Here is a 53017-nt window from a genome sequence, read left to right as displayed (position 1 = left end):
AAAGAAAGAAAGAAAAGAAAAGAAAAGAAAAGAAAAGAAAGAAAGAAAAGAAAGAAAGAAAGAAAAGAAAGAAAAGAAGAAAAGAAAGAAAGAAAGAAAGAAAGAAAGAAAGAAAGAAAGAAAGAAAGAAAGAAAAGAAAGGAAAGAAAGAAAAAGAGAAGAGTAGTGGTGAGTCAAAGGGTCAGTGCCCTGTGAAGCTGTGTTGCCTCTGTATGGGCAGAGGTGTAGTGGTCACTGAAGGAGTGTTTGCCTCTGCAGTCCACCATAAGGGACTGGTGGCCAACAGAGAGAGATTAAGAGGGGAAGCTTTGTCTTTCAAGGAGATGCTTAAGTACATCAATCTATTTAGCTTAACAGAGACAAGGTTAAGGAGAGGGTTGGATATAATTTGTAAATTTCCTGTCTTCCTGTAGAAATAGAATAGAAGAGTAGAAATTTGATAATATTTTGGTCAAGTGGAAAAACGTCTGACAGGAACCAGTGAAATTTGAAACTAGACACATTTTAGCATGGAAGGAAATTAATTATTAGAACAATTTACCAAGGATTGTAATGGATTCTCCATCACTAGGCATTTTGAAGTTGGAAATGATTGATTTTCTCAGAGAAATTTTTTGTCTTGTTCCTATTGGAGTTAACTCAAAGAAAACCTGTACCCTGTATAATACAGGGGAACATATGATCCCAAATAATCTTTTAAGCTTTGGGTTCTATAAGCTTGCACCGAACAGCTAATGCACAGCTGCCTATGCCCTGTGTTCTCCTACCGTAACTTGTAAGTATGATTCAAACATTTTACCCTTTCTTTGCATTTGCTTGGGAAATTGTGAAGGATTATAACATAAACTTTTGCTCTTTAGGGGGGACATTTTGTCTGGCATAGGGATTCAAAGTTCTAAGGCTGGGGAACCACTAATCATTTGGCTTGAGTACCTCCAGCACAGTGCATCATATTTCACCCCAGCATTCCTCCAGTTCTTGGGGAGCTGATGTCTAATTGATGACACGGAACTGGGGTGAGTGGCTGATACACCTGAAGGCTGTGCTGCCATTCAGCAGGACCTTGATTGGCTGGAATTTTTGGCAGAGAGAAACCTTATGAAGTTCAACAAGGGCAAGTGCAGGGTCCTGCCCATGGAGAGGAATATCCCCAGGTACCAGCATAGGCTGGGAGCCAACCTCCTACAGAGCAGCTCTGTGGAGAAGGACCTGGGAGTCTTGGGGTTGACCATGAGTCAGCAGTGCCTTGCAGCCAGAAGGGCCAATGGAATCCTAGGGTGCACCAGGAAGAGTGTGGCCAGCAGGTTGAGGGAGATGATCCTCCCCCTCTAGTCAGCCCGACTGAGGCCACATCTGGAGTGTTGTGCTCAGTTCTGAGCTCCTCAGTACAAGAGAGACAAGGAGCTACTGGACAGGGTCCAGTGAGGGTCACAAAGATGATTTGTGGTCTGGAGCATCTGTCTTACAAGGAGAGCTGTGGGAGCTGGACCTGTTCAGTCTAGAGAAGACTGAGAGGGGATCTCATTAATATACATGAATATCTCAAAAGTGGCTGTCAAGAAGATGGTGCCAGATTCTTTTCAGTGTTGCCCAGTGACAGGATGAGGAGCAATGGCCATAAACAAAAACACAAGAAGTTTCACCTCAATATGAGGAGGAACTTCTTTACTCTGAGGGTGGCAGAACACTGGAACAGGCTGCCCAGGGAGGACATGGAGTTTCCTTCTCTGGAGACATTCACCCACCTGGACATGTTGCAGTGTTACCTGCCCTAGGTGACCCTGCCTTGGCAGGGTGCTTGGACCAGGTCATCTCCAAAGGCCCCTTCCAACCCTAACTATCCTGTGATTCTGAGGTTCTGCAATTGACAGCAGATATTTCCAAAAGGCATGTGGGTTATAGTTCACAGTACAGGATGAAGTGGAATGTCCCACTCTTTGCCTATCTCAGAGGAATATGAGCTCCTGATTTTTCCAGGCTCTTTTGTAAATTAACCCCGGATCAAATGTAAAGAATGAGATTCTGATGCTGCTGAAGCTAGAAGAAACCTTGTCTTGGATTTAAGTGGATTCCACTGGACAAGCCAAAATGATGCTGCATTTGCCACACTCACAAGGCCCAAAACTATCAATCAACAGTTCTTTGTGGCTTTTTTTTAATGCAGAACTAAATATAAAGCAAGACAACGTTGGACCTCTATGAACAGGACCTCTCCATTCCCAATCACCTTTCACTGACGGGTATGAAATCAAAAGGAAAAAATCTACTTTAAAACAAGCAGGGAATTTTTTATTTCAATACATGTCCAAGATCTTTCTAGCCACTGCATCAAACCATACTGTCTAAATACAGCTGAGTGTCTGTCTCTGAGCAGTGCTCAATGCAAATGTTACTTGACCTAGAAAATTACTGCTCATGAGGAAAGGAGAACCCTTTCAACATTTTGATGGTAAGTCATGGAGACCAACTGTACAGAGAACTGTAAACAAACATTCCTTCAAAGTGTAGCTCTGGGCAGTTCTGTACAGTTCATCTGAAGCCATTACAGCATTTGTAGCTATAGAAAAGAGCTAAGATAGACGAGGGAGTGTCATTTATTACAGCTGGAAAAAATGAATATAGCAGTTTTTCTAATCAAAGAGATTAATTACTTTTTCCTCCAAACTTTGTGTCTTTGAACTGCTACAGATACAATGCTGCCACTCTTTCTCCACAGACAGTATTTTTAGTAGAACTGATTTTACATACAGCACTAACTACTTGAGAAATAAAACAAAAGAAATGATATACACATGTGCAACTTAAGGCGTAGGTGAAAAAACAATTATTTTATATTCTCACTATTATGGTTTTTAACAAAATTTGGTGACAAATTTGTTTATAAAAATAAAGCTCTTTCCCTCTGTAGCAGGTCTAGGTAGAAAGAGCAGTTAAAGGATCTACAGGTTGAACTATTCATGTCAGTTACTTTCTTCACAGAATAAAGTCACTTACCTTGCAGAATATATCTTTCTATTAATTTATCCATGATCAGGTTGAATCTATTCGCTATAATCATGCAACATCTCCTTGTGAAGAAAGATCAACTCATAACCATTCTTTTTGACTTCATATGAAGTTACAATGAAGATAATTTAAAAAAAAATCTTTCATTTTAATCAAAAAAAGTAAGGGAAGAAAAGCTGAACAATGTGTATCACATTAGTTTTCTGCAAAAGTTAGGTGGCATCAACACCAAAAGGAAAAGCAAAACTATTCCCCTCTCCCTCTTTCCTTCTGAAGCCCAAAACAATCACTCATTTAAAAAATGACTGTAATGTAGAGCTACACTTGGACTAGCATGTTAAACACCTGAATGAGGCTCAGCTTGCACAGGGTAGGAGTGATTCAGATACGAGTGATCTGACTACTGCTGATGTGCATTAACAGCAGGGATTAGTCAGTCAGCTCCCTGCGAGTGTTCAGGTGGCAAAATGAGCAATAAGTGGCGATGCATCGTAAGGCATTAGAGATTTTTGGAGGATGAGGGAGAAGGAGGGAAAATTGCTGCTATCTGCAGTGCAATTTAACAGGTAATAGCAACTTGGAAGAATTAAAAAAAACACTCAGAACCTCACCTATTTGCAATATTGTGTACATCACATGATTAGAAAGTGAGCCCAGATCAGGGTAGTAACAGAGCAATTCTTCGTTTGACCTGACACCCTGCTTAATTTTGGTCAAGACATCCACAATGACCTGACTTTCTTTTTAATTTCTCTTGCTGGTTTTTTTTTTTTTTTTTTTAATAGTAGTCACTAAACATTGAGTCAGAAGTTTTGCTTATAGCAAAGAATAGCCATCCCTTTGAGAAGGGTGTTTAATGCAATAAGCATGGTCTGGACATTCAAGATAAACTCACTCAGAACCCTGCAGTTAGTGGAAAAAAAACATCATTGCAGGCCAATATTGACAGATCTGTGCTAGGCTGGTCTCTGGCAACATTTAAATATTTCACACTTAACTTTTTAAAACAGCTCTTCATATGGGAATTTTGCAATCTTTAAGTGACCTTAAAACACTCATTTATGACAAGTTTCTAATGTGTAGTTTCACCGTTGCTAGATAAACCTACACTTCAGGTTTATTATATTTCAGGTCTGTGTGACAAGTGTACTGGTCATAAGGGATTTGCCTATTCTGAGACCTTTGCCCCCACTATCATACCTGTTTTGGGAACTGGATTGCTGCTAGCAAATATGGGTAAAAAAATTTATTGTACAGTGAGATTCCTCAGGGGAATGATATGCCTGGCTGCCTTACACAGGTTCTGAAAAAGCATTTTGAAATTACACAGCAATAAGATATTAAAGTCACCACATTTAGCTTGCACCCTGAGTCTTCACACAGGGCCAGAGCTAAGGGCATGTCTCCCAGGAGGTCCCAGAGGCATTGGGATGGCTGAAGATACCTGCCTTTAACAGTAGCTTCTAAGAGGCCTCAGTGGGATAATTGACTCCGTCTCCGACATCTTGCCTAAAATATCAGCATGCACTCTTCAGAGGTCTTCTTGTGAAGGAGGGAGATTTTAATGAGCAGGCAGCATCAAGTCAGGCCACTTTCTCCTGGGGTTTTGTGTAACTGTTGCCAGCTTCAGCCAGAGAAGTGTGTAATGAACCTGGAGGTGAAGAGCTGCATGACCTGGTCCTCTCCTGCAGCTTCCCCTCTGAGCAGGGCAGAGAGGCACACATGCACCTCCTTGGAGGGGACAGGGAGAAAGGTCCCACTCTGCCATCCACTGCAAAGTGCCCAAGCTGCAGCCACTCCTCCTCCCAAGCCCAGTGATGCTGTCATTCCCCATTCCAAGGCCAGTGGACTTTTATCACATCATTTTCCAATCTGGAAATCAGGCTCTTGGGAGATCAGGCAAATGTGCAAAGATACTGGATACTGGACAACAGCACAGAAGATGCAGGGGGCAAAGCAGTGGGTGGGAAGTGCTTGGCCATTGTGTGTTTTGCCCTTCTTGTCCCCTTGTCTGATGCTGCTGTTTTTTTTCTACTTTTCAGTACGCTTCCAAATATTTGTTTTGTGAATAACAGCAGATGCACAGTTATACTTATTTTCAGAGGTGATTACTTTAAAAACCCAAACTGAGCATTGAAAACTTAAAAAGCTTTAATTTAGCCATTTATATAGATAATGTTTTTCAAAGAAATTATCTCCTTGAAAGAAATGCTTTCTTTGTGACAATAATGCTGTCATATAGGAGGGCACATTTACAACTCAGGCACGAGTAGAAAGAAGCATTTCTTGTACTGCTCAAACCAAAACACAATCATAGTTTTTAAAAAGGAATAAGCCACTTTCTCCTCTAATCCATTAATCTGTGTAACACTAGTCCTGTAATTTCATCTGGTTTCTTACTATCCCAAAACACTCAAAGTGTCAGCTTAGGAAGACACATTTTAAAAAAACCAAGTCATCAGGTCACATGGGAGGTGGGCCTTTCAGATGACAGGTTTAGCCTCTACCTGTAACTAATCAGCTGTCCCCCAGCTGATGAGATAAGGCTAACAAGCGGCTTACTTAATGGAGGGAGCCTGCTCTGGCTGAAGAGACTGGGTCATGTTGAGGATAAGGGTCTGTTATGCAAAACTGGGTGATTTGCTTGTTATCTAGGTGATGGTAGAGAGCTGGGAGGAGTCAGGTGGTAAGATCTGGCTTACCTATTTTACCTGGATTTACGTTATTCTTGTGATTGATTTAGTCCCTTTGGGAAGAGTCTCGGAAATCATTGCCTGTACTCAGTTCAGCTAGCTGGTCTGCCAGCCTGCCCAAGGGAAACAGGGGGCTGAGGAGATACTTGCTAAGTGGAAAATATTCAGCCGATACAAAGATTATTACAGTAATCTTTGTTGACCTGTGTGAAGATTTGATTGTTGTATGTGCCCATTGCCTTTTAACAGCAATTATGTGATTTCATAGGGTGTTTTATCTATATTTCTGCCCTTGAACTATGTTGCTACGTAAATGCTAATGGGGAATGTAGAGAGTTTACCATCATGCAGTGCAGAGCTCTGTATAGGATAGGCAATGCCTAAAACTAGGCAGTGTGTTAACCTCTTCTGTGGGAGTTCTAATTCACTAGTGAAAGCATCTGCACCATCAGGGACTTCAAATCTTGCTAGAGCTTCCCTTAAAGCCTTGCAGTACCAGGTGCTGCACACAAATTGGTTTGGTAGCTCCCTCCAACCAAGTTCTTGCCATCTGTCATTGCACTGCTCAAATGGATCTCTTAATCTGGCACTGTGAATGCTCAAATCTATAGAGAGGCTTATGCAGACACACTCCCCTCTTTGTAGTCCAGGCAAAGATCCAAAAAAATAGAGATCTGGGTTCCAGGGTGTAAATCAGGCGGAACTTCAATGGCACAAAACTGCTTTGGCATCTTTTACTTTTATTTGCCATCAAAACTCTTCTGCAGCGTGTAAGGGTTCAGTACTGTGTTTCTCTTTCAGTTAAAAGCTAAAAAATGCCTGGAGGCCAGCTCTGTTCCCTGTCAATGAATGCCTGCACTACACTAGATGGCACTGCTTAATACTCACGTTTTTCTCTTGTCTCTGCTATGCTGGTTCCCTGGTTCTGGAGCATCCTGTAGCTGCAACTTCATCAGTGCTCTGTGGTTGCTGGCAACGGGCTCAGTTGCACAGAGGCATTAGGAGCAGACACATAACAAGGCAGTAGTAATAGTCATCAGAAACACATTCAAAGTTTGTCTCTTTAGCCTAATAAATGGGTAAAGCAGAGTTTTTTAGAGATTACACACAAATTAAGACTAAGTTCTGATGTTACCTTTGACTCTTGCTAACATGTTTCATCTCCTTTTCTCTTGTGACTGGAATAAAAAGCAGTGGTAGAATTGCTGCAGACATCAGGCATCTTACAAAGCCAGAAATCTGAGTGATAATGCAGCTGTTATATGCTGATCACTAAACATGGGAAGAGGACAAGCTATAGAGAAACAAATCTCTGCTCTCATCAATAGTCCATCGATTTAGAAATAAACAGCTTTGTTTCTGCTTTCAGAATAGTGTTCAGCTCATTCAGAAGCTTGGTTCTCGCAAGGAGAGGTTGATCACAATTTAGAAGTGCTGTTGAATAGCCCAATGTTGTGCCCTTTGCTCACTAATAGATTGCTGAATACATCTAAAATGTGAAAGCATAAAGTCCCACCAGTGTTTCATGTACTTTTTGAAAAAGTCAAACAAGCATTTGCTTACAAAAGTCAAACATCAAATGTCATGTATAGTGTATGGCTTTTGCATAATTTCAAAATGTGTTGTAACAGCAATGACTAGTTGAAGGACTGATCTCCTCCAACAGTAAGCAGAAAGCTAAGTGCCTTAAACCTTTGTTAGATACTTTGAAATCATCTGGGCCTAGAATATTAAAAATTGACTAAAGTTGTGTAGAATACAAGTAACTTTTGAAGTTGGGTAAAGTTTTATAAAAGGGCAAATGGGATAGGATAGGATAGGAAAAGCAGAGGATTGTAGTCACTGTAGATTGGCCACTCTGATGCTAGTTCCTAGAAAGAACACACATAAAAGGGCTGGCTAAGCAGTGGTGGGAATTGCAAAGAAACAAATAACAGCCTGTGGATGTGCCAGGCCACTTTCCTTTCTCTGACACTGAAATGGGCCTTTTAGCTGGGGTGAAACATTAGAAACATCCTGCTGTTTTAATGATGTTTCATTTAGTTTTTGACTTAGACAGTAGAAGTGGAAATTAAACTTGAAGGTGACTCCAGGTGGGAGAGCTTGCAAGTGCTCAGGAGGGTTATTTAGAATTTAAATATCTGGGAAAATGATTAAAAATACTGGGTGAGATTCAATAAAGATAAATAAGATGCAATGCATTTGTTAGTTGATTGTTCCTCCCCAGTAGAGAAAGAAAAATAATTGGTTAGGTAGCATTTTCTCAGTAAAGGGTCTTGGGAGTAAACTAGTCATAAATCATAGCTGTGCTGTTTCCCGCAGTCTCCCTGAATCTCATGAGAGTGGGAGATACAGGCAGAAATTTAGATTGCAAAACACATGGAAAGATCCTTTTTTCACCCATCATTGATCAAGCCTCAGCTGTAGCACTGTGACTGATTTTGGATATTATACTTTAAGAGCAATGTGGCACACTTGGAGAACGTCCAGAGGAGAATAACATGTTCTCCTTAGTAAAGAACATAACCTACAAATAAAAGATTTCTAAAAAACTTGCTCAGATGAGGGATGAAAATTCCTTTTCTCCCTTTCCCAGATTTATCAGAGTTTTCAAGAATATAGAGACTGTTTCAGAGAGGAAGAGGCTCTCTCCAAATATGATGCAAGATGCAAGAAATTTTGATGCAAGAAATTTTGGGGTTATACATGAGAAAAATCTCACAGGTATACTTATTCCTGCCTTGAAACAGTGAGAGTCAACAAGTCTCTACTAAAGTAGTCCCTTTCTGCCCTGCTTTTCTGTTACAATAATTCATAGTAATTAATACTAACCATTTTGTTTAAAGGATACAGCTGTGCCACTCCAGATCCTGGATTTGGCAAGCTGACAAGGCTGATGCTGTATTTTTGGACTCTAACCTTGAATTTTATTGGTGTCCAAAGAGTGTTATCTTTTATTTTCCTCTCTAAAGCCATGCTGAATTGCTCATTTGAAATAAAAAAACATGGATGTGACTGTGCTTTCAAGGCTTCTTCAGTGAAATGTTATACATACTTCTTTTTTTGCAGTCATAACCCAGATTACAAAATAAAATGAAAGTAAGAAAACAATACTTCAAATAAGGTCATTTACATGTTGGATTTTTTCCCAGTGATTCATTAAGTAGTAGGTGTAGACTAAGCCTTTTAGCATGGCTACAAACTGAGCCCTACACCAGGTTTATGATCAAAACCTAAGTTAAGCTTTCTGGAATTCTCCATCCAGGCTTAAAAATTGGAGTCCCCTCTTGGGCAATCACCTTAGGTGCAGGAGAAATTGCTGAGGAGGGAAAGGGAGGTTGGAAGGCATGTGGCTTAGCTCAAGAAGAATGAAAAGCAGACAAAAAATGTCATGTTTCTTAATCATAACATGGCAAAGGAGATAAAACAAGAAGATATCTTGGGTTAAGTCAGGAAACGTTTTCATCCTTTTAATTTCAGCAAACAAAAGACTTTCTTGTAATATAGTCTCTGATTAAGGTGTTGATATTTTTGAAACATTAGTTTTCAGTGATACAATTAAACTAAAGAAAAATTGGGCATTAATATGTCCATATGTCTGAGGGGTTTGCAAACTAGAGCTTTAGTAAGAGGTATGAGTGAATACATTAGAAGTCTTGTGTTAGGAAATTGACTCATTCTGTTTGCAAATGTTACTTCAGTCACAGATTACGGGATATGGAATTTATGCACAGTGTCAAATACAGCAATGGAAAGAATGTTTTTCTGTAGGGCACAGGACAGAAGCCTGATAAACGTTAACTTGAAGCTCAGGTACAAATAAATTTTAACTCCACATAAGAGAAGTTTTACAGGTAGAGTTAAAAATGTATGCTTCAACTAGAATTAAGTACCACTTTACACAATAAATTGAGACTTATAGCTGAGTTCTATTTGAAGATGGTAGGAATATACACATGAAATGAAAACTCTCAATGGAAACCGCAATTCCCCAAAAAGGTAATGATAATAAGGAAATATTTTCCCTTCTTGTCACTGTCCTTCATTTCTGTACAAATAGATGATTGCAGCATGGGTAGCAAGGAGGATGGAGCGGGTACCTCTTGGGTGGTTTAGATGGGTCCTTTCTTTCCTCTGCTTACCTTGTCCCTTGCTCTTTGGTCTCTTGGTCGCCTTTACATGAGTGCCCCATCTTGGTGTTTGTCACGTCAGGGAAGGGTTGGGATGGAAAACAGGGCAGCTGATGCTGGCCACAGCAACTGCCAAAGAGCCCTTCAGCCTATAACCTCCCTGTTATTCTCAATCCTGTTAGATGTTTACCTACTTAAATACATCTTCAAAATCTCTCTCTAAATGACTTACAGGTGTAAATCCCATTGGAAATCAATCGCAATTTTTTTTTCACTCTGTGATCATTATACTTTTCAAATCCCACTCATAGCTTTAGCATATGTACCGAAAGATAATGCTCACCTGAGTTTCTTATGGCCTGTATTTTCTGTTACAAGACATCTATTTTTGGAGTTACTTCCATCTCAACTCACCAAGGTAACTGTGATGAAGAATGAGTGCTGTTTTGATTGAAACTCTGTGAAACAAACTTTGAGAGATTTTGCATTTTTTTTCTTGATATTAATATGCTTCTAAGAAGGACTCACCTCCTGTTATCCAGCAAATGCTCGTTCCTGATTGCATGGAAGCTGTTATGCCTCAAAAAAGCACGGTCAGAGTTAAAGCCCTAAATGCTGAGGTGCTACAATTAGGCAATGCTTATTCTTCCTTGCACCTCAAATTGGTTTTGTTACAGAATCATAAAATTATGCAGGTTGGAAAATATCTTTAAGGTCATCGAGTCCAACTGTTGCAGACATGCACAACAATCATACACATGTATGCATGTAACTCAAAATGGATGTTGAAAATTTGTGATTGAAAAATCTAGGCTCTCCTCTGAATTGACATAAATTATGTGAAACACTTTTCCTGAAACCAGCTTTAATGATGAAAATATTGCTTGTTTTTTGTGCAAAGGTATATGTGTTTTACTTAGAACAATGCCCAAAGTTAACTAATTATTTCACTTTGCAGCTAGTAAATGATCTTGTCTCAGTAATGAGGTCTTCTTAATCCTGCATGTTTCACATAGGCAGCAAGGACAACAAGGTCGTACAGAAGAAGCATGCTTTAAAGGTTTTCTATTTCCTAAAAAGGATGATTTTGAAAAAGCTGCTTGTACCAGGTAAAATTTTGTGGACTATTTCCTACTATTTCCTTCCTTTAATGCTTTTACCGTTCTGTCTGTGGGTTCTATGATTTGCTTGGATTTTTTTTTCATACTGAAAAGTAGTGTTTTCTGACTTTTTTAGTCACAGGACTATCAGTAAACAACTATGTGAAATCAGTAGGGTTTTGATTTTATCCCCAAGGTCAGTGAACAAAACAGGTTTGCTTTAAATGATAAAGCCATAAGGTACAAAGCTAGCTACCTTTATAGATGAGGATGCAGGAAGACAACACTGGCCTTGTCCTGCAGACTCTACTTACATATTTTCTGAAAATTAAAAAGGAAAGAAAAGTTAAAGCAGGATCTCACAGCCAAATGAGATCACTTTCAATGTGCAAAGGGATTTGTATCTTATTTTTTTAAAAAGTGATACCTCATTCACCATCTGAATCTGTTTCAGTGTTGGCTGTTAAGAGAGTGTGGTAAGAGGGTAGTGGTTTTGGCTAGGTACATTCACAAACCCAAAGGCATGCACAAAATGAAAACTAGGTATCACAAATCCTTCTCAGGCCCTCACTGCCCACAGCTGCACATTCCCCAAATCCTTCCTCCAAATGTATATACAAAAAGTTGGCATGCACATGCATAACATGTCTGAGTGCAGATGGTTCTTGTGGTCTAAATGGTGCTTCCCCCCCCAGTTTTCTTCCTTTGTTTCTACATGCATGTGGATGTGGAGTAGAGAGGGAGGCAGAACACGTAATGAGCATCTCATGTTTGTTAACTGTGGAAATAGAATTCTCCTTAATATTTTATTCCATTCAGAACCTCTCATTTGGTATTTTAAGTGTCCCAGCAGCTTGCACAGGATAGAAAAAATGCCATACAGACGAGCCAGGCTAGGCCACACTAGATCAGCTTGAGAAGTACATGCTGCCATGTGGGAGCCACCACCAAGCCCAGCAGTGAGGTGGCCTGAGGGACTGCTCATCCCCAAGCCCTCTCTGCACGGCTGGTAATGCATTCCAAGATGGCTCCTGTGCTAGGTATTTTCTTCATAAAGTAAAGAACAGCCTCTGTTTGAAAGAGAAAGCTTCAAACCTCAGTAACATCCCTGTCAGTGCTGATTGTGCAGCAAAACCTACATAATTCCAGTGAACAAGTGAGAAATCAATTCATTGTTCTGCAAATCACTGAGACCATGTCCCAGCGAGTTTGTGACTGCTCTTTGGTGGGTGGTGGCCTGGTTTTTGTTGCAATGTCTCTGGCTGCACACACTGCAAGCAGTCTCCTCTGAAGTGAGGAAAGTATGTATTTGTCATGGGCAAACCACAAATTAATTTAATAAAAAACCTAATAATATGGTTTCAACTACTAAAACACTCGCATGTTGCATATACCTACAGTATCTCCAGGAAACCAGTGCAAGAGGGCAATTTGCTGCAAACTGTATTGGTGAGCAGAAGCTAATAAGTACCACTGGCCACAAAGGTTCACCTCATGCTGCCTGGCTGCTTTCACTCTCATCATGAAATGCAGCAAGTTTATCCAAATGTGGGAATTTTGTAAGGGGAAGAGGAGGAACAGTCAAGGCTGCTTATGGATCAGACCTTCCACAGTCACAGTCTGTGTTCACATAGCAAATGGCACTGAATTATTCAAACCTTTCTGGAGCTGAACTCACTGGGATCCTGCTGGATATTAGCAGTACTGAAGTGGTTCCTGTTTTGTGAAATGGAAGGGAAAAGGGGAGGGGAAGGATGCTGCCTGTAAACTATAACACATTTTGCAAACATTCCTGTTAGCTTCCAAAATTCTGGACCTTGATTTGAATAGCAGCCTGAGAGGTCATTTTACAGGCACAGAAATGAGTGTTATTGAAGTACTGAAGCATTAATACAAGTAACCTCTCCAGTCCTTCTACTAATCCATCATAGCTAGAACAAGCATCCAGAGTATTCCTATTCTCACCTTGCCTTTCAGCTTTCAGCAATATTCATATCTGTTTTGAAAATTTCTACATGTCTAGGGTCCTCTTGGGAACCTTGGACCAAGAATTCCCTATGGCTAGAAAAATAAAGATGGAGCAAAACACTGCAAATATGAGTCTTGGAGATTTAAAATGTGATTAATTTAGATTTTTATGGATGTCATTAATTAGGTCAGAAAATTCATAACAACCTTTTAGTCTTTCCTAATGCAATAAAACAAAATTAGGGACCTGACCATAAAATCCAACTTCCATACCGAATGGCCAATGAGTATTTAAGGCCTTACTAGAAACCTCTTGCCTGTTGAACTGCCCTCAGCCACGTTTCTCAGCAACTGTCCTTTGTCTCATGCTCAGTACAAGACTGTACTGCACAGAAGCCTCATGAACACACAAAACATGAGCACTTCGCTCAGCAAGTTGCAAACACATCCTGCTCTCTGCTGAGATAAATCTGGGCCATTGAGAAACATTTCCCCAAGGCACATAAATGGATGCAATAGTTATCTGCACCAAAATTATAAGGAGTACATTTTATGAAGCAAATTAAATTTAACTAATTGAAAAACAAGGAGGGCTCAACCTGAGATTTGCCTCTGCACCAGGTTTTCAAACAACTGTTAACTACCATGCAATGCCTATCTGCTCATCCTAGCTTTTTCTGGTGTCCACAGGTAAAGGTGTCAGAAGAAACTCCTCCTGACAAAGCTACTAACAGCCCAATTCAACACTGATATCCAGAGGCTCAAGCTTCGAGGTGGTGATTAAATAAACTTTTAAACACACATGATTATTAACACGTCCACAATTTTAAACCACACATATAAAGTCAATGAGAAATTTTATGCACCTTTTCCACTTCGTAAGTTCGTTTAAAAACAATATGCACAGGAAGAAGCAAGGGGAAAAAAAGGAAAAAAAATGTTCTACAGGGTGTCTGATTACCTTGTACATATGAAACCCAAGAAAATCACCTGGCTCACAAGCAAAGTCACTGACTGCATGCACATAATTCTGGCTAAAAAAATAATATAGACAATATCACAATCTGCAGCCTGTTCAAGGATTGAACAGAACAAGCTTATTTTCATACAATAGACCAGTAACATCCTCTCTTATCATAGAAGCCTTTTTACAAGAACTCAAAAGCAACAGTATTTTCTGCAAGAATATCCTACTCTGCCATAATTTCTGCGTGCTTGATTGGAGCATGGACGGGAACTCCTACCTGCAATAAACCAAAAGCAATAAATGTCCACCCATGAACTGTAGTCATGATTCCACCTCTCCCTGAGGAATATTCCCTCTCAATACCACGTCATCAGAGTGAAGAGGAAAGTACCTTCTTAGCTCTTAGCTCTTGAGTTAGCTAGGACTCAAATGAGACCAGCACTCAAGACCAGAGTAAGCAGCCAAGAATACTTCAGTGGCAAGTCTGGCACATCACGTCTCTCCTGTGGCAATTCCCTGATGATGGATCTCATAGTCACTGTTCTCTGAGAAACAGTGGTCTCAGACAGCAGTTGTAATGGGTAACTAATGCTACATAAAATTTTTTTAGAAGGACTTTGTAAAACAACTGTGTTCCCTAGGAATAGAGTGGTGAAAGGATAAGTTTCAGTACCAGTTTTACCCCATTCCTGTGATTATTCTTATGGATGAAAATCATTGCCTGACATACAGAAAGACTGGGGTACCTTTTCTCTCCACTCTTCTACCAGGAGTGGTAGCCTCCTGATATTCAGCTTAAGACTTCAGGCAGCAAATATTTCAGTCTTTTAGAAATGGAAAAGCTGAAAAAGCATAGAAGAAGAAAAAAAATTCCCTGTCATTGCTGCTCGAGGCAGTAGGATATTACAAAAGAGACCTCAAACTATGAGACTCAATTCCAATTTAAGCAGCACTTCATTTGTACCATAAAGTTTAGCACTAGAAACCTGGTTTGCATAGGCTGACCCCCCGTAGGACGGAGGACTCTTGTCCATGAGGCTGTACTATACAAAATTACTTATGCTTAACTGAACCTTATCTTCTAGACAAGACTGAAGATTCACAGAGATGAATCAGCTCTTTCTTCCAACAATTTTCTGCAACATTAAAAGCATGCCCAATTTTAGCTTTAACTGTCTTTGGCTTCCCATGTTCTGCCAGCCTCATGCCTTCTCTTGCCTTCTCAGCTAGGTTAAACCATTTCAGATTTGTGTTCCTTCTCTGTGAAGGTACTTTTCAGTGATAACATATTACTTCTCAGTCTTCTCTTTGCTAAGCTAAGTAGATGGAGTTCTCAAAATCTGTCACTGCCAGGCATTTCCTCCAGCTTTCAAAGCATTTCTCCAGGTTCCATCTTTGTCCTTTTCACTTCTGAACTTCTGTTTGTTTCCTTCATTTTCATTTTTAAAGTACCAGCAGGAGAATGACCTGTACTATTTCAGTAATAGTGGTCCCAATGCCCTATTTAATGGTAAAATCCATTTTCCTTATAATCTGGCAGTTCATACACAGTGTCCACAACCAAGGCAGGGCACTGGGAGCTCCTGTTACCTTGTCTGTTTCTTAGAACCCTCACATCTTCTTGCATGCTGCTGTTTCATAAGATGTGACTGTCCATCCTGTAAGTATGAACCCTATTCCTTTGCTCTGGGTATGAAACTTATATTTTAATGTGCATTTTAATGCACATGGTGTTCATTGCAATCATGCATCAAAAATCAAGGAAATTTCTGTAATACTTCAAACTCAATGAAGAAAACGTAAAGCTTAATTTTAAGAGCTATAATTATTCTCCAATCTGTTGACTTTATTAGCTCTAAATATCAAATAAACTTAAAAATCTCTCATTTTTTTTTACTTTCAGGACATTGGATTTCTATTTTTCAACTCGAATATTAAAACTGTAGTTTGGTAACTTTGCAAGCAAATTACAGAATGAAGTGTTCAGGCAGCAAACAAAAAGAGAAAAATATATTTGAAGATAATTAACAACATTAATAAGTGAATAACAGATGATAGAATAATTTATGGTTTCAGTACAAAAGGGCCTCTATTAGAACTAAATCCCTTTGAGGAGGGAAGAGAAAAAAGGCTACATGCTGTAATCAAGAAAGTAACCACCAGTAGCATAATCATTGCAAGAATCTGATCTTAATAACCTACACTTACTTGGAAATTTTGTCCATGTACAGAAAAGACGTGACTGCAAACTAATAAAACAACTATAGTCAAAGGCTGTTTATACTTTGTGATAAAGCTCAGTGAAAATCTTTGCCTTCAGAGACCGTATGTATATTGAATTCCAGGTAAAATTCCCAATGCAATTGATCAAAAGATCCTTGTCTTCAGTGAATGTGATTCTGATTAGTATCTGTAAAATCTGAGCTTCTAGTTAGATCAACGATTTCCCTGGTAAAAACCAGGAATTAAAGGAGAGCACTGCTTCCTAAGAAGGTGAACAACAATGCTGGGGAAGAGCACAAGAGATCCCAGTACTTCCTGGAAAGCTAAACTCTCCCTGTGTTTCCTCAGAGGCGACTTCAAGTCACTGCACGCCCATACTCAGGCATATCTCAGGGATCTCATCTAAACAGGGTAAGGAAAAGCAGCCTGCCACACAAAGACCTCCAGTGAAACAGCAAGTGGGAAGAAAGAGGGGAAAAAAGAAGAGCCAGATCCTGCCAACCTGTGCAGGCATCCATAGTTGTGATTACATAAGCTGGCCCATTGACTTCATAAAGGTGGCAGTCCATCGTGTTTACTGGCAAGACTGGAGCCTTGGGGTAAACACCCTGGGGGTGAAGGGATCCATTTGGGTTCTGCCCACAAAATGTCTCAGCACCTGGCTGGAGAGACTTGTAGGACACTAAAAGAAATCAATTAATAATCATTCTGTTCTGTACAATAAACCTACAAGTTAAATACTGTGCCTGAAACAAGCTGCACTGTATTGTCCCTGGTCTACGTTCAGTGCAGAGGAGAGGAAATGCCACCCCATACAGGCTTCTTGGACAAGGACTTGGCACTCACTTGATCAGTCATTTGTGTCCCAGGTTAGAAAGGAACTCCTGACTGACTTCTTCCTGTGTGAGGAGAAGGGATAGAGCAGGACACAGGGCAGCCTTTGGTGTGTCCCTGCCATCCTGTACAGCCCCAGCCTGCTATATTGGATGTCAAGATTGAAGTAGCTGCACTAACCTTGGGCCATCTAAATGCAAATTTCTCATTCCAAAAAAAAACATCCTCCAAGCCAATTGATAAAACAGAAGCACCAAAAGCAGCTTTAACCTATAGGGAATCCAATCCCAGTTAAAAACAGGCTCAAGTAAAGTGGCTGCTGAGTCCATCAGAATGCATATTGGTAAAACTTGAGTTTTTTATCCTAGCAAAGTCTTCATTTTATGTCTCTGCTAATTCTGTAGCCTGCAAATTCCTAGAACCAGAAATGTCCTAACAAGCGTTTCTGCCCATCATGAAATGCACTTATTACCTCTACATGGAAAAGTAATTTGGTCTTCTGATTTTCAGCAATGATTTCTGTGTGAAGTATGGTGACCCTTATCAGAAACTGGCAGGGGTTTATATATGCTAAAATTAATCAGTGATTCCTTTCTTCAAGGCAGGACATATCATTCTTCTAGCTGGATTAATTTTTTTTTTTCTAAACTAATGCAAAAAAAATAGTTTAGTATCCTTTGAAGCATAGTTGTACTAACCAGAAATATTGTCAGCCTGATTTTATGTTTCAGACATAGTCCTACATAGTGGACTGTGAATAGAAATATTGTGGGTCGGGGCTCTGTACAGTGTAAGAAGCAGATCCTCCAGTCAGGTCATGGTGCTCTGTGTTACAATAATGCAGAGGAACAGTGAAGTGTGTGCAGCTTATCCTATGAGGAGTTTTCAGTCCTGGAGAATCTCCAGGAGACATGAGGCCATTGTTGGATTCATGCTAATCTGCACCCACTCCCCGAGGTGAGGCACTGCTGTGGAAACACAAGTATTTCCAGTCTGAACCGTGGTTGGTATGACTGGAGTCATTTTTGTGTCATGGGCAGGTGGCAGCAGCTGGACAAGGGTCTACTAAAAGGCAGAAGGTGAAGAATTGAGGAAGGCTCTGAGGGTTCAGAAAGCCCTGGCTACTGCCCCACACACGGCTTTTTCTTGACCATCCCAGAGTATCTGTGCAGGAAGTTAAACCATTTCAGCTAATTTTGATATTTGAAGCTGAGATTTATTTTCAGGTTAAGTTCACCTTTCACAGATGACATTCCATTGGAACCTTCCTTGGGTTGCCACTGGTGAACTATGGCTCCAGAGATGAGTAACATGTCCGTGAAATCAGTTGCCCAAAGGCTCTGATCTAAAGTCTATTTTTCAGGTGGAACCAGGAGGAACCAGTGGAAGCATTTCAACTGGAGCAGAGAGCAGAAGTCTCTTCCGCTAGAAGATGTTGAAAAGAAGCAGAATTGCTGGCATCCTTGCAATTCCCACATCACATAGACAGGAAAAGCGCCATCAATGCAGGCCTTCTCCTGGATCAGCTTCAGGCTCTTTCCCACCCTTCCACCTGCACCGCTAACAGCAGCAGTGATTGATCCAGCCAAGCCAGCGCCGAGGCTCCAGAACCGCGCAGCTTTAAAGCCGAGCAGTGTTACACACCGTCAGGAAAAGCCACATCAGTGGCGCTCATTTAATGAGGTGCTCCTAACAGCCTGCGAGCGAGCGGGATGTGCTGTAATTACAGGAGGGCAGCGGAGTGCTGCGGCTGCCCCCGACAGCTCTGCTCCCCTGGAAGAGCAGAGCTGGCAGCTCAGGAATGAGAGCAGCAGAGCTGGAGACAGCTTTCCTGGCAGCTGGCCCGCCTTCACAATGCTCTCACCCAGACCCTGCTGGTGCACAGGAGCTTTCTGAACAATATGAGAAAGCCCAAGGCAAGAGGCAAACAAATTTTTCTTCTCTTTGGGAGAAAACAGGACACTCTGGTAATTTAATTTGCCAGGCTCTGCTGTAGTATGATGGTGCAGATGAGAGGATGCAGTCACATATTCTAGGGCAGCCTACTTTCATATTGAAGCACTGGGAGGTTTCTTACACAAACAATGGCTTTAACAAATGTATCTTAGTCCTGCCTAATCAAAAGGTAGTAATTATTAAATATAGCTTACAAGGTTTGGGGTTTTTTATTCTTAATACTAGAAAAACAGATTCAGTTTTTGAAACGAATAGAAAGATCACTTCTCTCCAGACCTGAGATAACAGAGATCTTGTTTTATTAACTCAGAAATAATGGGGAGCAAAGCATTGCTGAAGCAAACAGAAGGACTGAGAACTCTTGCTTGTTTTAAAGGTTTTCAATTCAGACCACTTATGAGTGGGTCCTACTGATCTCAGTGGAAGTTATTTGTCCATAAAAAGGAGAGCACTATTTTCAGAAGATTGTACTCTTTAAATGCATTCCCTCAGCTTCCCAAGGAACAGAGGCAGACAAGGGTCCAGGATATGCCTTTGAACTCCTGGGTATTTTATTTGGTATACACAGCCACAGAGCTGCAGGTAGTTCATTTTGGATCAGGCCTACAATCAACTGGGAAATCTCCTTTTATTGTTGTATGCTCAGATATCACCATGATCCAAGTCCCTGGGCTGATCAGTGTGAATAGCTAGGGAATACATGTATAACCTCTCCTGATTATCATGCAGCTGTACTGTGCAGTAGCTTTCCTCCATTTACTTTCTCATTACCTGTTTAATGTTCCTCTGTCTCTCTCCTTTTGAAAGGAAAATCTTCTTGACCTCAATCAGTGTTTCTTCAAACTCCTTCCTCCCCCTCCTCTACCAAGTCCATGCTTCTTCGTCAGCCTTTAATGCTCATTCAGTAGGGTGGACTGTCCTTGATCACCTGCTGTCACTCTCCCACCCTGTCTTCCCATGTCAGAACATTTCCTATGCCAACATACCAAGCTAATCTTCAATACTGACATCTTACATTCAGGTTAGCAGTGTTCAGCAAGGGCAAGTATTTGCTTTCAGAAGGCAGCCAGAGATGCCAGGATGGTTACTGCCTTCCCTGATTTAATGCCATGAAGTTTTACACTCAGTCTTGCTCTTTGACTTTTGATTTTCTGTTGTAAAAATGAATGTGTGACAAGGAGCATTGGGGGTCATTACCAGGATTTGTCTGATTTGTTTTTTTTTTCCCCTGAGGTAGCTTTTTCTACCTGGGATCTCTGCTTCCCACACAGAGTCATATGAACCATAATGCAGTTGTAGCAGGCAACAGCAGATCCTGTCAGTGGACCTGCACTTTCACAGACAATCAAAGGCAAAAAGAACCTCTCCATTAACACAGAGAAAAGATGTCTGTGTGTGTCTTGCACCACCTCCACAGCAGCAAACACCAAACTTTTGAAAACCAGCTCTGCACTGCAACATGGAGGCTGTGCTGTTGGTAGAGAGAACAGCTTTCCCACTGCCACAGAGGTTTTTGGCAGCTCAAGGGAGTTTTGTAGGTTTTGGATAAGCAATCTTTATAATCCTGAAGAGTATTTTGTGTGTAATGGTGGAGAGCTTGAAAAAAACCAATATATTTGATGCTTGTTCTGTGGCATATGCCTGGAGGGCACTTCCACAAGTCCAGGTGTTGCCTTGGACACCTCCAAAAGCAGCTAAGAAGACATTAAAAAGGTATTAGAATATCAATCAAAAAGAGCATAGGAACACCTGGGCTCACCTTTAAACAATTTCACAGTTTCAGATCCCCACAGCTTGGAGAGGTACAAAACTCCCCACCATAAACACACTTCAACTTTGGTGCTAATAATGAGGACTGTGCCAGCATAAGAGGGGAAAGGAATGGCTTTTCTGGAGGCTGGAAGTGTACATATCTGTAGAGAGCACACAGATGTGCAAAGTGTTTCTCGTCCTCTGTGCTACTCTACAACAGATCCTTTCCTCTTCCAGTAAAGAATCTGTCCAGGTAGTTTCTGACAAGGAAGATGAAAGAATTTAAGCCTCTATATGCCTGAGACTACCAATAGCTAAAGTGCACTTTGGCCACAGTAATTTTGAACTTAAAAATGTGAATGAAGAACTTTTCCTCCTTGATCTCAACATATATGCTCATTTTGCAGTTTGCATTTCCCCCACATTTTGAAAATTCATTCACTAGGCACAGGGGCAGAAGACCCAGATTCAAACAAGAAGACTCTGTGCTTACTGGCAGGTCTTGCTTCAGATTTATAACCTCATTTTTCAGTACAGACCAAACTGAGTTTCACCCTTTGCAATACCCCAGACTTCTCAGCATTTCACAATAGCCACATGTTATTAGAAAAACAAACATCGGCTTGTGTTACTCACTAATTACCCCAGCCCAAAGTTCCTAGCTACCCAGAGCTTCCAATGAACTTGTCATTAACCTCTGAAGTCCCTTTTAAAGCCCACCAGGTCCCCAGCTGCTGGGCTGATTTACTCAGCCCACAGCCAAGGACAGCCAGGAAGGTTAATGGTATTTCTCACTTCCTTCAGCTCTCTTGCTGGCACAGTGGGATCCCCACAGCCTCTCACACCACTTGTTCTTGTGCCAAAACTGCTCTTTAGCTTAACATAAATGGCCCATTTCCCTTCCTGCTACTAACTCTTCTGAATTACTTATGAAGAGCAATAATATAAGCTCTACAGTCTTCTGCTGAGCTAATTACTCTTGAGCGTATTCCCTCACAGGAGAGTGACTGCCCCCAGCCATCACCTTTGACTCTGTTCCAGGCTGGCCATGTCTCTCCTGGCTGAGAGGGACTGGTATAAGCAGCAGGGATGAGATCTCTCCAGAGATTTCTGCAATAGCATTAATAACCCTTGCTCTCTGTAGGAAGTACCCTGCTTAATAGATTTTGTGGTCACCCTTTTTATCTTCACAGCCAACACATCTCCGTGGCTCATTGTCACATTGTGACTAATAAAACCAAGACTTACTCCACCTCTGTCATTCACAGCTGATGAACTCAAAGACATTTCCATGATTAATCCCGAAACACAGACTGTCCCTTTGCTGTTAGATGAATTTCCATTTCTGGTCCTCGTGCTCATGCATTATGCCTAAACACAATATCCCAGCCCTCACCCTGCTGGCAGGCCCCCCAGTCTGATGTCAACGCTGGGCCGCACCAGCTCCTGCCTCGCACTTCTACCAGGGCACAGCAGCGTTAAATCTGATCCCAGAACAACTCCATCATTAATTTCCTTCCTTGCTGATAGCTTTTCCTCCCAGAGCACACAGAGCCACTCCCTCTCTGGAGCCAGGAGAACAACTGGCCCAACAGCTGTGAACCCCAGCATCATACACAACAGCATGAACACAGCATCTCCTGTAGGGGAAAGAATTTGTCAAAGGCCAGACCAGGTGCCCAGATCTCCCCAGCTGGACTCCAAGCCAGACTCTCCACTTGCCCTGTCTGGTGCTGTCAAATGGATCTGGCTCTGCCCACCATGGCCAGACCCTGTGGGCCTGCACCCCACTGCTGGGGCACAGCTCATGCTGTGGTTGTTCCCATCCTCCAGCTTGTCCACCCCTCTGATGGAACCACCAGCCCTTGTTGTGCCCTGGCTGCTCTGTCATGAGCTGGGTGTGTCTCTCCTCAGCTTTGGAATACACATGGCACCAGGAGAGCCTGAGACCAGCTCCGTGCCAACTTCTGCCTCACCTGCCTTCCTTCTTATTGACAGAAGAGAAAGGTATCTCAGCCCCAGTAAATGATTCCCTTGGTTTAAAAGAGTGATTTTCAGTGATACGAGGAATATTTTTTAACCAGCCAAGTGAGACATCTGTAGGGACATCTACCTTTCTAAAGTATCAATTAAATTTTGGGAGAGAGGATAGGTTACTTGTCAGGTAGGCTTTACACTAACTATACAACTTAAAAATTTTGGGTGTAGAGCATTGCCCCTAATTTTTCTGCAGCTTTCTTGCTTTGGTCCATGCTTAGTGGAAGCACAATGCACTGTTAAGTATCACAGTAATTTGTGATAACTGAGTGCAAGTCTTACTCCCTCACTGTTCACAAAGCTGAAAAAAATATTTCTATGCATTTTTGCATTTTGCTTTTTCTAAGCACTGGTGTCTTTCCTTGCTGCATTTAAACTGTCTGGAAGTTCATCTGGCCACTGGGGGTGTGTGTGGGTGGGTGTGTGTGTGTGTCCCTGCACAGTGTGTGTTATTTCAAAGTTGACATGATGACAAAAGCCACTTAAGGATGGCAGCTAATAAGACATCTGCTTTCCCCTTGCTTGCAAGGCAGCAGTCAGATGTGGGCTGGTAACAGGGTGCATTACCTTTAGACTCCAGGTCACTGCTTCGCCTCTGATCCTTGTCAAAAGTGACCACAACTTGTTATCTGTCTGTACATCACTAACCTAAGAAAATGCATTGATGATCTTTCTTTAAGTCCTGTTGACAAATATCTCCACCACAATTAACCAAAGCAGCAAAGACAGACTGGAGTGAGTGGCTTTCTCAGCCTGTGGTGGGAGTCCAGCAGGTCAGTGCCAAGGGAGCTCCAGGCAGGCTCTCTTGCTGCAGACCTCCAGCACCATATTTTGGTGCTCAGGCATGAACCATATTTTGATATAGATAAAAAAAGCAGTAAAACAAAGCAAATTTTCACAGGGTGCAGCTTTTCTGTTGTTTTCTGGAGCACTGCTCATAGAAATCAGTGCCCATTTAATAGAGGATATATTAAGAAAGGGTGGGCTAAAGAAAGGAAACTGTAGGATAAAACACAGTAATTTTCAGGGGCCTTGGAGTCACAGAGTAAAGTGATGGTTCATTGTTTGTCTGCAATGTATGCAGCCCTGGGCTTTGTGCTGATTTTGGCTGGTTTGTGCTGCATCCACACATGTATCATGCCAAAAATGCCAGCCAGCTGTGCTGCATTTGCAATGTAAAACACTATACATTTCATTTTTACTTTTTCTGTGTATTTTAAGATAAGACATAGGTAAGATTTAAGCCAGGAGGAATTTTGTTATTAGCATTGCACAATATCACTGATTAACAGCAATAAAACTAATAAAACAACTATTAATAAATATCAGGTCATCAGCATTAGCCATTTTCACCACATATAATTATCAGTATCTTTTTCAATTTCAGTTTATCACAATTACCATATTATGCATATAGATCACTGGATTTGTTTGAAGTCTGTATGGATGTCAAAATGTAACCAGAATTTAATCCCAGTAAAAGGGCATATTGAAGACCTCCGTTTGTGCTGATTGAATCATATATTAACCCAAGAGAACAGAAGGTCTGACATCACTAGCAGGTAGTTAATGATTATGCTTTCTATTGTCTCCTAATATTATCTTGAAAATGGCCATGTCAGAAGGCCTAGAAATCCCTCAGAACACCTTATGCTTTTTTATTTTCAAGTGTTCTATGGTAGTATATGATCAGAGACAGAGAAATATGAATTAATTAAATTATCTATTAGATATAAAAAACATTAAGGCCAAAATCTGCATTTTTAAAGTCAGTTCTCAGTCAGGCAAATCTCCAAATGCTTTCAGGCTGAGCTGTTGCTGGAGAAATTATTTCAGAGCAAAGCAGGAGCGAGCAGACTGAAATATCCCACCAGTAGCAGACAGATATTTATTTCAAGAAGGTATCCCATGGACTTTGATGAGAAGAGCACAGGAAGAGCCACTAAGGCTTCCCTCTGGACCCCTGCCCTGGCAGGGTCACAGCAGATGATTGGGCAGAGCTTCTAGCAAAGGGCAAGCAGGAGTCTTTCTGCTCTTTCAGTGGTGGGCAAACAGAAGCCTCAAGAAAAAAGGTATCTGAACTCCACCAACCTACATGTGAATGGTATTCAGTCTTACTGGTGCAGAAAGGTTTTATGGCCTTGAAATTCAAAGCTTCAGAATCAATCCATCTTCTTAAAGCAGGGTAGATTTTTAGCTGATAGCACCAGTATGTATGTTTGGGTTTGCAAGACTCTTTAGAAGGTTCAGATGCTGGGTGCCCTTGCTGCAGCAAGTCTCTGCTGGGATGTGGCAGCATGGCAGAAGGATACCCAGGGTGTGGAATAAAGACAGTAGAGAGGCTGGAGGGGCACAGGGCCTGGAGCAGCATGGGCAAGGGAGAGCAAGAAGGCAGGGCCTTTCAGGGAAGAGAAGATGCCAGCACATCCCAATGGCACATCTTTGGCTCAGCCATTTCTACAGAACCTAGGCTGTTATTTAATTGAGGTTCTTTAAAAAATGCACGTCGTTTGATAAAGTAATGACTAATCTTCATTATACTGTGAACATACATCTCTGTGATCATCACAGCAAAAAGCTGCACTTGTATGTCTGCTTATCATTTCTTCTGAAAATCTTAATGGTAAAGAAAGACTTGATTGATGATTAGATTTTTATCATCACATCCCATTTTTGTTTGCACGCAGAAAAAGGGAAAGCCTCACTTTTGAGGGAAAAGGGAAATAAAAGGAAGCACAATAGCTGGGCCATATCTCTGACATTCATGTAATGCAGTATATGTCCTTATGTGACATTTATGTGAGAGAAAAAGAAAAGCATCGATTGAAAAAGGTTACAAGAGTTCTTCAGGCATGAAGTCATCTCCAGGCAGCACAGTCACTGCAGTTTATAAACAGGTTCTGCTCTCACCCACTGCATTCACAGACTTAGGGCACCATTTAACACATTTGCTTGCTGACACTTCTTTAATACCCAGCTTTGATTTTCCTTTCCAACAGTAGCATTAAAGCAGGAAATTAAGTCAGTTGTTGGTTTTAGGAAAGATGTTTCCATCCTCTGCCCTTGCCATCCTGTCTTCCACAGAGGAAAATGGCACTGCCCTGAGGAGCTGAGCATTGGCATGGGGAACTTTGTCTCCAGTTTGCAGGGGAAGTGCATCTGGCACTCAGGTGGGGTCTTCTTCTCATCCCCAGGCATGGCTTTCTATGAAACTGGGAAGTCAGACAGATGGACACAGGATGCAGATGCAGGAAGAAATGGCAAGGTGAGGGTCACCCCTTAAACTCTGTGCCAGTTTTAAGTTTGTAAAGAAGAAAATCCAAAGCCTTCCCTAAAACAATCATTACATGAACATCTATTTCAGTAGCAGTCATTTTGCTTATTGTTTACCTCCGGTTTCTAAGCACTGGGATTGATTCATGGCATTTCTTGAGGTTCCTTTTATTTCCACAGGCGTGGCACCTACAATATTATCTTCATTCAGCTCAGACCTTGTCACCTTGCAAAAAGGTGTGCAGACATCCTCATAGTCACTAGGTTTGGCAGATCTTGCACAGACAAGGTTTCTGAAGATGCAAGTCCATGTACAGTGGCATAACCAAAGAGCTGTGAAAAAAACTGGCAATATATTGATAGAAAATCACAGCAGAGAGGTGGAGGCCTCTCCATTTGCATACCCTTGCTGTGCTGTCTAACTTGTCTGAGGTGGCCTGGGACATCAGGTGGTCCCACTTCATGGCTTGCTGTGGAAAACAGCTGATTTTTAGAGAACACAACACTCCTGAGTGAGGGTGGCCATGTAACAGTGCTGGAGCTGCTCCTGCAGTTTCTTGGTGTTGGCATGAGTTTCCCAAGAGCACAAAAGGTAGGAGTGCAGCTGCCTCCTCTTGACTCCTAGGCATAGTCTGTGCTTGCAGATGAAATGGTCTCTGTCACAAGATATAAAAGATGCATGATAACACTAGCATCTTCCAGCTTATTTAACTGATTATGAGTCTAAAAGAAAGGGTAACCATGTAAACACAGGCTTTTACACGGCACATAGGCAACACAGAGACAACTTACTCCCCCAGGCAGGTAACAATGAATGCATGAAACATTGTGTCATGAAGTTGTCTAAGGTCAATTGGTCCTTAGTGTCTCCCCCAATATTATTTTGCAGAGTGTGATGAAGCATTACTTGACCATAGTGACCACAGGCCTGCCTGCACATGTGGAAGCACTGCCAGCCATAACAGCTTCCACTTCGGACATGTCTTCTGTGCAATTTTATTTGCATGAGAATCTGGAAAAGAAAACTTTTTAACCCTCACATCCAACAGGAAAATAATATACTCTGCAATGTGTAAAGCTGTGTTCAGTCAGTGTCGTACAACATAGCATTTGCTACTGCAGAAAGCAACCCAGGTATTTATTGATGTATTATTTGAACCTAGATGTATTTATAATTTTATTATAAATCTTATTTATTTCCTCTTACAGGGTGCTGGTTTTTCCACAGTCTTGCAAATGCATTCCCATTTCTCTTTTTTTTTTCTTTCATTCCTGAATTGAGCATATCATCTTCCACTTGCTGAAACTAAAGATGTGTAACACTTCTCCTTCGCATGCCCTGGACAGCCTACTCCTGTCTTCTTTAATTCCAAGAATTCTCCTTAAGGAAACACCCAGGTTCCAGGGAAATTCTTTGTGAAACTCGTGATTATGAGTGAGGGTGGCAGGACTGTGTCTAATGACTCACAGGTGCAAAGCTGTACAGCCATGGAAAACTGCTTAAAAGCTGCTTGTGTGCGTGTGTGAGAAAGTCTGAAGCGAAACACTCCTCCGAGCCCGCAATTGAGAAGCTCACGGTGGAACAAAAGCCCGGGGGGATATGCAGGGACCTGCTCCCTCTCCTGGTAACAAGGGCACAGCTTCAGCTCGGTGAACCCTTCCCTTCCCTTCCCTTCCCTTCCCTTCCCTTCCCTTCCCTTCCCTTCCCTTCCCTTCCCTTCCCTTCCCTTCCCTTCCCTTCCCTTCCCTTCCCTTCCCTTCCCTTCCCTTCCCTTCCCTTCCCTTCCCTTCCCTTCCCTTCCCTTCCCTTCCCTTCCCTTCCCTTCCCTTCCCTTCCCTTCCCTTCCCTTCCCTTCCCTTCCCTTCCCTTCCCTTCCCTTCCCCTCTCCCCGGGACCCTCCTAGGGGCTGCCTGGGGAGAGGTGGAGGTAACAAAAGCAGAGATAGAAGAACTGAGGTGCTGAAGAGGCTCCAGGGAAGGGCAATGAAGCTGGTGAAGGTCTGAAGCTCAAGTCCTGTGCCGAGGAGCTGAAGGAACTGGGACTGTTTAGCCTGGAGACCTTATGACTGTCCACAACCACCTGAAAGGAGGCTGTAGCCAAGTGGGAGTTGGTCTCATCTGCCAAATAACAAGCAGCAGGACAAGTAGGAATAGGACAAGGGGAAATGGCTTCAAACTGACAGAGGTTAGGTTTAGATTGGATATTAGGAAGAAATTCTTTACTGTGGGGGCAGTGAGACACTGAACAGGTTTCCCAGAGAAGTTGTGGATGCCCCATCCCTGGAAGTATTCAAGGCCAGGTTGGATGGAGCTTTAAGCAACCTGGTCTAGTGGAAGGTGTCCCTGCCCATGGCAGAGGAGCTGGAACTAGATGATCTTTAAGGCTCTTTCCAACACAAACCATTCTGTGGTTCTATGAATTCTACAAATATGTGACAATCACAACACTACATTCAGAGATTTCTAGAACAACTGCTGCTTTATTATCTCAATTTGAGGGGAGTAACTATCAACTAGACAAAGATTTATTACCACAAACACTCTAAGGATCAATTCAGATAAATTCCAAAATTTGGAAAGACAAAAGTAACTGCAGGAACAGCAAGGAAATGTTCAGTCCTATAGCTATAACAATGCAATGCACAACTAGATCCAAGTTATGTAAAAGTGAAACCATATACTAAAAATAGTAAAAAGCAAACACCAAAAGGATCTGTCTGGGGGGAAGATAGATGTGGCTTTACAAACCTTCTGGACAAAGCCACAGCGGTCTGCAGGAGATCCTGTGGTGCTGCAGTGAGCTCCTCTACTCCTCAGGCATGCTCACACGCCAGGGCACCTAATGGGCCTCTCACATGTAATTCTGCCTGCTCCACACATGGGCAAAACATCTGTCTGAAGTGTGCGCACCTGGCCTCTTCACTGGCTGCCTAACTCCTGGCCTGAGCTTCCTTGGAGACATACAAGTTAAAGACTTCCTGGGACATAGAGGCATTGTACTTTTCATCTAAAAATGGGTGCCACTGATTTTCAGAAATACCACTCAAAGATGATCCTTATTCCTGAATTTTAGGGCAGCAGGCTGACTTCTCTCTTGGCTGTAATGTGTTAAAGATGATATGGCTGACTTGGTACCATAACAGTGTGTCAAAATATGTTATCACAGTAAGAAATAGAAAACAGTCTCTTGTTGAGACCAATGTTCAGCATTCTAACTGCATTTGGCAAAGCACTCAAATGTTTGTTTTAAATTCTATTTATTTCCCACTGATTTCAGTGGGACTGAAATAAATCCCAAATGCTTCACTTAGCTGAGAATTCAGACTTAGTTTCATGAGCACCCCCCATAACTACTGAGTTCAGTGGAAGCTCAGGGTACTTGTTGTCCAGTAGGAAAAATAATATTTTATGAGGTATTATCTTAACAAAAAAAAAATGTCTTCTTTCTGTCACGAGTGAAAGAGAGAAGCACAAAGCCATAATATGTTTAGTTGAAGAAAAGAGCAGCACACTGGAATGCAGGGGCATATTAAGAAAGCCTCCAGATTCTGTACATAACACCCAATGTTACTATAAGATGCTGATCTGTTAAAAGAGAAAAAGTAATAAATAGAGCAAAGAAAGCATAAATGTTGGTTTGGTATGATGTATTTAGTACTAGTAGCTGCATATTATGAAGTAAATAAATTCAGAAATCATTCAGAAAATGAGATTAAGGAGATACATTTCTGAGAGCCAAGGGACTGAAGGTCCAATGCTCCTAATTTGTTCCCTGGCCTAGGCTGCAGGCAGCTGTATTGTGTGTTTGCCTTACAGGCAATGTTTGGTTTTTTTGTTTTTTTTTTTAAAGGAGATAAGTACCATTCTTATTCAGCCTTGGTCATTTCCTCCACAGATCCTGGTTCTGCTGGATGGTTTTTGCTCTCTGAACTAATGTCTGGAAGCAGCTCAGCTGAAACCATAGTTTTTGTTATATGGATGGCATCAGGCTGGACAGGAACCACAACACCAGTGTTCACCCTACAGCCATCCTGAGGCACTTTTTTCTATTTTGGACTGACCTTTTATGACTGTGCCTGTGCACATCCCAGTTTGGAAAGGATAGTTCAATGTGACAAGACAGCAGGAAGATATTCTGAGTGCAGTCTCACCTCTAAGGATCTCTATTGCCTTGATTTGTATAATTTGTACTGTGGAGCTATGAGAAAGTGTGGACAAGAGCCTTTAACTCACATGTGAAAGACACGTTGTGAAACTGAGTAAATGTTTGTTTTGAGGAATAGTAATTGCTCATCTCTACAGATAACTAGGTAAAGGTAACAAACAGAAAAGAAAACAGCAAGACTCTGTTCTGTATTTTTCTATTATTTTACCATTCTCATGCATGGCAGTTTTATGCCAGTTTATAGACAGGATACTTTTTTGTTTCCGTTCCTGTCTCTCTATAATATTAATTAAAAACTTTGCCTGGATTGAACATAAGAGGTGATCCTCAGACCATAAAATGAGTCAGTGCCATGAAAAAAGAGCAATAAGGTTCAAATGTCTGTGAGTTTAGGGGAAATGAGCTGTCATATATTCAGGTCCCCAGGACTGAAGACCTACATAGCGTAGAACTGCCATCAAGACTAGTCTTTAATGGCCAGCCTGATTTTAGGGGTTGGATGAACTGATGGTGGAGATATAAAGGGAGTGTTACGAGTAACATTTCACAAGGTGCTTTCACCTGAAACAATGGCAGAAGGCCTTGGGACTGGCTCTCCTTTCATACTTTGGGCACAATGACCATCCCTGCAGCCACCCAGCAGTCAACCAGCCTAAATCCTGCCATGAGCCTGCTGAGCCGGAGAAGGAGGGTGACCAAAGGGGCCTTTAGTCCCTGCATTAGCACCACCTGATACAGTGTATCTCCTCTGGGGCAGGATGAGGAAGATGCCTCAGACCGTGACCATCACAGCTGTATGCAGCTGTATCCAGCTGTATCCATCCAATAAACCCCAGTGAAGAGCAGGGCCAGAAGGAAACACAAATCCTTCAATAACCTGAGCCATGCATTCTCTGTGCAGAGCCACTGAGTTCTTCATTCCCCCATGCTATTGGTCACAAAAATAGCCATCCTGATTCAAAAAGCTGCTACCTCTGGCTATATAGAGGCTGTTCTGTGTGTGGTTCGACACCGAGCTCTTCACACACGTGTCATCCCATTGTGTCATGCAAGGCAGCGTCAGCACTGCCCGCTGGCTGAAGAATACAGCACACAAGGGAGGTCCACAGCCCTGCGAACAGTGATTCACCTGCTCTGTTGTCTTAGAATAACAGGCTTGTGGAATCAGTGGACTTGTCATGGTTATGTCCCCGTGTGCCACCGTGTCTGTGGGATGCAGCCTGTGCAGGAGAGGAGCCACTGTGCTACACGTGGATGAAAACTGCAGTCACCACCAGAGAGGAAATGGATGAAGCTTGGATGTCTTTTTGTGAATGAAGCTTATGTCCTGGTGACCCACCTCAAGCAGAGGGGAAAGAGAGGGAATGTTACTAAACATGCATTCCCAGAAGCAAACAGAGTGCAAGCTCATCGTTCTCTACACGATGCACATGCGTGGAGCGGCCCGGAAAGCACCAGACGCTGCTTGTTAAAAATTGGCATGTCTTCAACACAGCTACCAGTGATTTTTCTGTAAAACACATTAAGAGTCAGTATAAATGCCTTTATGGATTTCACACCACATTAAAAGGAGTGAGTGATTGACTACATTCCCAGTAGCTTATTTTTCATCCTTTGACAGCTGTTAACCAGACAGAAGCATTATTAGTTCAATTTTTCATGCTGTAAAAATATTTGGACATAGGAATTTGGCCAAATTTTTCCTTCTTGTTTCTGGTTTCCTATGAGACTTGGATGGATTGTTTTGACAAATCCAAGAGTGTAGCTAGCACAGCATCTTAGCATGAATGCTGGGTTTAGAGCCAAGCCTCCAGGTTTGCTAAGCAGATTTGAAGCTCAAGGTCTAATTACTTGTGAAGACACAAGCTCTAATTACAGCACTCCTAAGCAAAGTTTCAGGGTCATCAGGGCTTGAATATGGTTTTGCTCTTCACAAAATAATCACTGGTTATGGGGTGTGGGGTGTCTAGCTCAAAAGAAGGATCTCCCTGACAGAATCAGTAGAGGGCATATGAAAAATTGATATTGAATGCTAATGCTGATGTGAATCTGTTTTTATCTTGTATAGACTACAGACGGGAGAATGTCCTTTCTGTTCATCAATCTCTTCAGTCTTTATTAGAACTTCTTTAATAAAGCTTAGAAAACTTCTATCTGTGTGTCTTCTGAAATTTTCTATCCCTCAAGGCAAGCTCCTTTGCAATCAAGTATTGAAGTTCTTATAGTGTAAAGTATGGAAAGAAAAGAATTTTCCAAATGCCTCAACACCACTGGCAGAGTTTCTAGCATCTGCTATGGTCCCCAGGGAATTTACACTACCCAGGCATTATTCATCATTTCAAGCAAAATGACTGTGCAAAGCAAGGAGATAGCTTCACAGCAATGAAGTGAATGAACTGCTCTGCATTCAATTCAGAGGAGCCAACAGCAGAGCCTGAATGTTTCTGAGACACTCAGGTGTCACAGACAATCCCACTTCTCTCCCTCAACCTCAGGGCTCCACCAATTCTGTGACAGGAAACCAAAGGACTTGGTAAATCACAACCATGTCTGAAAGAATTCCTCGTGTTCTCGGAAGCAAACGTTTGAACCTTTCTCAGTATGGGCATCTGAATATGAATTACACAAGTTCACAGAGCATACAGAGAGAAAGTTTTGGACAGACTATAGAAGCAATTTTAACACCTACTTTCCTGGAATATGGTTATTTTTAAATCAAGTCTGAGTTTTGAAATGCACATGTTACAGGTAAAAGCTAAATTAAAAAGTAAGGGTTTTTTTATTTTTTTTAATGGGCACACTGGAGACAGGCATATTACAGGAGTGTAAAGCATTTACTGGGGAACAGCATAAAATAGTTACTGCAACCCATAAGTCTGCAATTTTAGCATTCTTAAACAACACTAAGTACTTGTTCCTTGTTCCAACTAAGTATTTTTTTATTTTATATGCAGATATATAACATTCTAAGTAAGCTAGTGGCAGAGAAAATGTACATTCAACTTCCCCTCAGCTTTGAGGCAAGTTAAGTTACATGATTCAGGGCTTTGCTTTCCACCCCATGGGAAGAATAAAAGTGTCAGTAAGAAAACTCTTCCTTGGAGCTAAAACTCCTGGAGAAGCTTTGTAAAATGAGTAAACAACAACCAACCAGGAAGAAAACACAGCTGTCATGTCCACTTGCATCATAAAGAATATGTTCGTCCCACAGAGCATTCATGTTTCCATTTGCTAGATCAGAAAAGGGGTTCTGCTTTTTCAGGAATTTTTAAAAAAAGCAACATGTCATACTCTTAGGCTCCCTAGCTGTCCAAAGGCTTTCTGCCAGACTCCGACAAGCTCAGGATAGAGCTATGTCAGGCAGGGTGGGGAAGCGATCCCTGAATAAACATCTAACTCTTACAAATAACTAGCAATGGAGCAGAAGAAAGAGGCCTCAAGTTGGGCCAGAGAAGGTTTAGATTTAGATTGGATAGTAGGAAAAATTTCTTCACTAAAAGGGTTTTCAAGCCCTGGAACAGGCTGCTCAGGAAAGCCCTGGAGTCACCAGTGCCTGGAAGTATTCAAAAGAAGTGTAGCTGTGTCACTCAGGAACATGGTTTAGTGGTGAACATGGTGGTGCTGGGTCAATGGCTGGACTCGATAATCTTGGAGGTCTTTTCCAACCTACATGATTCTGTGACTCTGTGATTCTAATGAGTGAACCCTGAGCACAGAGCAAGGACGCAGCATTCGTGCACCAAGCCCAGCCTGACTGACTCATGCAAAATTGAGCTGAATAAATCCCAGAACAGTGGGATTGCTGCATGACAAAATTTTTTAGCTACATGATAATCCTGTGGCTGGGACCTGAGCGGGTACCTGTGTCCATCATTCCTGTTCAGCACTCGCTAGGAGTCAGCTGTGCTGCCCAACACTCTGCACGAGTCTCTTCTCCCTGCACAACTCTCTTCACATCTGCCCCACCCAGCTAGGGGGTACTGTGGAGTAGTGAACAAGGTCATACAGCAAAGTGACTACTGCCAAACACCATGTATGAGGCATTAGGCCCAGTACTCACATGAATTAAGAGAAAAACCTACTTTTATTTTCCTAGGCTTATTCATATAATTAATTAATATCTCAATCAGTCAAGAACAGGCAAAGACATAACAGTATTTCAGTGCATTCCTTGGGGAAACACTGCACAGAGACAGCACAATTAATTTAGACAAGATCCATTTAGATAGCAAGTTAATTTTAATGGCTAGAAATAGACTGGAGAACCATTTTTCAGAAAACACAAGAAAGTCAAATTTCCTTTTCCCTTACCTGTTGTCTGTCTCCATTGAACATGCTTTTGCTTGAAGGCAAAGACAAGGAGAAAGCATAGCAAAACCTCTGTTGGATTTCTGCAGATTTCTGGGACATTCAGGCCAGGTAATAGAGCAACTCACTGCTCCTTTACTGGGTAGGCAAATTTGTCCCCCAGCTCATCTACACATTGAAACCATATCAAAGCCTGAAATTACACAATGTCTGGCTTAACTATATTAAAATCAGTTCTCTTATGTCTTCCCAGTATTTGAAATACGGCTTGCCAGAGCTCAGTCAATTAATTAATTAAATTTTTTTTGCCTGTCTTGCAGTGATCTGACCAAACATAGGGGTGGCGGGGGGGGGGGGTAAATAGCAAATAATCCTCAATCAATTTATAAGCAAAGTAGGTTACTGTAAAGTTGTCCTTGTCATGGAGTGCCAAAGTGCAGTATGCAGTTCTCGCCTCCTTGTGGGTTGCCATCTGCCATTGCACCTCCCTCTCCTTCCTCTGGCTCCCTGTTGGGGTAAAGTTGATGTCAGAGGCTTTGGCAAGCAGTGGAAAAAAAAATCCAACACTGTGAGTTTTCTACAGGCCAGTGCAGTCTGCTTCTAATATTGCTTCAGTCTGTGCCTTCAGGAAATAAAATTAAACACAGCTTGTGCTGCTCTCGGGCTCAGTCCCTAAATCACTGTAAAACAAGTGCACTGGAGAGCCTCTGTTTGGCGCAGGAGATGGGATTGCTGCAGGGAAATGTTCCACATTCTCACACCACACTGCAACACTCAGTGACTATGCCACACTGTAGTGAAGCTGGGCTTTCAAAGTTTGAATAACCCATCTTTGGGCACTTAAAAATTGCTTCCAGTGTTTGATTTCAATAACTGCACCTCTTAACAGCTCATGGGAAGCTCTTTCTTGCAGTGTGAAGTTCTTCTGCCTGTGCTTGCACAGGTCATTCATTACACTCAAGCACAGATTAGGCTCCACTCAAAGGGAATTTCACTTTGAAATCATAGGGCAAAATGGGATCTGCTGATTGCCATTCAAGAACCAACAAATCGGAACTGGAGAAAATATCTGCTTTCTACCTCCCCAGTCAGCTTCCATCCAGGCTGCTTTTGCAGCATGAAATAAAAGTCTTAAGTGTTACTGACCAAGATCACATATTTTCTGAAAAACAAAGCAGATTTCAATAATTGTTTTCTGCTACAGGTGACCCCAACAATGGTGTTTCTATGAAAGGAAAATTAACCGACAACAAATGATGAAGATGCCTCTGTTTGCCCAGGAAATCTCTCCTGTAGCTATCTAAAACCCAACTGTACATCCAAATGGGTATTTGCTTTCCTGGCTTTTTTTAGGAAAAAGAAGCAGGACACAGTGTAAAGAAGCAGGACACTAATAAGGGGTTTATGAAATGTTTGTTATAATTTAATTTTATGCTTGTGCAAGACAGAGTCTGAACTTTTTGGGCAAGATTTGTTCAGTAAAGACTATGACATTTATGTCAAATACAATGTTGGGCAAAAGAAATGCTCAGGAGAAGCTCTGTATGTGATTCCATAATTTCATTCTCACATCACAGTGCAACAGAGGGAAATGAAGTCCAATAAGTTTTTAGGTAACTCTTGTTATAACCTATATTTTATTCTATTTTAAGTTTGTAAAAATGTAATTTTAAATGAAATAGACATGTCTGGCTCTTTGGAGTTAAGCAGGCAATTAATAGAAACCAGTGCAATCTAAGCACCCTGACTCACGTTCCCAGAGGCAAAGAGCTGCTGTGGCTTAGGATGCTCTATTTTGCAGATTAGTTCTCTCACAGCAGTGTCAGCAATAAAATGTTTGCACCTCAGCCACAGCAATGCCAGAGCAGACATATCACTGAAAATTAATCTTCATCAGAGGTTCAAACAAGTATGCCTGCACCAGATCGGGAGCAAAGGCTTTCTTCTTCCAGCTCCTCTACAAAAATGTTATTTCTAGGCAGTGGGGCAAGGATGACATCTGGGGACAGCAGGACTGTTTTTTTCAGAGCTTCTCTCTAGGGGCTGTGCAGCTGGTGCATGCAGGACTGGGTGTCAGCATCCATGGCAAGATGTTTCCTCAGGTCCCTGCTCGATATTTCTGTCAGAGCAGGGATTAACAAAGAAAGGAAAGGTTTTCCTCCAAAGTTCACTGAATGACTGTCCATTTTTCCAGACAAAAGGCAGCACTTAACCCCATCATTGCACTGAAAAGGAATATTCTTGAATGAACCCTCCCACAAAAGTGGCTTATTTTATGTGAGGTGTAAAAAGATTTCACGCTAAGATAAATTGACAATTATTTGCCATGATGCAGCAACCTTCTCCTTTCAGAGTCATTCATGCAGCTTTACCCTGGGCAATATATATAGATCTATCTGTCCCATGGCTATAAGTCTTCACACAAATCTGCCAGGCATTCAGCTCTAATACCCTTCACATGAGGCTACTGGTTCAACTTGTATCTATTGCTTAATCAATGAGCAATAAAACTCCAGCCGCAGCTGAACTGCTGCTTCAGCTAACAAAGGCTTGGTCTGCTCTGTCAGAGTATCCTAATTACTAATAATGAAATAACGTAAGTAGATCTGATATATTTGGAAGTTGTACTTTTTTTTATTTTACTACAATGGAAACTAAGTAAGTCTTGGAGTTTTATTCCTCACTGATTTACTCTTTAATTGACCTGTTTGCCTCAGCTGCTATTTGTAGCTGCAGCTCTCCCCTACTCAGTGTAGGGGGACATCTTTACATCACCACCTACAGGGCTGCAACATTTTCTGCGGCAGACTGTAAAATACCACCATCCATCCCTCAGCAGAGACAGATTTAATACCCATCCTTTGCCCCAATGGGTTAGAAAAACTAACTGGTGGTGCTGCACCTTCTCTGGACTGACAAAGAAATAGCAGCAGGCTTGGTTTGCACCAGCAGCAGAGTATAAAGGGACTGGCAGCAGCCTCATAAACACAATACCAGTAACAAATATCAACTATTTGTCATGTATTTCTGTTCCCTGTGCCTTTGTTTTACAGAGGGCACTGAGCAGAGCCTGTACATACTACAGAAATCTCTGTCCAGGCTGTAAAAGATCCTTGGACCTTAGCACACAATAATAAGATTAACAAAGACAGTTTGGGGACTCTGCTCTGAAACAGCTCAATTCCTGTCTCCTGAGGTCCTGAAGATTAAATAGCTACTGGAGAGCCAGAAGCATTGGAGGCCTGTTGAGATAGGTAAGCATACCTGCCCTGCAAACAGGGGTTTCAAATGGACTTCCAGAAAGGGCTCTGTGGAAAGAACTGCAGTGACACAGAGGTAAGGGCTCTTACAGAAACACTACGCAGTGGCCGAGGGGAACAGATTGGTCTCCTGATGAGCCAGCAGTGAAAGATCTTATGTCGCTTTGTGCTTCCATGGTTTGAAAATATGCAGATAATTAGACTGCCCTACAACAAAAAACCAATCACCCAGAGTAGCACCCTTAGTGGTTATAGTGTAAAAAAGATGTTTGTGAGAATTTTCCTGTATCAGTGCCTGTACTGCAGTCTTATGGGGGAAGAAATCTCACTGCAGTGTGTAAAACATGGTTTTCTTTTTAAAAGCCTGGTAAAATACTTTTAATTGGTTAATGAATAATATCCTTTCTAATGTGATGTGCAAATGCTAGGACACTTTTAACGTAAATTCCAGACATGCTCACTGGAAATACTTTATTCAGAAATGCCTGGTTTGTTCTCTGCAGAGTTTGCAGATGTAGATGGGGCAAGCAGAGAAGTAGCCACTGCTCTCCAGTTTTGGCAAGGCCTGGATCTCAGTGCAAGGTTTGCAGGAAGTACCAGAGACAGAGTAGTTAGAAAAAGTGCATACATCGCATATATGCAGACCAAGGCTGATCTTCTTCCATATTATGACATTTTTCATAGAATGATAGAATGGTTTGTGTTAGAAGGGACCCGTCTTCCATGTGCCTTAGTATAGCTTCTGGGAGGATCTGTTCTGTGAGCTTCCCAGGTCCAGAGGTGAGGATGACAAGTTGCTAGTTCCCAGGTTTCTCAAGGTACAATGTTCCCCTTTTTCCAGTCACTTGGGACTTCACTTGACTGCCATGACTTTTCAAGCATCATGGAGAATGGCTTGGCAAGTACATCAGCCAATTCCCTCAAAACTCTGTGATGCATCTCATAAAGTCTCATAGACTCATATATCTTCAAGTTCCTCAGGTGCTTCCAAATCTGATCATCCCTTGCAGTACCCTCCAGGGAGGGTAAGAGGGAAGAGAGGTTGCTAGTGAAGACAGAAGCAAAAAAGTTGTCTTCTCATTCACTGTTACAAGTTTGCCAGCATTGTTTATCTGTGTGTGTGTGTACACTTTCTCTGATCTTCCTTTTCTGGCTGACATATCTGTTAGAAGCTCTTCTACTCTGTGCATCTCTTCCCAAGTTCAGCTTCAGCTGCACCTGGGCCTTCCTGACACCACCCCTACACAACTGAGCAACGTCCCTTTACTCTTTCCAGGATATTTGTGCCTGCCTCCCCTATCTGTGAATTTCCTTCTTCCCCTTTAGCCTGACCAGCAAATCCCAACTCAGCCATGCTGGCCTCTTGCCTTCCTTCCCCGATTTCTCACATCTGGGGATTGCTGGCTCTTGTGCTCTATGGGAAAGCATTTTTAAGGAGCTGCCAGCTCTGTTCTGCTCCCTTTTCTCTGAGGGCAGTTTCCCAGGGCAACCTATTGACTAACTCCTTGAAGAGCTGGAATTTTGATTCCATGAAGTTCAGGGTCCTAACTCTTGGCCTGACCCATATCCCTCAGGACTGTAAACTCCACCAGTTTGTGATCTCTGCAGCACAGGCTGACTCCAATATTGATGTTCCTGAGTGGTTTGCTTGTGTTGGTGACCATCAGATCCAGTATCAGATCCCCTCCAGTAGGGCTGCCTATTACCTGGCTTAGGAAGTCATGCTCCCTGCATTCCAGGAGTCTGCTGGATTTCCTACAGTTCACCGTTCTTCTTTCCCAGATGTTGCAATTGTTGAAGTCCCCCAGCAGGACAAGAGCCCATGAGCATGGTTCCTTGTGCAGCTGGAGCAGGCTGTACAGCCTATTCCTTCACCAATAGCACAACCACCTGTAAAATAAACTTGTATTACACAGAGGATGTATAAGACAAATTTTGTACTATCTAGCATAGTGAATACTCAAGAAAGAAACAAGCAGGCTTTGTAAATACTATCAAACTGACAGCACTAATTAAAGAAGGGAATTATTTAGAAATTCAGAAAATAGCAGGTCAAGAAGAAAGGCCCTCAGACTGGGGAAAGTTTAGATTACAAAAAAGCTCTTCATGGAGCAATTAGATGGTCATATGTATATACCTAAAAAGAACTGAAAAATATGTGTTTTGATTATTTAAAAGTTGCCATTAGAGTGTGTCAGAGCAAACTCCTATTGAAAATGACCTGCAGTAGCACAGAGTGAGACATGCACTTGGCTCATGGAATTAATAAAGGCAGCTAATTGGGAAATAGCTCTGGTGCCTGAGTCACCCTTTACCTGCTATTTTACGTCTTTTGCAAAGTAGGCATAAAAATGCTAATATGTAGTCAGAGTAAAATGTCATTATTCTGGCTGCAGTGAGCTTCACACTTATTTTACTGTGTTGTCAATTTCTGCATATGGCAGTATCAAATCCACTTCTCTTGCTGTATGTATTTAAGTAAAGTTTAAAGAAAACAGAAGACGTCTTTGTCAGAAGGCCATCCTGTCCTTTAAATGCATGGAAAAGGACTGACTGACCTCAGTTCTGACACTGATGTCTATCATTTTACATCCATTTTCCCCCTCCCCAGTGAAGTCAATAGGAATAATAGTTTCCCCTCTTCTACACTTTTTATGGATCCCATGCCAAAAGTACATGATGTGGTTTACTTTGGAGTTTTTTTCATTAATATCTACAATGTAATCAGTGAAGTCAACAGTACTTTAGAAATAGGGATACAGTCTTATCTAAATAGCTTTTTTGACAATAGAATAAAGAATTGGAATTGAGTCACATTTGATAATTTGTTTTCTCCACATGGACAGCTTTTCTTGTTGTAACAGCACTTCAAGTATAATGCATTTAAAAGGTTACTGTGTTACAGCTTTTTCTGGTTTTCTGAGAAAAAGTAGTTGATGTTCTTTTCTAAAAAGGAATAAAGGTTAAATGTGATTTCAAGATGAAAAACACATTTCTTTTCATAGCAAAATAATTTTAAGGCAGGACAATCTTGAGTTCAAACTAATTGGTAAAATTCCTTCAAATTAGTTATGGATTGTCACTGTCAAAATCTGTTTCTTTATAGTAGCATGACATTTTCCATACCTTAAGTTCTCACAGGAACATACATAAATTTTGATGACAGAGCTTTCAGAAACCCTGTAAGATACATGTCTAAATTGTGGCTATAGTCCTAAACTATTTTTCAGAACTAGAAAGGATAATACTGTAAAATCAGGCCATTTCAAGTTAGCAGTGACAAGTGCTCAAACCAGGTCCTTAAAAGGCTCAGAACTGGGAGTGATAAGAACTGATTAGATTAATTGGCTCTGGGAAACTCCCGAAGACTTTCACGTGTTTCTTATGCAAAAGAGATGAAACTCACAACTATTCCAACTTTCCTACATTCATGAAAGATAAGTATACCTAGAGTGCCTCCTGCTTTGGAAATGGTTTTGGAGAGCATGTTCTACAGATACATAAACTACCTGGCACTGTGCTTACTCCACATTTATGCTGATGTGAATAAAATCTGGAGGGTCTCCTCAGAATAAATTCTGTCTAAATGAAACCCAGAGTAAAGCCCTAAAAAAGTCGCTCCTGCTATTTAACTGACAAAGTCAATTTTCTAAAAATGTTTCGTTCACATTAGCGAGTGTAGTGTTCTAATAAATAATTCCTTAATTGACTTTACAACATTATATGAAAGACTGACAGTTAATAAATACTGCAGTCATATTCAGTTCAAAAATAATAACATCCTAAGGACACTATGGGCATCTGTCAGATGAGTGAAGAAAGGTAAATGAGGGCATGTATCATTAGCCACTTAAATGCCACAGCCCCATCTGTAAACTAATGAGAATTCATTACAAAGATACCAGAGAAAAGCAGATTACCTTGGATTTATGGAAAGGTAAATCTGATTTTGCTTATTGTCTATTTGCTTGTTTTCAAAGTCCTTACAAATGAACAGCCACCACCTTCTTTATTGAGCTTTTCTAGTTTTCTCCTCTCTGTGAAGTTGAAAAGATTAATATTAGAAATCTGATTCAGATCCAGATCCAATTGAATCTATCGATCTGTTTTGTGAAACACCTGAGCTTAAGGCAGGGATGCTTCTTCATTTGCATTCTCACTCAACCTTAGCAAGCATCAGCTGGTCACATAGGAGATGATTTTTGAGTGACCAGTGATGATATATTCCCTTTAAAATGTATGATTTTTCTGGAAATGTTTTGCACTGACCTGAAAATTATGAAGAAGGGCTGGAAGAGACTGATAGTGGACACGTAAAACTGGGACAATCAGCTACAAAACCCTGGAATCATATAATCCTGAAGGTTGGAAAAGACCTTTAGGATCATTGAATCCAACCATCAACACAGCGTGGTCAAGTTGACCACTAAATTCTATCACTAAGTGCCACATCTCCATATTTTTTAACACTGCCAGGAATGGTGACTGTGCCACTTCTCTGGACAGCCTGTTGCAATACTTGATTACTCTTTCAGTGAACAAATTTTTCCTAATATCCAATCTCATACGACATCTAGGGAAAAGATGCAAACAGAAATGAGTTAGGAGTTCAGTGTGAGATGGCATGCAGCACCAGCACTTCTCAGAGCATCCAAGCCCTGCACCAGCATTTCTCATTTTTTCAATTTAAATAAAGAGTTTCACTGGGTTTGCAGTGAAAATTCTAGCTCCCCATTTGATCAGCTATTGGGAAGTACAAATAAACATGCTGTAAGGGTACAGATGAACATGTGAGTGAAGATGGGAAGTGCATAGAATGGCATTTCCATCTTCTTTCTGCCCCATCAGGGCTTTCATATTTTTTCTTGCATCATGAAATATGAATTCCTTTTGAGAGGGATTTGTTGAACTCTATGGATTGCTTTGGTGTCTGAGGCCAGGAAGAGGAGTGTGATGCCTTCTAAGGCAAGTGAAAGTACCTCTGAGGCAGCTGGATGAGTTTGTATCGAAAACTGGAGGCCTAAGGATAACTTTTGAAGTCAGAAAGCCTGAGCACTGACCTCTGTGCTGGTAAGGCATACACAGGTTCTGTGTTCATACAAGAGCTCCCTGCTGGACAGGAGCTCCTTACCCCCTAGATGCTGTGAACTGTCCATCAAGGTCTGTCAGAGGAAACCTCATTCCAGCAATCCCTGCTGACACACAGTTAAGAAATTTAAAGCACTGATGTAAATTGCAGCAGTCTGGCAGCTGCTATAAATTGTATCCGAGTTGGGCTGGATCAGTAAAATCCAAAGTCTCCTTGGATTCTGCTCTTTTTCATACCAGGAAGAGGCTCTAAGATTTGTTCTTATTTTTCTGTCTTAAATAGGGGTACCATGGCACAAAGAAATAGGAAACATATATTCAACGTAAAGCATGGAAACCGTTGGCCACTACAAAACACTGTTTCCTCAGTCAGGTCTAAGTCTGTACATGTTCCCTACTTAATTATGACTGTAGCTGGTCCCTTCATCTCCACCCCTTACTGAGGTGTCCTGGTAAGAAAGAGGGCAGCTCAGCAGTTCAAGTGCTCACTAGAGAACAGAAATTTTGCTGCTCCCTGTTAAGGTTTGTTGTACATGAGGAACAAATTGTCTTGCCTGCAGTATTCTGGCAATGAGTACCTTTTGCAGATTGATTAAATGCTTCAGCTTTGCTCAGTCTATTAATCTCAGCAGCCATTTATTGCTTCATATACTACAGTGCATTGGGGATTATCTCTTAAGCACTGTGTGTAGAAGGCATGTAGCAGCAAGATACAAATCTTGTGTCTTGGAAATGCTTCTCTGGAAATAATGAAAAGCAGCTGTCAGTAAAAAACAGGATGGTTTGTATTGGCACTGGATGCCTCAAACTTTTGTCATCAATACTACAAACTACAATGTCCTACCTCACTTAAGTGACGCTGACTCAGAATCTGTGGGTTAGCGTAATGTACTGCTGCTGCTACACCCTTTCTTGTGTGCTAATTCCCAATGATACTTGTCCCGGTGGAAAAGGGACTTGCAATGGTGCAAACTTCCTAGAACAACATGAGCAATTGCTGTTGTGTGTTGGCTGGAGCATTCATCCTCTTAATCCTGCAGACCAGTGGACTCTTATCGCTTCCTTCCAATGTTGCAGGTATTGTTATTCTGCATATCAAGCATACACTTAAAGGTAATAAGTGCATCCTAGTGGACTAAGCAAACATATATCAACTATGTTACCAGGGAAGCTACCAGCATGAATAAACCAAACCTCTTACTTTATCCTGAGTCTGTAAATAACATTTTTCTTTTGTTGTGCAAAAACTGATGCTTAGCTAACAACATTAGTAGCAGTGGAGCTTTGCCAGTCCACAGCAGCAAAGGGATGGCCTCTTGGTTCTTCAGCCACTGTTACTGACTTTGAGACATCATCTGTCACTCCCTAAATCCTTTCCTTGGTCATTTGCTTAATACTGGATTTTTTTCATTTCAATAATGTAAAAACAAATAGGCACATGCATCAGGCTGAATTAACTATGAGTTTACAATATAGTTAACCAGGTTGTGTTTACATTTCTAGTTATTTGAATGGGTTCGTACAGCACTTCTTTTAGAGAGCTTGATACCCACTGGGCAGTGATGCACATGCACAGAAAGAAAAGACTGTGACCAGAGTGTTTTGATGCTCCTTGCTTTCTGGCTGCTCTGTTTATCCTGCTCTAACACATTGGCACTTAGATGGTCTGTCTATTTATGCTCATCTCTTCTACCTTTGTGCATTCCTAAGTTTTTGACTCTTTGCCTTGCTAGCCCATAAGTATATTTTACCTATCTTATCTCTTCTGATGACACATCTTCCAGACTTGAACCCCTTGACTAACTGGAAATGATGGAGTAGAAAACAGAAAGTAGTTTTGAAATTGAACATTTAATGAGATTTACAGGGTGATTCGAAGACCTTTGAAAACAATACAGACAAGATCAGCAATTCTTAGCACCTGGCCAGGCTACAGAGTTTCCTGACAATCTACTCTGGCAGTGACATGGAGAGAGTTTAGGACATGAAGGAGACTGTGATGCCTTCCAAGAGCCCAAACAGGAATTCTCTGTCTCCCAGAACAGTGATATTCTTTGCACTCACACCAACCTGGGAACTCAGCCGTGCATCTCTTCTGCCTGAGCATTGAGGTCACCAACAGCCCAGCTGAGAGTTTTGTTTCTCCCCATCTCCTTGCCATCCTCATGTTACTGCTTCCCTCCAAGTCTTCAAAATGCTTCTTGACCACAGTCAAGCAAGCCCCCAACTTGGTCCTATTTCCCTGTCCAAAAAAGCTCCAAATGCCTATCCCATCACATGTGTATCTGCCACTCTGCTGGCTTCTCCTTTTCAACATTGACCTCAGTTCCCCATACCACTTATTCTGGTCCTCATAATATTAAATTGTTTTTTGTGTTTCTTAACAAAAAATTTAAGGTTATCAAGAACAACCCATGTATGATTATCTAATGTATGATTGGATGAGGAAGGTATTAACACCAAAAATTAGTGCTGGCTTTTTGCATCATCCTGTTAACTCTGATTCAGAATTTAACATCATTCATTTTCTTTCTTTTTCATCCATTAGCTCAGTGATAACAATGAAGGGGGGGGACTAATTTTTTTGTAGCTTTCTTCCTTGTCCCAAATGTATAACTTTATTTATTTTAAAATTGTTTTCTTTTATTTGACAACAGCCAAAAATGAATTTTGCTTCCCTTTCTCTTCGTACATGAGCAGGAGTCCTAAGTGTTTCTGCCTTCACCAGTGCATTTAAAAGTTTTATGTGGTGGTCACATCCAAAAGAGAAGCAAGCAATGCACGTGTGCAAGTGCAAAGCACAGACCTCCCATGATTACTCCTGAGTGCAGAATAGCCAGAGCGGCACACCAAAGAGCAAAGTGCTGCTGTGAAGTTTCTCACGGCAGGGTAGGATAGCCCTTTCTCCATTCCCATGCCAGTGACCCAGCATGAACCTCACCATTTTCAGGGGTCAGAAAAGACTACCTGTGTTGAGAAACTTTTAGAGAGAATCTGGACAAAGTCATATCTCTAAAATTGCCCAAGATTTTGAATAGCACTATAGATAATTGATGGGGATGAGCAACAACAAAAACCAAAAAACAACCAAAACCAAAACAAAACAAAACCACCCCAAAACAAACAAACAAACAAAAAAAAAAACCAAATAAAACAAACAAACAAACCTGAAACCCATAAACCACCCTTTTTAGTTTTGCCAATTCAGCACCTGTAACAGCCCTTTGAAGCACCAGGCTTAACCATTTCACAGTTTGATGTGAACTGAAAAGTAAAAGGTGAAATAAAGTTCAGGGATCTCCTGAGAGTCTACAACCCTCTGATACATGGAATGTTTCTCAGACTGGAGAAAGTGAAGGACAAGTGGAAGTCAAAGGCATAACAGCAAAGAGAGAAACGTGAAGAAGTGCTTAAAGAAAGAAAGAGGGTTTCAATCAGACCTGGCAGCTGCCAGAAAACACCTGCAAGATAACAGAGCACAGTCTGGCCAGAACAAGGAGGGCAGTTAGTGGCTATGAAGAAAGTGTGACAGCACAGGGGCATTATCAATAGGTTGTTATTATTACTGTTAAAACAGCCACTCAGAGCTTTGCCATCTCTTTGCCTCAGTCTGACAGAGACCAAACTGCTCCCAAAGCTGCCATGAATGGGATACAGACCCTCAATACATGAAGATCCCCAAAAAGAAAGACTGCTCACCAAGACCCTAAGCCAAACCACCTTAACTTTCCTCTTTTCATAGTACAAAATAGTCTCAAAAATGTGTGTATGTACCTTTGGTGATTTTTTTATGCACATCAGGGACAATAGAAATTATTTTATCTATTTAGTGAAGCTACATCTTGTTTACTGATTAAGCATCTTGTCATCAGCTGTTCCTAAAATTTACATTTAACATAATGAAAATAAATAATTCTGAAAGGTGAAGCATTCATACTGAGTGTACAGTTTGAATCAGAAAAGTAAAATCTTACTGAGGGAAAAAATCTGGACAATGCACAGAAAACCTTTCTCAGCCTGTTGGTAGAAGCTCCTACGTAGATCATCCACTGTGTGCTACAGGTAAACAATTATCAGCACTCCTGAAAGCACACACAGGCTGCAAAATGATCCCTCTGATCCACCACGCAGAGCCATTCACATGAATACTCAGAGCAAGCAAAACGAAAGCTTTCAAGATAAAATTTTCAAACTGTATTTTAAAAAACTGTTCCCTTTTTGTGGCAGCTGTGCCAGGCATCTCAGACTGTGTGCTGCTGGCAACTGCTGTTTGGGAGCGCATCCTGTGGGCTGTTCAGCCTGTCCTGAAAGTCTTCAAACTTCTGTTAAGCAACCCTGAGTGGCAGGGCACTAGATTAAAAATTTTAAGGAGAAAACTTACAGTTCTGCTGTAGATTCTTCAGTAATGGTGACATAGGGTTGGCGTTTTTGTGTCCAAAGAAAGGTTTCCTTCATGTTGCCAAACTTTTGAACACTCTGAGTTTCCCGTATCCTTACTTCTAGAAAAATAGCCTTTGACAGTCTGAAGCCATTCAGCCATCACTGGTCATCCCAATTCTGCTGCAAAATCCCCTCCTTTGCCTGTACAAGGTAAATCAGTAGGAAGGAAGATGATGAATACATTTAAAAGAAATAAAGCCAAAGTATGACCCACTGGGGAAAGACTGAGGTGCTTATTATAAATGGAATTTTTGAGATACCAGTTTATTAGGGCCTTCTTAAAAGTCAGTGAGCATGTAAAAAAGAGTGATTTATTTGATATAATATACTTTGATTGCCAAAGTTTTCAGCAAGCTTCTCAAAGAAGCTAAGCCTCCTGAGAAGAAAGGAGGTGTCCTAATGAATTTTCTTACGTACACATCAGTTAAAAGGTGGGAATAAAAACAGGAAGACATGGCCAGGTTTTGCAACAGAGGTTGGTTACAAGTTACTACTGTGGAATTCTATGCTAGAGCTTGTGCTGTACCAGATTTTTAAAAATTATGTAGCAAAAGGGTAGAGTGAGGTTGAAATGTCTGCAGAGCAATGTGTTCAGAGTAAGGCTGACTGTGAAGACGTGCAAAAAGGATTCTTCTTGTATTTTAATTGGTGACAAAACAGCGCATGAAACAATGCAAATACATACAATGTGAAGCTGGTACACTGCTTCAATGTAACACTGATTATATGAACTATATATACACAGTGATGGGACATAAATTAGCTATTTCTATACAGGAAGGGGAATTTGGAGCAATTTTTTATGTTCTAAAAGACTGAATTGCATATTAAGTATTGTCAGAAAGGGGGAAGAGGAAAATAACAGTAAAAAAGGTCATACAGTTGTAAAAATCTATCATGCATTCCCATCTTGACTGTAGCACATAACTCTGATCACTCACTTTCACAAAGAGTACAGGAAGGAAGGAGAAAGCTGTCAGAACAATTAATGCATAGAGTGGCTCCCATATGATGGCAGACTAAATTCTGTAGGAATTTTCAGCTTCCAGATGGTTTGTGAAAGGTGAGCAAGGAACATTTTTTCACTATTTTTCCCAATTCAATAGTCAAAGGTCTTCTGAGCTCTAAGTTCTAATAAAGAAAATGAAAGGGTTTTATTTTTCCATTCAGATTTGAACGATGAACTTTAATTGCAAAGGATATTCTGTAGGTGAAAAAAGTTAAACAGTTTTAAAAAGGAATGACAAAGTTAATAAAAAATAGACCTATTGATGTAATTAAAAGGTAGTTTGCATACCATCTCCATTGGAGGAGAAATTCCTTATAAGGCCTTTTTCAACATATGTGCCCAATTGCAACATCTTATATACAGAGTGTTGAGCTAGCCAGAGCTTTGACTTAATCTACCACAGAAGTACTTCTATTCTTCTATTCCCTGGTCTTGGGAAGAGCCATACCCAGTATGAAGTTTTTCAGAGATAAGTGCCAGTTCTTACTTTTTGCTTTCTTACTCTGCTGCTGGGGAATTCTTCCTAGTGCAGGTCTCTAGAAGACTTGAGTCAAGACTGAAATAGGACAGTTGAACCTGGGGGTAGTAGGATAACTCAAATGAACTTTGAGGTCCCTTACAGACCTTTGATTGGCAAGATCCAGTACAGATAAACTGGAAGATGCTGCTGCCCAGGAACACAGTACCTGGGAGAATTATGTCCTGTATCTATCCACATCAATCAGTTTTTTGTCCTGAGACACAAGTCCACAGTCAGAGACCAATGAGCTCTTGTGGCAAAAGACAAATCATGGTACTTTTACACTTACGTCAAAGGGTACAGAAAATTTAGATTTACAGTGACCAATCACAAAATATGCTTCTAATTCCAGTAACATAATCCCAAAATGCCCTGTCCCCATCAGTCCCAAGGAACATGAAATTCTAGCTCACAGCACTGAGGGAGTACTTGGAAAGAAATCACCACTACAACAAAACAACTACTTACAGCAAGATAAAAGTCCAGTGCTTCTTTATCTCTACTTATTCCAGAGAGATAATGTGAAACAGTTACAGAGAAGCATCTCATTTTAATAGAAAGCCTCTCAAGTGTAGAAATCCTGAGTGTGATACTAACCTGTGGAGTTTTTTTAATTCCAGAATTTTCCCTTGTCAGATAGTCACCCATGGAGCTTGAGGCCATCTAATTGCTTTTATTATCATCATACAGAATAATATTGTAGTGACAACTACATTAAAAAAAGACATCCATTAGGAAAGGTATCCTCTATATAGGTGTCAGGACTGCACAAAGACAAGGTTTGTATTGTACTAAACTTGTATAGGAAGACATGGGCCAGAGGTTTTTATCCAGAATAGCAAATCTATTCCAGTCTTAAAAGACAGACAGATCCCACTGCAGGAAAAAAGGGTACAAAGAAGCCATCAAATAACTTTGAGGGAGCTTCTGAATATTCTTCTGTGTGAATAAAAGTTTTGTTATTTCTCCCTATATCTCAGTAGATGGTTAATATTTACATTTTGTTCTCTATTAAAATGGCCACCATTTGCTAAAATCTTTGCTGGGTTTAAGTGCCAGACAGTCAATATTTGGTGGGATTAATCAGTCCAGAGTATTTAAAAGCTTGTCCAGTATTGCCCAAAGAGGCTTTTTTGGGATGGAAAAACAGGCCACATGGAGGAACAATTTGTGGAATCCATCTCTCTGCTGGCATTATCTGAGCTGTTCTGCTAAAAACCCAAAGTATATGGCTAAAGTTACTTACCTCCATATTGTTGTGTCCAATGCACTCAGGTGACACGATCATATATATATTCATGCAATAATGCCAACTGAGCAAACCACCACATATTGCTGCCTGTTACAAAAGTACTCAAACTCCTGTATTTACCCAAGGGCTTGATTTTGCTGCCTTAAATCAAGGCAGTATAATAGCTGCTGCTTTACTTTAAAGTAAACAGTTTCAAAGTGGTGAATCTGGTGAATGTGGTACAAACCTTTTGCCAGCTGTTTACTGCTCTTACAGTTGTTTAAAGGAATAGCTGAAAGGAAGGCTCAGAACACTGAAGAAGAGCAAACCAAAATTGATTTAAGCATGTACTTTTACATGTTAGGTGAGTGCATAGACACAATGTCACTACCCCTAGGCTAACAGCAGTGGCAGTGGCACTCTTCTGGCCCCAGCTTTGTCACCTGAAGATGCTACTGTGGCTCCCTACCCACTGGCACAAGGGTCCCATCCAGCTCATCACCAGGTGCAATCAAATAAGTGAGCACTGCTCAGTCTGTTTTGGTGTAAAATCTCCAAGTTTAGCACAGTCCACCTGCACACAGATGCCTTTGCCTAGGTGAGTCTGAGGAGCCCCTTTGCTAGCTCTGCTCCCAGGTGGGAACTTGCAGCATAGAAGTAGTGGTGTCCAGGTGAAAAGAGTCATTTGCAAAGAGAGTGTGGCTCAGCTCTGCCTGCAAGTCCTGCAGTCTCTGAAAGATGCAGTAGTAGAAGCACACTGTCTTCATTAAGGGGAAGAGGTGTGTAGGAGCAAGCAAGCATGACCAAAATGATACAGTGCATTAATGCATAAACTGGACAAATCCCTGAAAAGCTGTGCATGCACAAGAAGATGCTCACAGCTTTCCTTGAGGTCCATGTTTCCTGCCAAGTCTGTCACTCTTGGATAGTCATGATTTAAGTCAGCAGTGTTTATCTAATTATAAAAGCTCTGGAGGTGGTAAGGAAGGGTATGCTTTGCATGAATGCTAAATGCAATTTACCTATACTCAAAAATTAACCATCATATTTAAGCAGGTCAGTCTTTAAATCAGTTTTGTTAGTCTATTTGAGGTCTGATCCTTTAAAAAGTACCCTACCTTTGTCAGCCTGTTGAAGACTCTGAGAGTTATAATTTTTAGAGAGAGATCACAGAACAATGTGACTTAAACAATGTTCTGAAATCCATGTTCCCACTTATCCAAGTGACCTGTGCTATGGTTTTGTGATTCCAGTGAGAAGTGGACTAATACTAACGTAAGACTAACATTATTAAAGCCTGTTATTTCTTTGCTTTTCTTATTACCTAATTTTAACTCACACTCGGTAGTAACCAAAGTTCCTGCTGGCAAATTTTCTGAGTGGATTTTCTTTGCAGCCCATTTTCTTTCTTATATTTGAATGAGTTGGGGCTAGATCTGCCAGACAACTTAAAAAGGCTTTTTGTAAGCATGTTATCAGCCACAACCTCATGTTTAGAGCCACCACTTCATGTTTGATTGATTAGAAAAGGTCTCTTATTTCAACAGACATCTCAGTTGGTCAAACATGGAGAAGTTTACTTGTTTTCTTAAGACACAATTATCCCAATGGTTCTAGAAGTGGTAATAGTGAAAAGGCTAAATGAAGCTGAAATAATTATAATAAATACATAATAATATTACATATTATGTAACATATATTAAATCACACAATATATATAATTTATGTCAATTGATCAGCTGACACAAAGTCTTAGCCTTATTTTATCACATTGGAGCATTGAAACTACTGTTGTGATTTCTGTTGTGATTTCTGGAGGGTTGTGTACTCATTTGTTAAGGTTACTCAGTCTTCTTCCTGTCTTATAGGGCTCTGATGCTGTGTTATTAATATTGGACCACTACAGCACATGAGAAAAGAAAGCCGATCGGTATCAGGGAGGAAATTACATTTCTGCCCAGTTAGCTGGAGCACCCAACACATGATTCACACTGATGACACTTTATACTGCTTCTCTACGTTATTCCTCATCCAGTACCAGTGCTTAAGAGAACAGTAAATACCTGACCTGGCATGCAGTCTGTGCAAACAAAGTTATCCTTTCCAAACATCTAGAACAAATCTGAAGCCATCCGTGAGCTGTCCTCCTTCAGCGTCTTTCATCCTCCAGCTGTGGCGCTTCAGTTCCCAGTTGCTAAGCACCTTGGTCCTTGCATGATTTCTCTTGGAATCAAAACTTAAGACAATTAGTCCTCAAGCCTTTAAAATCCATCTGCTTTACTATTAAACCGATGAACTGTGAAGTCTTACCCTGTTGTGTATAATCTCTTGCCTTCAGAGCAGTTCAGCTGATGCTCCACAGAAGCTGCCCAGTTCCAAGTTGTCCACACTTTTACTACAAAACACAAAATGTGTGTCCTCCATGACTCACTGCCACTGAACTACGGCTGCCATGGATCTGTGAATAATGCAAGAGTTCACAAATAAGCAGGGCTTTGTAAATAACATACCACTGCTGGTGGTAACAACATTCTTCCAGGAGAGGCAAAACTATGTACCACAGTTCTGGTATCTCAAGCACTGTGTCTCCATGAGATGTGAAACTATCAGGGGTGTTTTATAACTTTTAGCAAACAGGCTTTAATAGCAGCTAAAAACCCTGGGATTTACTTTCATATAATCACTGGGACGGGTAAGAGCAGAATTCTCATTGGTGACAATGTCTCCTAGCTGACACACCACAGATCATGGCATCGCTACAAAACTATAGATAAAACATATTTATATAACATGATTATATAAATATCTGAAGATATCTTTTCTCCTGTAGTGTGGTGTTAAGTGTCCATGGTGTCTTTTCCACATAAGAGACAACAGTCCCTGTAGTACACAGCCTCACCAATTTAATCTCTCCCAAAACTGTTCAGGAACATGAATCCTGATCTAGCTAGAAGAAAGTCAGCACAGTTTACTCACAGCTACACACTCCCTTTCCACTAAATGGGGTTTTCCCCTCTACTTCTCTCCACTTCTCCTCACTGTAAACAATGCACTGAA

At 41.2% G+C, this 53017-nt stretch overlaps 2 long non-coding RNA genes across 2 annotated transcripts; one reads left to right on the top strand and one right to left on the bottom strand.

Moving 5' to 3' along the window:
• Positions 1 to 5073: 5073 nt before the first annotated feature.
• LOC137473652 (uncharacterized) lies at positions 5074 to 12775 on the top strand. The gene is made up of 2 exons (XR_010998910.1): positions 5074 to 5692; positions 11749 to 12775. It is a non-coding gene; the product is annotated as an uncharacterized lncRNA (long non-coding RNA).
• Positions 12776 to 29745: 16970 nt separating this feature from the next.
• Positions 29746 to 52720, bottom strand: LOC137473646 (uncharacterized). Its single transcript, XR_010998906.1, has 5 exons — positions 52271 to 52720; positions 52024 to 52183; positions 41593 to 41709; positions 34416 to 34919; positions 29746 to 31614 (listed from the first exon to the last, which is right to left on the bottom strand). It is a non-coding gene; the product is annotated as an uncharacterized lncRNA (long non-coding RNA).
• Positions 52721 to 53017: the final 297 nt, after the last annotated feature.

The sequence above is a fragment of the Anomalospiza imberbis genome, chromosome 1, assembly GCF_031753505.1.
Source record: "Anomalospiza imberbis isolate Cuckoo-Finch-1a 21T00152 chromosome 1, ASM3175350v1, whole genome shotgun sequence".
Classification (NCBI taxonomy): domain Eukaryota; kingdom Metazoa; phylum Chordata; class Aves; order Passeriformes; family Viduidae; genus Anomalospiza; species Anomalospiza imberbis.
Note: the sequence above shows the minus strand (reverse complement) of the source record. Positions and strands in the feature narration are given on the sequence as shown.